Here is a 60,948-nt window from a genome sequence, read left to right as displayed (position 1 = left end):
GTCGGGCCCGAGTCCCAGGGTCGCGCAGCACAGTACCTGGAATACGCCTCGAGGTCCCGATGGGCCACTTCCAGAGAGCAAGCGAGGGCTGCAGTTGTATTCAGGTCGAGGTCCTTTGATTCGAGCAGTCTTTGCCGTGAGTAGTCGGACCGAAGGTCTTTCACGAAGGCATCGCGGATATTCCCTTCAGTATTTTCTGCAGCCGTTACAGCTTTAAAGTCACAGTCCCTGCCGAGTGTTTGTAGTGCCCGTAAAAATTCATCTACAGACTCTCCTGGCTGTTGCGAGCGGGATCTTAGGAGATGTCTGGCATACATAGAATTTACCGGGCTCCGGTACTGCTCTTTCAGCAGATTGAGGGCGTCCTCGTATGTAGTAAGGTCCTGGATGAATGCAAATACTTTAGGGCTCACTTGGGCGGTCAGAACTCTTAGTTTGGATCCCGGAGGCACGCCGGATTCTCCCAGGTAGGATTCGAAACAGCTCAGCCAGTGTTTGAAGTCGAGGGCTGAGTTCGCTGCCTGTGGGTTTAGATCCAAGTACGGCGGTCAGAGGGCTCGCAGCCAGGCCGGCTGCTGTGGCTCTTGTAGCTGGCCGTTTGGCTGGTCATTTGGCTGCTCCGGTCCACTCATTTCAAAATTTAGCCAATAAAATTGATATACCTATCAATTCATCCAATGAAAAGCGACGAGTTAAGATAGTAACTATAGGTTTTTATTGGCTGAATGACAGAGCCCACCCTCGTGGGTGATCGGGTCCAACAAGGAGGAATACCAGCCAGTCGACCACCTTTATACCTGGGCAAGCAGGCGGAGCCATGGGCGGAGTCAGCTGTGGTCAGCCCAGGTATAACAGCGTGACAAGAGGTGACCTTGTGTAGTGATACAACAGTGTAAACAGTGATAACCATAGTGTAACGATATAAACAGTGATAACCATAGTGTAACGATAGTGAACGATAAAAGTGGTTTACCACAACTCTTAACTCTGCAATTAGGGATCGGCAATAAATGCTAGCCTTGCCAGTGACACTCAGATCATGTGAGTAAATTTTTTAAACTTCCTGAGGACACCTTCTCCCTGAGGACCCCTGGACTCCCACTCCCTACAGACATTGCAATGCATCAGGGAAGGGGAGAGTTACCTGAACACTTTGTTCCAGGAGGCAGTCACACCCTTTAGGTTAAGTAGTACTTTAGATTTCGTCAGTGATCAGGGACAGGAGGGTGTGACCGCGAGTCAGGAAGGTTGTACTTGCTTGTACTCGCTGGAGTTTAGAAGAATGAGAGGGGATCTCATTGAAACTTATAAAATTCTGACAGGACTGGACAGGCTAGATGCAGGAAGGATGTTCCCGATGGTCGGAGAGTCCAGAACCAGGGGTCACAGTCTAAGGATAAGGGGTAGGCCATTTAGGACAGAAATGAGGAGGAATTTCTTCACCCAGAGAGTGGTGAACCTGTGGAATTCTCTACCACAGAAGGCAGTAGAGGCCAATACATTAAATATATTCAAGAAGGAGTTGGATATATTTCTTAAGGCTAAAGGGATCAAGGGGTATGGGGAGAAAGCAGGGACCGGGTACTGAATTTGGATGATCAGCCATGATCGCATTGAATGGCGGAGCAGGCTCGAGGGGCCGAATGCCCTACTCCTGCTCCTATCTTCTATATTTCTATGTATGGAGACCCAGGATGTAGTGATGGAGGAGCCTCAGCCCTGGATCTTGTCCAACAGGTACGAGGTACTTGCTACCTGTATGGATGAGGAAAAGGACTGCAGGGAGGATGGGCAAACTGACCACAATACAGTGGTACAGGGGGCCATCTAAGTGCGGGGGGGGGGGGAAGAGAAGGAAGGAATGTGGTAGTAGTAGGGGACAGTATAGTCAGAGGGATAGATACTGTTCTCTGCAGCCACGAAAGAGACCCGAAGGCAGTGTGCCAGGGTCAGGATATCTCCTCATGGCTGGAGAAGAACTTGGGAGTGGGAGGGGGAGGATCCAGTTGCCGTGGTCCATGTAGGAACCAACGACATAGGTAGAAAGAAGAAGAAGGTTCTGCTGAGGGAGTTTGAGGAGCTAGGGTCTAAATTAATAAGCAGAACCTCAAGGGTAATAATCTCTGCATTACTACTTGAGCCAGGCGTAAATTGGCATAGGGTCAAGCAGATCAGAGAGTTAAATGCGTGGCTCAAAGAGTGGTGTGGGAAGTTTCAATTCATGGGGCACTGGCACTAGTACTGGGGAAAGAGGGAGCTGTTTTGTCGGGACGGGCTCCACTTAAACTGGGCTGGGACCAGCGTCCTGGTGAATCGAATAACTAGGGCTTTAAACTAAAAAGGCGGGGGGGGGGGGGCGGAATTTAGAAATCTAAAGAGAAAGGTCAAGGCAATAGAGCAGTGTCGTGATTTGGGCAAAAACAAGCAGAGTATGACAGGAAGGGACAGAGAGTTTAATGGTAGCAGTGCAGCAGAGAATAAGGTCAAAGCAGGGAATAATGCCAAAAAAGTTAAATTAAAGGCTCTTTATTTGAATGCACGAAGCATTCATAATAAGATAGACGAACTAGTGGCACAACTAGAGATAAATGGGTTTGATCTAATAGCTATTGCAGAGACATAGTTGCAAGGTGACCAAGGTTGGGAACTAAATGTTCTAGGGTACTACTTAACGTTTCGAAAAGACAGGCAGAATGGAAAAGGAGGGGGAGTAGCCCTGATAATAAAGGATGACAATAAGGACAGCAGAGGGAAAGGATCTCGGCGCGGAAGATCAGGAAGTAGAATCTGTATGGGTGGAGATAAGGAATAAGAAGGGGCAGAAAACACTGGCAGAAGTAATATGCAGGCCCCCTAGCAGTAGCTATACCATTGGACAGAATATTAATCAAGAAATAGTAGGAGCTTGTAACAATGGTAATGCAATAATCGTGGGGGACTTTAATCTTCATATAAACTGGACAAATCAAATTGGCAAATGTAATCTGGAGGACGAGTTCCTGGAATGCATTCGGTACAGTTTCCTAGAACAATACGTCATGGAACCAGCCAGGGAACAGGCTATTTTAGATCTTGTATTGTGTAATGAGACAGGGTTAATTAGCAATCTCATAGTAAAGGATACCGTGGAGCAGAGTGATCATAATATGATAGAATTTCACATTAAGTTTGAGAGTGACTTACCCAAGTCCGAACTAGAGTCTTAAACTTAAATAAAGCCAATTACATAGGTATGAGGGGCGAGATGGCTAAGGTAGATTGGGAAAAATAGATTAAAAGGTATGGCGGTAGATAAGCAGTAGCTAGCATTTAAAGAAATATTTCATAATTCTCAACAAAAATACATTCCATTGAGAAACTATAGAACATACTATTTGCTGTAAAAGTTGACCAAATTTTACCATCATGCTTCGCAAGGACAAAGACTGGTTGCTGTGAGAACTTTGCAAAATAAACTGTTTGACTTGTAAGCTGTAAAAGCTGCCAATTGTCTTTCAACAGATATGGAAAACTAGCTTATTGAAGTTCTGTGGGAACAGATTATTGACTGTGAAATCAGTACGATAACAGACTATGGAATGTACCTAGCCTTGAAGGCCCACAGTTGCCTAACGGACTAGTGATGAGGGTCTGAGAAAACAACTGCCGACCATTATGACATATAGTTAGGGACACGTACACAGTGGGAGAGTTGCCAAATTTTGGGGTATAAAAGGTACAGTTTCAAAACATTCGGGGCTGCAGTCGATGGTGACCTGGTCAGTTGCCAGTTAAAGTTAGTCTACGTCTGTCATCGTTGAATTGACCTCTCATCTGGTGTTAGTATGTGTGTGGTTTTGCTTACAATCACCTGAGCTTAAAGTAAATGATTTCAGATGCTTGCTTGTAATAAGTACATGAATGGAGTACAGTTTGTATTCTGGTAATTACTTGTAACCTCTTGTTGATTTTTAAGTAAAAGAAGTTTCACAGATTCATTGGGTTTTGTGTTGTCTGTTCCACGAGTCTGAACTCTATAAACTGTCAGACAATTAGAACGTCTTACAAAATAAAAACTCCACTGGAAAAATGATCCAACCGTGGCTAACTAAAGAAGTTAGGGACAGCATTAGATTGAAAGAAGAACCTTATAATATTGCAAAGAATAGTAGTAAGCGAGAGTTTCAGAAACCAGCAAAGGATGACCAAACAACTGATAAAAAGGGAAAAAATAGAATGAGAAAAAACTAGCAAGAAATATAAAAGCAGGTTGTAAGAGCTTCTACAAGTATGTAAAAAGGAAGAGAGCAGCAAAAGTAAATGTTGGTCCCTTAGAGGCTGAGACAGGATTAATTATTGTGGGGAATATGGAAATGGCAGAAACGTTAAACAAATATTTTGTATCTGTCTTCACAGTGGAAGAACCAAAAAGCATACCAAAAATGGTGGGGAACCAAGGGTCTAATGAGGGTGAGGAACTTAACGTAATTAATATAAGTAGAGAAAAAGTACTAGAGAAACTAATGGGACTAAAAGCCGACAAATGCCCTGGACCTGACGGCCTACATCCTAGGGTTCTAAAAGAGGTGGCTGAAGAGATAGTGGATGCATTGGTTTTGATCTTCCTAGATTCTAGAACGGTCCCAGCGGATTGGAAGGTCACAAATCTAACCACTATTCAAGAAAGGAGGGAGAGAGAAAACAGGGAACTACAGGCCAGTTAGCCTGACATCAGTTGTCAGGAAAATGCTGGAATCCATTGTTAAGGAAGTGGTATCAGGGCATTTAGAAAATCATAACATGATTAGGCAGAGTCAACATGGTTTTATGAAAGGGAAATCATATTTGACAAATTTATTAGAGTTTTTTGAGGATGTAACTAGCAGGGTAGATAAAGGGGAACCAGTGGATGTAGAATATTTGGATTTCCAAAAGACATTCGATAAGGTGCCATATAAAAGGTTATATGGTTATTACACAAGGTTAGGACTCATGGGGTTGGGGGTAATATAGTAGCATGGATAGAGGACTGGTTAACGGACAGAAAACAGAGTAGGGATAAACAGATCTTTTCAGGTTGGCAGGCTGTAACTGGTGGGAAGCTGCAAGGGTCTGTGTTGGGGCCTCAGTTATTTACAATCTATATTAATGAACTAGATGAAGGGACCGAGTGTAATGTATCCAAGTTTGCTGACGATACAAAGCTCAGTGGAACAGTAAGCTGTGAGGAGAACTGAGAGTCTGCAAAGGGATATAGATAGATTTACATAGAAACATAGAAGATAGGAGCAGGAGTAGGCCATTCGGCCCCTCAAGCCTGCTCCGCCATTCAATGAGGTCATGGCTGATCATCCGAACTCAGTACCCTGTCCCTGCCTTCTCCCCATATCCCTTGATCCCTTTAGCCTTAAGAAATATATCTAACTCCTTCTTGAATATATTTAATGAATTGGCCTCAACTGCCTTCTGTGGTAGAGAATTCCACAGGTTCACCACTGTCTGGGTGAAGAAATTCCTCCTCATCTCAGTCCTAAATGGCTTACCCCTTATCCTTAGACTGTGACCCCTGGTTCTGAACTCCCCTGCCATCGGGAACATCCTTCCTGCATCTAGTCTGTCTAGTCCTGTTAGAATTTTATAAGTTTCAATGAGATCCCCTCTCATTCTTCTAAACTCCAGCGAGTATAAGCCCAATTGACCCAATCTCTCCTCATACGTCATTCCTGCCATCCCAGGTATCAGTCTGGTGAATCTTTGCTGCACTCCCTCCATGGCAAGAACATCCTTCCTCAGATAAGGCGACCAAAACTGCACAGAATACTCAAGGTGTGGTCTCACCAAGGCCCTGTATAACTGCAGCAAGACATCCTTCTTCCTGTACTCGAATCCTCTCGCTACAAAGGCCAACATACCATTTGCCTTCTTAACCACCTGCTGCACCTGCATGCATACCTTCAGCAACTGGTGCACAAGGACACCCAGGTCTCGTTGCACTTCCCCCTTCTCCCAATCTATTGCCATTCAGATAATAATCTGCCTTCCTGTTTTTGACACCAAAGTGGATAACCTCGCAATTATCCACATTATACTGCATCTGCCATACATCTGCCCAATCACCCAACCTGTCTCAGTCATACTGGAGTTTCTCGGCATCCTCCTCACAGCACACACACCCACCCAGCTTTGTGTCGTCTGCAAACTTGGAGATATTACATCTAGTTCCCTCGTCTAGATCATTTAGGGAATTATGAGGTTATTCACTTTGGTAGGAAGAATAGAAAAACAGGATTTTTTTTAAATGATGAGAAACTTTCAAATGCCCACCCCCTCAGGACACCCGTTCGAAGCCTTACACTCCCTGAGGACACCCACTCCCTCCGAGGACACCTGCCACACCCCCCTCCAGGACACCTACCCCCACAGTACAGCCACTCTGTGAGGACACTCGTTCGCAGGCCACACCCCCTCCCGCTCCGAGGACACCCGCCCCTCGAGACACTAGCCACCCCCCCCGGACACCCACTCCCCCCCCTCGGGACACTAGCCCCCCAGACACTCACTCCCCCGGGACAACCAGACCCCCGGAACACCCACTCGCAGGTCACATCCCCCGACACCCAATCCAGGTCACCCACCCCCAGGACATCCACTCCCTGAGCACACCCGCCCTCTGGGAAAGCTACTCTCCGAGGACACCCCCCCCCCACCCCCGCACCCCTCCACAGGACACTCACTCCCCTGAGGACACCCCCCCAGGACACACACTCCCCTGAGGACACTCTCGCCAGGACACTCACTCCCCTGAGGACACTCTCGCCAGGACACTCACTCCCCTGAGGACACTCTCGCCAGGACACTCACTCCCCTGAGGACGCCCCTCGAGGACACGCACTCCCCGGAGGACACGCACTCCCCAGGACACTCACTCCCCTGAGGACACTCTCGCCAGGACACTCACTCCCCTGAGGACGCCCCCCGAGGACACGCACTCCCCGGAGGACACGCACTCCCCAGGGCACTCACTCCCCTGAGGACACCCCCCCAGGACACTCACTCCCCTGAGGACGCCCCCCGAGGACACGCACTCCCCGGAGGACACGCACTCCCCGGAGGACACGCACTCCCCAGGGCACTCACTCCCCTGAGGACACCCCCCCAGGACACTCACTCCCCTGAGGACACCCCCCCAGGACACTCACTCCCCTGAGGACACCCCCCCAGGACACTCACTCCCCTGAGGACGCCCCCCGAGGACACGCACTCCCCGGAGGACACGCACTCCCCGGAGGACACGCACTCCCCAGGGCACTCACTCCCCTGAGGACACCCCCCCAGGACACACACTCCCCCCAGGACACTCACTCCCCTGAGGATGCCCCCACCCCCAGGACGCCCCCCCCCCCCAGGACACTCACTCCCCTGAGGACGCCCCCCCCCCCCCAGGACACTCACTCCCCTGAGGACGCCCCCCCCCCCCCAAGGACACTCACTCCCCTGAGGACGCCCCCCCCCAGGACACTCAATTCACAATTCACAATTCAAATCGCTTTATTGGCATGATAAGTTACATCTTATGTTGCCAAAGCATCAAAATACATTTATGGTTAAGCACATAAACGCAGTTCTATTCATACATTGTATAAACAGGTATATCCCTGAGTGTATAAATATACATTCGCATTGTTTATATATATTCTTTTCTTAGTTTACTGGTTGTCCCTCTGTTCATGGCAAGCTGTAACATAGTGTGCCGCCAGTGTTATACAGCTTCTCTCCTCTCCCAGTAGGAATGGGAGTTTTTGGTTGTCATTCAGATTTCTGAAATCAGGGCATATTTGTGAGAATTTTTGGTAGAAATTCTCCCTGATGCCCTGATATTTTCCACAAGCTGTGAGGAAGTGCATCTCTGTCTCCACCACTCCCTGACTGCAGTGAGAGCATATCCTGTCCTCTCTTGGCAGCCTGGTCTGCCTGTGTCTGCCTTTTTCGATCGCTAGGCTATGTTCGCTAAGTCTGTACCTTGTCAAGGTTCTTCTCAGTTTGTTATCCTTTACCATGGTCAGGTAATCAGCTATGTTGTATTGTCTGTTTAGGGCCAAGTAGCAATTGAGTTTGCTTTGGGTTTTTGTTGTTTCTGCCCAATATGTCAGATATTTTTCCTTTTGCTTAGCGACGATTGTGTTGGGTCGAATTCTTTGTGTTACCCTGTCACTGTCCTGGGGCTGGTTATTGTTAGTATTGTTAGTATTGACACTCACTCCCCCCAGGACACACTCCCCCCCAGGACACACCCCCCCCCCCCAGGACACTCACTCCCCCCAGGACACATTCCCCCAAGACACTCACTCCCCCCAAGACACTCACTCCCCTGAGGACACCCCCCCCCCCCGCCCAGGACACTCACTCCCCCAGGACGCCCCCCCCCAGGACACTCACTCCCCTGAGGATCCCCCCCCCCCCAGGACACTCACTCCCCTGAGGACGCCCCCCCCGCCCCCCAGGGCACACACTCCCCTGAGGATGCCCCACCACCACCCCCCCCCCCGGACACTCACTCCCCCCAGGATGCCACCCCCCCCCCCCAGGACACCCACTCCCCTGAGGACGCCCTCCCCCAGGACACCCACCCCCCCAGAACATTCACTCCCCTGAGGACAACCCCCCAGGACACTCACTCCACTGAGGACACCCCCCCAGGACACTCACACCCCTGAGGACGCCCCCCCCCAGGACACTCACTCCCCTGAGGACGCCCCCCCCCAGGACACTCACTCCCCTGAGGACGCCCCCCCAGGACACTCACTCCCCTGAGGACACCCCCCCCCCCTCCAGGACACTCACTCCCCTGAGGACGCCCCCCCCAAGACACTCACTAACCCCCGGACACTCACTTCCCTGAGGACGCCCCCCCCAGGACACTCACTCCCCTGAGGACACCCCCCCAGGACACTCACTCCCCTGAGGACACACCCCCAGGACACTCACTCCCCTGAGGACACTCACTCCCCTGAGGACGCCCCCCCCAGGACACTCACTCCCCTGAGGACACCCCCCCAGGACACTCACTCCCCTGAGGACACACCCCCAGGACACTCACTCCCCTGAGGACACTCACTCCCCTGAGGACACTCACTCCCCTGAGGACGCCCCTCCCAGGACACTCACTCCCCTGAGGACGCCCCTCCCAGGACACTCACTCCCCTGAGGACGCCCCCCCCCCCCCAGGGGTCTCACTCCCCTGAGGACGCCCCCCCCCCCAGGGGTCTCACTCCCCTGAGGACGCCCCCCCCCAGGGGTCTCACTCCCCTGAGGACGCCCGCCCCCCAGGGGTCTCACTCCCCTGAGGACGCCCGCCCCCCAGGGGTCTCACTCCCCTGAGGACGCCCGCCCCCCAGGGGTCTCACTCCCCTGAGGACGCCCGCCCCCCAGGGGTCTCACTCCCCTGAGGACGCCCCCCAGGGGTCTCACTCCCCTGAGGACGCCCCCCCAGGGGTCTCACTCCCCTGAGGACACTCACTCCCCTGAGGACGCCCCGCCCCAGGACACTCCCCTGAGGATGCACCCCCATGACACTCACTCCCCTGAGGACACTCACGCCCCTGAGGACGCCCCCCCAGGACACTCACTCCCCTGAGGACACCTCCCCAGGACACTCACTCCCCTGAGGACGCCCCCCCCAGGGGTCTCACTCCCCTGAGGACACTCACACCCCTGAGGACACTCCCCCAGGACACTCACTCCCCTGAGGACGCCCCCGCCCAGGACACTCACTCCCCTGAGGGACAGCGTTTCCCGGAGACCACCCGCTCTCCGAGGACCGACGCCCCCCGAGAACACCCACCCACTGAAAACACGCCCCCGCCGGACGGTGGGTTTTGATTGGAGGCCTGGACGCGTGATTGAGATGTCACAATGCCCCGCACGCCGGCCAACCGCCCGTGCTGTTTCGAGCCCCGCCTTCAGCCACCGCGTTGGCAGCGGCGCGTGCTGTGATTGGCTGGTGTCGGGTTAGGTTGCGGCGGGTGGTGAGCTGGAGCTGGGTGAAGATGATCGGAGACTTTTTGCTGTTTGGGTAAGGCCGGGGATTGGGCCGCGAGCTCCGGGCAGGGGCCGCGGGGATCGGAGACTCTCTGCTGCTCGGCTAAGGCCGGGGCCCGGGACTGTGCCCGAGAGAACGGGGAACCTGGGCAGCGACAGCCAGGGATCCCTTACCCTCTCGGGGAGGCCCGGGGACCGCCTGACCGATCATTAAATTCAAAGTATCCCGGCCTGGGCATTGTTGGTCGGGAGGGGATGGAATTTGGGAGGTGGGGGGAGGAAGAGGGGGTGGCGTTTGGTTGATATAGTCGGGCGGGTTGGTGTGATGGGGCGGGGGTAATTTGGTGGGGTGGGTTGGTGTCGTGGAGGGATGGGGTTTGGTTGATATTGTTGGATGCATTGGTGTAGTAGTGGTTTGCTGTTTGAATTGTGGACTGCTGGCCACAGGTTTGAGCCAGTGACTTGAGTTTGGTGTTGAGTGCATAAGAACATAACATAAGAAATAGGAGCAGGAGTAGGCCATTTGGCCCTTTGAGCCTGCTCCACCATTCAGTATGATTATGGCTGATCATCTAACTCATTTCCACTTTCCTGCAATATCCCCATATCCCTTGATTCCCTTAATATCCAAAAAAACATCGATCTCTGTTTTGAATATACTCAACGACTGAGCCTCCACAGCCCTCTGGGGTAGAGAATTCCAAAGATTTACCACCCTCTGAGTGAAGACATTTCTCCTCATCTCAGTCCTAAATGGTCAAACCCTTATTCTGAGACTGTGACCCCTGGTTCTAGACTCCCCAGCCAGGGGAAACATCCTCCCTGCATCTACCCTATCAAGTACTGTAAGAATTTTGTATGTTTCAATGAGATCACCTCTCATTCTTCTAAACGCTAGGGAATATAGGCCTAGCCTACTCAATCTCTCCTCATAGGACAATCCCCCCATCCCAGGAATTAGTCTGGTGATCCTTTGTTGCACTCCCTCTATGGCAAGTATATCCTTCCTTAGGTAAGGAGACCAAAACTGTACACAATACTCCAGGTTTGGTCTCCCCAGGGCTCTATATAATTGCAGTTAGACATCTTTACTCTTATACTCAAATCCTCTTGTAATAAAGGCCAACATACCATTTGCTTTCCTAATTGCTTGCTGTACCTGCATGTTAACTTTCAGTGATTCGTGTACAAGGACACCCAGGTCCCTCTGAACACCAACATTTCCCAATCTCTCACTATTTAAAAAAATACTCTGCTTTTCTATTTTTCCGACCAAATAATAATAATTCAACTTTATTGTCATTGTACAATGCACAAGTACATGAACAACGAAATGTGATCTTGCAAGCTCCCATGAGTCCAGTACAAATAACATTAACATTAAACGTAAATAGCACCGTCCTGGGAGAAGCAAAGCCGCTGCGTCTGTGCGCGCCGCCATTCCATTTCCACCATTCCTCCTGTCCGACAATCTTCAGCCCAACGCCCGGGCCTGCTCACCAGCCGCCCCTCCCGGGGCTTCCATGTTCTTGCCCACTTACTTAGCCTGTCTATATCCCCTTGAAGCCTCTTTGCATCCTCCTCACAACTTACATTAGCTTTGTATGATCAGCAAACTTGAATTTGGGCCCCTCATCCAAATCATTGATGTAGATTGTGAATAGCTGAGGCCCAAGCACAGATCCTTGCGGTACCCCACTGGTTACAACCTGCCAACCGAAAATGACCCGTTTATTCCTACTCTGTTTTCTGTCTGTTAACCAATCATCGATCCATGCTAGTATATTACCCCAATCCCATGAGCCCTAATTTTGTTTAATAACCTCTTGTATGGCACTTTATCGAATGCCTTCTGAAAATCCAAATACACCACATTCACTGGTTCCCCCTTATCCATTCTGCTAGTTACAACCTCAAAAAACTAACAGATTGGTCAAACACGATTTTCCTTTCATAAATCCGTGTTGACTCTGCCCAATCCTATTGTTTTCTAAGTGCCCTGTTGCCACGTCCTTAATAATAGATTCTAGTATTTTCCCTACTACTGATGTCAGGCTAACTGGTCTTTAGTTCCCTGTTTTCTCTCCCTCCTTTCTTAAGTAGTGGGGTTCCATTTGCTACTTTCCAATCCATGGGAATCGTTCTAGTGTGGCGGAGCCACCATTGGGCTATGGACATTGTATATAATTCCTTTTTACAGCTCTGTTATATAGTCTGACAATGTACCTTTAAATGTATCTGTTACTGCACTCAGGCTTCATTCCTGTACTCTGCGTGATGACGTCAGAGCTCGGAACCCTCTAGCAGTTCCAGGCAGTTGGAGAGAGGGTGATAGCTCGGAACCTTCTAGCAGTTCCAGACAGTTGGAGAAAGGTTTCCAAGCAGACCAGACACGTTTCCAGTTCATCCTGTAGTTGTTAACTTGCTTCGTTTGTTCATTAAAGTTTATTGTTTTGACTTCGTGAGTCGAACTCCATCTTTTGGTAAGGAACAGAGGTTCCTACACTAGAATCAATGGCATTTTGGAAGACGACGACCAATGTACCCACTATCTCTACAGCCACCTCTTTCAAAACCCTAAGATGTAGGCCATCAGGTCCAGGGGATTTATCGGCTTTCAGTCCCATTAATTTCTTCAGTACTTTTTTTTTGCTAATACTAATTTCTTTCAGTTGCCCACTCTCGCTAAATCATTGGTTCTCCACTATTTCTGGGAAGTTCTCCACTATTTCTGGGAGGTGTTGAGTAAGAGGAAGAATAATCTAACCTGTTACTTTTGCGCACACAAAACGTGAAGTTTGAGTTGGTACCTGTTGTAAGATCGCACAGTGCATTGTACATTTGTGATGGATTTTACAATACACTCTAGGCCTACACTCGCTAGCAGACTAGGCCTGTCTTTGTCTTAACTCCTCTGATAACAAGTACTGTCTGAGCCAGCCCTGCAGTGTCAATGACCTGGAGGCAGCTCTGCTCGATACTGCTGATGGGACTTAGTTCAGGCCTGTTATCTTGGCTCGCTGACCTCTTAGCCCATTCGATGACATTTACCACTGCTGCCCAGAGCAGATCTTCAAATAACGATGGAAAAGTTGGGCCGCAATCCCCCCGTTGCCAATATGACTTTTCCATTTTGGCATGGACAATATTACAGTTGCTTTAAAGTCACATTCATGAATTGTTAGCAGCTGCACTTGTATAAGCGAGTAAGAGCAGAACTGACATGGACAGATCCTTATTTAGCACCTGGTCCTTAAGTTCTGTTCCTTAAACTGAAAGCCTGATGACATTGTGCCTTTAAATGTGTACAACAGTCCAAGGTTTTTGTGAGTTCCATTTGTTGCTGAAAGTATCCCTTGATTAATTTACAGCTTTCTTTTTGGTTTTCTAAAGCAGAGTTTCTGTGTGGAATTTGATCGCCTTTTATATAAAACACTTTAAAACTTAATTTCAGTTAACAGGACCTGCCACAGCTGATCAGCATTAGTTTTGATCTGATAGCAAATTTGATCAGCATCAAATTCTTTATTGCTTCAAAGTCTGGACCAGTTTGTAACATCTGGGCTGAGCTTATCAATAACCTCCCAAGTAAGGAATAAGCTTTTTCAACTTCAAAACATCCACTTTAAAAATGCATATGCAGAACAGTTTCTCTCGATTAACCACCTTGAACTGCTTCATTCATAAAAGTTGTTTCATTTTATAAATACAAAAGCAAAATACTGTGGATGCTGGATTCTGAAACAAAAACAGAAAATGCTCGAAATACTCAGCAGGTCACAGAGTTCTGACAACAGGTCATCGACCTGAAACGTTAACTCTGTTTCTCTCTCCGCAGATACTGCCTGACCTGCTGAGTATTTTCTATTTTTGTTTCATTTTATAAACTTCCTTTAAAAAATTAAGTTTGATTTAGTCATGCCAACACTGTCCTCCAATTACACAGGAGGTCAAAGGGCAGGAAATGTTCCAATCAACGATTTTTTTAAATAAATTACGTAATTGCAGTGGTCTGCATTTGTATGACTGCCTTTTGCTATCCGATCAGATCAGTCAGCCTTGCCTTGTCCAACCTCACAATACAGGACCTGCTGCTATGAAGGCGGTTTTCTTTCTCCTCCCTTCCACCTCACCCAAAATGCCAGTAAATGCGCTGTTCTCTATGAATTTGTTTTTCACTTTTCGCAGAAATTTATGGCACAGAAGGAGGCCATTTTAACACAACTCCAAAAATTTAATTTTGAAAGGAGAAGGGTGAATTAAGTGAGCATGGGATTGTCTGACATTTTGACATGGATGATCCAGATGGCAGCTGAATGTGGTTGGTTGATCTGTTGATCTATCCTTTTTAGGTCCAAAGTGGATGAACAGGTTACTTTCTAAATGGTGAAAAGCTAAAAACAGTGAATGTCCAAAGAAACTTTGGGTTCAAGTACATAGATCATTAAAATGTCATGAACAGGTACAGAAAATAATCAAAAAGGCTAATGGAGTGCTGGCCTTTATATCTAGAGGACTAGAATACAAGGGGGCAGAAGTTATGCTGCAGCTGTACAAAACCCTGGTTGTCGTGGTGCATATAGGTACCAACGATATAGGTAAAAAGCAGGATGAGGTCCTAAAAGCTGAATATAGGGAGTTAGGTAAATTAAAAAAAATAGGACCTCAAAGGTAGTAATCTCAGGATTGCTACCAGTGCCACGTGCTAGTCAGAGTAGAAATAGAAAGATATTTCAGATGAATACGTGGCTAGAGGAATGGTGCAAGGGATTCAAATTCCTGGGACATTGGAACCGGTTCTGGGGGAGGTGGGACCAGTACAAACTGGACGGTTTGCACCTGGGTGGGACCGGAACCGATGTCCATGGGGGGAGTGTTTGCAAGTGCTGTTGGGGAGGGTTTAATCTAAAATGGCAGGGGTTTGGGAACCTGTGCAGGGAGACAGAGAAAAGGGAAGCAAGGATAGAAACAAAAGACAGGAAGGAGAAAAGCAAAAGTGGAAGGCAGAAAAATCAAGGGTGTAAATCAAACAGGGCCACTGTAAATAATAATTCTAAAAGGACTAAGAGTGTTAAATCAAGCCTGAAGGCTTTGTGTCTTAATGCGAGGAGCATTCGTAATAAGGTGGATGAATTAGCTACGCAAATAGATGTAAACAGATATGATATAATTGGGATTACAGGGACATGGCTCCAGGATGACCAAGTCTGGGAATTCAACATCCAGGGGTATTCAATATTCAGGAAGGATAGGAAAAAAGGAAAAGGAGTTGGGGTAGCATTGCTGGTTAAAGAGCAGATTAATACAATAGTAAGGAAGGATATTAGCTCTGATGATGTGGAATCTGTATGAGCAGAGCTGAGAAATATCAAGGGGCAGAAAACGTTAGTGGCAGTTGTATACAGACCCCCAAACAGTAATGCTGAGGTTGGGGATGGCATTAAACAGGAAATTAGAGACGCGTGCAATAAGGGCACAGCAGTTATCATGGGTGACTTTAATCTACATATAGATTGGGCTAACCAAATTAGTAACAATACTGTGGAGGAGAAATTCCTGGAGTGTATACGGGATAGTTTCCTGGACCAATATGTCGAGGAACCAACTAGAGATCAGGCCATCTTAGACTGGGTATTATGTAATGAGAAAGGATTAATTAGCAATCTTGTGCGAGGCCTCTTTGGGAGGAGCGATCATAATATGATAGAATTCTTCATTAAGATGGAGAGTGAAGTAGTTGACTCAGAGACTAGGGCCCTGAATTTAAATAAAGGAAACTACGATGGTATGAGGCACGAGTTCGCTAGGATGGATTGGGGAACGTTACTTAAAGGGTTGATGGTGGATCGGCAATGGCAAACATTTAAAGATCGCATGGATGAACTACAGAATTTGTTCATCCCTGTTTGGCATAAAAATAAAACAAAAAAGGTGACAACTGTGGCTAACAAGGGAAATTAGGGATAGCATAAGATCCAAGGAGAGGACATATAATTTGGCCAGAAAAAGCAGCAAACCTGAGGATTGGGAGCAGTTTAGGATTCAGCAAAGGAGAACAAAGGGATTAATGAAGAGGGGGAAAATAGATTGAGAGTAAGCTTGCAAGGAACATAAAAACTGACTGTAAAAGCTTCTATAGATATGTAAAGAGAAAAAGATTGGTGAAGTCAAGCGTAGGTCCCTTGTAGTCAGAATCAGGGGAATTTATAATGGGGAACAAAGAAATGGCAGACCAATTAAATACATACTTTGGTTCTGTCTTCACAAAGGAGGACACAAATACCTCCCAGAGATGTTGGGGAACATAGGGTCTAATGAGAGGGAGGAATTGAATGAAATCAGTATTTGTAGGGAAATGGTGTTAGGGAAATTGACGGGATTGAAGGCCGATAAATCCCCAGGGCCTGATAATCTACATCCTAGGGTACTTAAGGAAGTGGCCCTAGAAATAGTAGATGCATTGCTGGTCATCTTCCAAAATTCTATAGACTCTGGAACAGTACCCATGGATTGGCGGGTAGCTAATGTAACCCCACTATTTAAAAAAGGTGATAGAGAGAAAACGGGGAATTACAGACCGGTAAGCCTGACATCAGTAGTGGGGAAAATGCTAGAGTCCATTATAAAAGATGTAATAGCAGAGCACTTGGAAAACAGTGACAGGATCGGACAAAGTCAACATGGATTTACAAAAGGTAAATCATGCTTGACTAATCGAGTCATAGAGTAATACAGCACGGATAGAGGCCCTTCGGCCCATCGTGTCCGCGCCGGCCATCAAGCCCTGTCTAATCTAATCCCATATTCCAGCATTTGGCCCGTAGCCTTGTATGCTATGGCATTTCAAGTGCACATCCAAATGCTTCTTAAATGTTGTGAGGGTTTCTGCCTCCACAACCCTTTCAGGCAGTGAGTTCCAGACTCCAACCACCCTCTGGGTGAAAAAGTTCTTTCTCAAATCCCCTCTAAACCTCCCGCCCTTTACCTTGAATCTATGCCCCCTAGTTATCGACCCCTCTACTAAGGGAAAAAGCTCCTCAGCATCCATCCTATCTATGCCCCTCATAATTTTGTACACCTCAATCATGTCCCCCCTCAGCCTCCTCAGCTCCAAGGAAAACAAACCCAACCTGCCCAGTCTCTCTTCATAGCTGAAGCGCTCCAGCCCTGGTAACATCCTGGTGAACCTCCTCTGCACCCTCTCTAACGCGATCACATCCTTCCTGTAGTGTGGCGACCAGAACTGCACACAATATTCCAGCTGTGGCCTAACCAGTGTTTTATACAGCTCCATCATAACCTCCTTGCTCTTATATTCAATGCCTCGGCTAATGAAGGCAAGTATCCCATATGCCTTTTTTACCACCTTATCCACCTGTTCCGCCGCCTTCAGGGATCTGTGTACTTGCACACCCAGATCCCTCTGACCCTCCGTCTTGCCTAGGGTCTTTCCATTCATTGTGTATTCCCTTGCCTTGTTAGTCCCCCCAAAGTGCATCACCTCGCACTTTTCCGGGTTAAATTCCATTTGCCACTGTTCCGCCCATCTGACCAACCCATCTATATCGTCCTGCAGACTGAGGCTACCCTCCTCGCTATTTACCACCCTACCAATTTTTGTATCATCCGCGAACTTACTGATCATACCCTTTACATTCATATCCAAGTCATTAATGTAGACCACAAACAGCAAGGGACCCAGCACCGATCCCTGTGGTACCCCACTGGCCACAGGCTTCCAGTCACAAAAACAACCTTCGACCATCACCCTCTGCCTTCTGCCACTAAGCCAGTTTTGTATCCAATGTGCCAAGGCACCCTGGATTCCATGGGCTCTTACCTTCTTGACCAGTCTCCTGTGCGGGACTTTATCGAAGGCCTTACTGAAATCCATGTATACCACATCCACTGCGTTACCCTCATCCACACACCTAGTCACCCCCTCAAAAAATTCAATCAAATTAGTCAGACATGATCTTCCCTTGACAAAGCCATGTTGACTATCCCTGATTAATCCTTGCCTCTCCAAGTGGAGACAAATTTTGTCCCTCAGGATTTTTTCCAATAATTTTCCTACCACTGATGTTAGGCTCACTGGCCTGTAGTTCCCCGGTTTTTCCCTACTACCCTTCTTGAATAATGGTACTACATTAGCGGTTCTCCAGTCCTCTGGCACATCCCCTGTGGCCAGAGAGGTCCTGAATATATGTGTTAGAGCCCCCGCAATCTCCTCCTTTGCCTCACACAGCAGCCTGGGATACATTTCATCCGGGCCTGGGGATTTATCCATTTTTAGGCCAGCTAAAACCGCCAATACCTCCCCCCGCTCGATGTTAATATGTTCGAGCATATCACAGTTCCCCCGCCCTATTTCTATGTCTACATCGTCCTTCTCCATAGTGAAAACAGACGCAAAAAATTCATTCAGAACCCCTCCTACATCTTCCGGCTCCCCACACAGATTGCCACTTTTGTCCCTAATGGGCCCTATTTTTTCCCTAGTTATCCTCTTACCCTTAATATACTTATAAAACATCTTCGGATTTTCCTTTATTTTGCTTGCCAGTGTTATTTCATGGCCCCTCCTTGATCTCCTAATTTCTTTTTTAAGTATCCCCCTGCACTTTTTGTACTCCTCTAGAGCTTCCTCCGTCTTTAGCCTTTTGTATCTACCAAAAGCCCTCCTTTTTTTCCTAATCCATTCCCGTATATCCCCTGACATCCAAGGTTCCCTGTGGTTTTTGGAACCACCCTTGACCTTTACGGGAACATGTTGCCATTGTATGATCTCAATCTCCCTTCTGAAAGCCTCCCATTGCTCCGATGCGGATTTTCCTACAAGTAGCTGATCCCAGTCCATTTTGGCCAGATCCTGCCTTATCCTATTAAAATCGGCCTTCCCCCAATTTAGAACCTTTATTTCCGGCCCATCCCTGTCCTTTTCCATGGCCACCTTAAATCTTACCATATTATGGTCACTATCACCAAAGTGCTCACCTACTAGCACTTTTTCCACTTGGCCGGCCACATTCCCTAGAATTAGGTCCAGTACCGCCCCCTCTCTTGTAGGACTTTCTACATGCTGGCTCAAAAAGCTCTCCTGGATGCACTTTAAGAATTCTACACCCTCTGAGCCTTTCACACTCTGACTATCCCAGTTAATATTGGGGAAGTTGAAATCCCCCATTATTATTACCCTATTATTTGCACATTTCTCTGAGATTTGCCTACATATCTGTTCCTCTATCTCCCCCTGACTGTTTGGAGGCCTATAGTACACTCCCAGCAAAGTGCTTGCCCCCTTTTTGTTTTTAAGCTCCACCCATATGGCCTCATTGGAGGACCCTGCTAATATATCATCCCTCCTTACTGCAGTAATTGACTCCTTAATTAATATTGCGACACCCCCTCCTCTTATACCTCCCCCTCTGTCTCGCCTGAAGATTCTGTACCCCGGAATATTGAGCTGCCAGTCTTGCCCTTCCCTCAACCATGTCTCCGTGATAGCAACAATATCATACTCCCATGTGTTTATCAACACCTTCAGTTCATCCACCTTATTCGCAAGACTCCTTGCATTAAAATAGATGCCATCCAGCCTTGCCCTTATATATTTGCCCTGTCGACCAAGCTGACTTGTTTTTTTCTCTATAATTGGCAGCACATCCCCCCCTATTTCAGCTCCCCTCTGTATCCCATCCCCCTGCCAAGTTAGTTTAAACCCCCCCCAACAGTGCTAGCAAACCTCCCCGCAAGGATATTTGTCCCGCTCTGGTTCAGGTGCAACCCATCCGACTTGTACAAGTCCCACCTTTCCCAGAAGCAGGCCCAGTGATCCAGGAAAGTAAAACCCTCCCCCCTACACCAACTCTTTAGCCACGCATTCATCTGCTCTATCCTCCCATTCCTATACTTACTAGCACGTGGCACTGGGAGTAATCCAGAGATTACAACCTTTGAGGTCCTGCTCTTTAATCTGTTACCTAGCTCCCTAAATTCTTGATGCAGGACCTCATCCCTCTTTTTACCTATGTCGTTGGTACCAATGTGGACCACGACCATTGCCTGTTCACCCTCCCCCTCCAGAATGCCCTGCAGCCGCTCAGTGACATCCTTGACCCTGGCACCAGGGAGGCAACAAACCATCCTGGATTCACGTCTACGGCCACAGAAACGCCTATCTGTTCCCCTTACTATAGAATCCCCTACCACTATTGCTCTCCCACTCTTTTTCCCCCCTTCCTGGGCAGCAGGAGCACCCCCAGTGCCAGGAAGTTGGCTGCTGCTGCCTTCCCCTGGTGAGTCATCCGCCTCAACAGTATCCAAAGCGGTATACAGCGGTATACTGGAATTTTTTGAGGATGTAACTGGTAGAATAGATATGGGAGAACCAGTGGATGTGGTGTATTTGGACTTTCAGAAGGCTTGCGATAAGGTCCTGCATAAAAGATTAGCGTGCAAAGTTAAAGCACACGGGATTGGGGGCAAGGTACTGACTTGGATAGAGAACTGGTTGGCAGACGGGAAGCAAAGAGCTGGAATAAACGAGTCTTTTTTCCGAGTGGCAGGCAGTGACTAGTGGGGTACCGCAGGGATCGGTGCTAGGACCCCAGCTATTCACAATATATATAAATGATCTAGACGAGGGAACTAGATGTAATATCTCCAAGTTTGCAGACGACACAAAGCTGGGTGGGCGTGTGTGCTGTGAGGAGGATGCTGAGAAACTCCAGTATGATTTGAACAGATTGGGTGATTGGGCAGATTCATGGCAAATGCAGTATAATGTGGATAAATGTGAGGTTATCCATTTCGGTGGCAAAAACAGGAAGACATATTATCTGGACGGCAATAGATTGGGAAAAGGGGAAGTGCAACGAGACTTGGGTGTCCTTGTGCACCAGTCGCTGAAGGTAAGCATCCAGGTGCAGCAGGCAGTTAAGAAGGCAAATGGTATGTTGGCCTTCATAGTGAGGATTCAAGTACAGGAGCAAGGATGTCTTGCTGCAGTTGTACAGGGCCTTGGTGAGACCACACCTTGAGTATAGTGTGCAGTTTTGTTCACCTTATTTGAGGAAGGATGTTCTTGCCATGGAGAGAGTGCAGTGAAGATTCACCAGACTGATACCTGGGATGGCAGGAATGACGTATGAGGAGAGATTGGGTCGATTCGGCTTATATTTGCTAGAGTTTAGAAGAATGAGAGGGGGTCTCATTGAAAGTTATAAAATTCTAACAGGACTAGACAGATGCAGGAAGGATGTTCCCGATGGCGGGGAGTCCAGAACCAGGGGTCACAGTCTAATGATAAAGGGTAAGCCATTTAGGACAGAGATGAGGAGGAATTTCTTCACCCAGAGAGTGGTGAACCTGTGGAATTCTCTACCACAGAAGGCAGTTGAGGCCAATTCATTAAATATATTCAAGAAGGAGTTAGATATATTTCTTAAGACTAAAGGGATCAAGGGATATGGGGAGAAAGCAGGGACAGGGTACTGAATTTGGATGATCAGCCATGATCTCATTAAATGGCGGAGCGGGCTCGAGGGGCTGAATCTCCTGCTCCTATCTTGTATGTTTCTATGTTAGACCACACCTGGAGTACTGTGAGCAGTTCTGGGCACTACACCGTAGGAAGGATATATTGGCCTTGGAGAGAGTGCAGCGTAGGTTTACCAGAATGATACCTGGACTTCAAGGTTTAAGTTACGAGGAGAGATTACACAAACTAGGGTTGTATTCCCTGGAATTTAGAAGGTTAAGGGGTGATCTGATTGACGTTTTCAAGATGTTAAGGGGAATAGATAGAGTAGATGGAGAGAAGCTATTTCCACTGGTTGGTGATTCTAGGACTAGGGGGCATAGTCTAAAAATTCGAGCCAGACCTTTCAGGAGTGAAATTAGGAAACACTTCTACACACACAGGATCATAGAAGTTTGGAACTCTCTTCCGCAAACAGCAATTGGTGCTAGATAGTTAATTTTTAATTGTAGATTGATAGCTTTTTGTTAACCAAAGGTATTAAGGGATATGGGCCAAAGGCGGGTAATTGGAGTTAGGTCGCAGATCAGCCATGATCTCATCGAATGCGGAGCAGGCTCAAGGGGCTGAATGGCCTACCCCTGTTCCTATGTACCTGGCCATTATCACGTGGAAGCTTGCTGTGTGGAATTGGCTGCTGCGATTCCTACATTGCAACAGTGACTACATTTCAAAAGTACTTCATTGGCTGTAAAATGCTTTCTGAGGTCGTGAAAGGTGCTACAGAAATGCAAGTCTTTCAAGAAACAATGCATTTGTGGGATTTAAATTTTCATTGAAAATTATTTTTCATGAAAACTGATACCCCATTGAATTTTTTATATTTTATAAGTAATTTTTAGCCTGAATGAATTCAGTTGAAACAAATCCTTGAACTGTGTGCCAGCAAAACCTTCCATGTCATTACCTGCTGCTCGTGGATTGTAATCTCGGTGGGCACCACACCAAAGAAATGTGTTTGGGGTGAGGGAGTTTAAAAAAATATTTAACTAACATAAAATTTCCTAAACTAACCGCTCACTGCTTCTCCGGAGATGTTGTTCCGTTTTCAGTCAGAAACAACTAACTGTAAAAGTAGGCAGAAAAGGAGCGCAGAAATGTGTCCCAACAAACAAACTGCAATACAGAAGGAAGCCAGCAAGGGTGGGACATTACAACATAAAGCTTGCTCTTCTGTGTGTTCACTTTGTTTAATCTCTTGCAGCACCTTACTGATGAATGCAGGAGCTGTGCTGAACTTCAAACTGTGAGTATACAAACCTGGACACAGATGGGACCAGATGTTTGTTGGCTGTAAAACGTGTATTTGTCCTACTTACAGGCGGAGTTGTTCCCAAATCTGTCCGATAGGGCAATTTGTCCACCTGATTTTTGTGGTGGCGGGGCAGAGAAAAGTCTTTTGTTTTGCATAGAAACCTGCGATTGAATGTGTGATTGAAAGTCCATCTGTTATTGAAGTGTGGGGGAAGTGTCGTCTAATTAAAGATCAGGTTCTGTTGATTACCATCCAGGCCTGAACTCTGTCATAGCTCGTGCCTTTGGAGGGATTGGTTTCAGGCCCGTGCTCTCCTGGTTCCTGTATCTTGTTTCTTTAACATTTATTAGGCCGCAAAGAGTGTGAACCTTCGGTTCTGTGACTGGAGATTAATTTTTAAACAGAAAGTGGCTGTAAGAGCTAACTCCACAGTGTCCACAACTTTTCCAGTCCTCACAACTGCTCTACTCTAAGATAATTAATGTCGGCATGACTCCATTTCTCACCTGAGTCAGAAGGTTGAGGGTTGAAGCCCCGCTATGAATGTGAGCAGGTAATCCAGGTGACACTTCAATGCAGTACTGAGGAAGTGCTGCATTGTCAGAGATGCCATCTTTTGGATGAGGTGTTAAGCTAGGGTTGCTAACCCTCCAGGATTGCGCTTGAGCCTCAGGAGTTGAAGATATTCCTGCAAGCAATCCTGGAGAGAAATTATTGGGGAATTTTTAAAAAATTGTGTATTTTTCATTGAAGACTTTTGTTTATTAGTTTTAAAAATATTGAAGTTGGGGGAAAGAAAGGTTGTTTGACAGTCAAGAATCACCCAATTGAGTCATGAAGAGTCTGTTTGCTTTCCAATAGGCATGGGAAGATAGTGTGCCATGAGGATGGACGTGTTGGGTAGACCAATGGTGGGAGCGGGGCGGTGGGAGCGGGGCAGTGGGAGGCTGAAACCTCCAGGAATACATCCAACCAGAGTTGGCAGCCCTGTATTAGGCCGAGGCCCTGTCTGTGGACGTCAAATACTCGAGGCACGATTCGAAGAGGAGCAGGGCAGTTCTTCTGACGTCCTGGCCAGCATTTCTTTATCATCCGACACAGCCAAGAAACAGATTATCTGGTCATTCGTTTGTTTGATGCTAGTGAGACATAACTGCACAAATTGGCCTTCAGTGACTGCATTGCAACGGTAATCCAATGGTTGTAAAAGGCCTCTGGGATACTTTTTAAGTTTGTGTCTTGTCTTTCTGTTCCCAGCCACTTCTCGAGGCCTCATTCTTTTCTTGGGAAATAAGTGACTTGTCTTTTTAAAAATTCTCACCAAAGTTTCCTCCTTCCCTTTCCATTCTCTCCTGAAGATGTTGACTCCTCGGTGAGATACAGTGCCATGGACACCCTTTGGTGACCAAATAGCCATTATCCACTATTGATCCTTGACGATGAGTATTGCAGGTTATTTTACCCAAGGTTATTCCATCACCGAGACCGTACAGCTGTATATAGTGCACATACACAAATCTTTGAAGGTGGCAGGACAAGTTGAGATGTCTGTTTAAAAAAGCATATAGAATTCTTGGCTTTATAAATAGAGGAATAGAGGACAAAAGCAAGGAAGTTCTGCTAAACCTTCATAAATCAGTTGGAGTAGTATGTTCAATTCTGGGCACCACACTTCAGGAAGGATGTCAAGGCCTTGGAGAGGGTGCAGAGGAGATTTACTAGAATGGTATCGGGGATGAGGGACTTCAGTTCTGTGGAGAGACTGGAGAAGCTGGGGTTCTCCTTAGAGCAGCGAAGATTAAGGGGAGATTTAATAGATGTTTACAAACTCATGACTGGTTTTGATAGAGTAAATAAGGAGAAACTGTTTCCAGTGTCAGAAGGGTCAGTAACCAGAGGACACAGATTTAAGGTAATTGGCAAAGGAACCAAAGGCGAGATGAGAAATTTTTTTTATACAGCAAGTTGTTGTGATCTGGATTGCGCTGCCTGAAAGGGTGATGGAAGCAGATTCAATAATAACTTTCAAAGGGGAATTGGATAAATACTTGAAGGGGAAAAATTTTCAGGGCTGTGTGGAAAGAGCGGGGAGTGGGACTAATTGGAGAGCTCTACCAAAGGCCTCCTGTGCTGTATCATTCTATGATAGTCTATCTATACAAATGAAAACAGTCCTACATCTAGTGCACGTCCATCCATTTCAAGCATTACACAGTGGCCTAGAAATTGCGGGTCGAAGGCGCACCTCCGGAGTACGCATCTGATCTACGAAACAATGATGAAAGTACCCCGGGGGCGAGGGGGGGGAGGGAGAATGGGGGGAGGGGGGGGGGGGAAGGGGGGAGGGGGGGGGGAGAAGGGGGGGGGGAAGGGGGGGGGAGGGGGGGGGGGGAAGGGGGGGGGGAGGGGGGGGGGAGAAGGGGGGGGGAAGGGGGGGGGGGGAGAAGGAGGGGGGAAGGAGGGGAGGGGAGAGGGGGGGGGGGAGGGGGGGGGGGAAGGGGGGGGGGAGGGGGGGGGGAGAAGGGGGGGGGGAAGGGGGGGGGGGGAGAAGGGGGGGGAAGGAGGGGAGGAGGGGGGGGGAGGGGGGGGGGGGGAGGGGGGGGGGGGAAGGGGGGGGGGAGGGGGGGGGGGAGAAGGGGGGGGGGAAGGGGGGGGGGGGGGAGAAGGGGGGGGAAGGAGGGGAGGGGAGGGGAGGGGGGGAGGGGGGGGGAGAAGGGGGGGGGGAGAAGGGGGGGAGGGGAGGGGGGGGGAGGGGAGAGAAGGGGGGGAGGGGGGAGGGGAGGGGGGGAGAAGGGGGGGAGGGGAGGGGGGGGGGAGGGGAGGGGGGGGGGGAGGGGGGGGAAGGGGGGGGGGGAAGGGGGGTGGGGAAGGGGGGGAGAAGGGGGGGAGGGGGGGGGAGAAGGGGGGGGGAAGGGGGGGGGGAGGCGTGGGGGGAGATAGGGGGGGGGAGGGGGGGAGAAGGGGGGGGGGGAGAAGGAGGGGGGAGGGGGGGAGGGGAGAGGGGGGGAGAAGGGGGGGGGGGGAGAAGGAGAGGGGGGGGAAGGGGGGGGGGGGAGGGGAGGGGGGGGGAGGGGGGGGGAGGGGGGGGGGGGGAGGGGAGGGGGGGGGAAGGGGGGGGGGGGAGGGGAGGGGGGGGGGAAGGGGGGGGGGGGGGGGGGGGGGAGGGGGGGGGAAGGGGGGGGGGGGAGGGGAGGGGGGGGGGAGGGGGGGGGGGGAGGGGGGGGGGAATGGGGGGGGGGGGAGGGGGGGGGGGGGGAGGGGGGGAGAGAAGGGGGGGGGGGGAGAGAAGGGGGGGGGAAGGGGGAGGGGGGGGAGAGGGGGAGAGGGGGGGGTGAGGGGGGGAGGATGGGGGGGGGAAGGGGGAGGGGGGGGAGAGGGGGGGGGGATGGGGGAGGGGGGGGGAGAAGGGGGTGGGAAGGGGGAGGTGGGGGAGAGGGGGGGGGAGGAAGGGGGGGAAGGGGAGGGGGGGGGAGAAGTGGGGGGGGGGAAGGGGGGGAGGGGGTGAGGGTGGGGGAGAAGGGGGGGGGATGGGAGGGGTTGTGGAGGGGGGGGGTGAGGTGAAGGGAGGGGGGTGGTGGGAGGGGGGAGGAGGGGGGAGAGGGAGGGAGGGGGGTGGTGGGAGAGGGGGGGGGGAGGAGGGAGTGAGTGTGGTGGTGGGAGGGGGGGAGGAGGAAGGGAGGGGGGTGGTGGGAAGAGGGGGGAGGGGGAGGAGGGGGGTGGTGGGGGGGAGGAGGGGGGAGGGGGGAGGTGGTGGGAGGGGGAGGAGGGGGAAGGGATGGGGGAGGGGGAAGGGATGGGGAGGCGAGATGGGGAGGAGGGGGAAGGGATGGGGAGGGGAGGGGGGGAGGAGGAGAAGGGGGGAGGGAGGAGAGGAGAAGAGGGGAGGAGGGAGAGGGGAGCGGGGAGGAGAGAGATGGGGAGGGGGAGAGAGGAGCGAGGGGGGAGCGGGGGAGGAGAGAGATGGGGAGGGGATGAGAGGAGAGAGGGGGGAGCGGGGAGGGAGAGAGATGGGGAGGGGGGAGAGAGGAGACGAGGGGGGAGGAGGGTGGAGAGAGGAGTTAGAGGGGAGGAGAGGGAGAGAGCAAGGAAGGGGGGAGGAGGGAGAGCGACGAGAAAGGAGGAGATCTTCTGTGTAACTATGTTTACATATTCTATATATGATTATCGAGAAAGTCTGCACCCAGTATAATTACACAGATCATGGCTGCAGACTTAAATATTGTGCTTGCTGCACCTTCTAGAAAAAATGTAGTTTCCCCGTCTAATGCACTGCTACTCCCTGCACATTGCAGTTTCAGACAGAAGGGAAAAGGCTCTCCAATAAGTTAGGGCATTAAGTAGACTGGTACTGCTGGATCCAGGGTTCCACAAATAGAGCGATTCCCGTGACTTATTCTGCATGGAGTGGGCCACTGACCTGCCAGCTCTCTGCCTTGTGCCTCTCTTGAGCAAGCTGCTAAAATAAAGAAAATGTTCTCTTTGTAATGGCCTGATTTGGCTCGGAGGGGCCATGTGTGGGGGAATCCAGAGCACCACCTCAAGTGCCGTTGCCTATCCCCCAGGACCCTCTTTAATTAAAGATGATATATTTTTTAGGCTGGTTTATTTGCACTGATCTCATTTGCTTGTACTGTGTGGCTGATTGAATCGTTTTCCCCTTTGTATTTCAGAAAGAGAAAAGAACTGCAGGGTTTTGGAGACGATGGGCGTGAGCTGACTACTGGTAAAAAAAAAAAAAAAAAAGTTTTTAATTCTGTCAGGCCTCCTAGTTTAGAGTTTCCTTATGCAATCTAGTTCTCCCAGAGTGTGTAACACGGGTAATACCTAGTTACTCTATGTTGGATTCCATGTGATAGGGAGAGTTGTCACTGTGCTCATGTCATCTCTGGTTACCTGTTCCCTTCTTGCACTCACTTACCCCACACGTGCTGCTCGTCTCCGTCTTGCACACCAGATGATGCATGAGTTTACAGAATTGCTATCTTTCTGGTTTGCGCAGTTCTGAACCTCTCGGCACTGTTTATTTTTAAATGTCAGGTGCAGTGTGTTGTGCACTTTGCTTTGGAACGAGGCATCACTGATGAATTTCCTACTTTTTTTTGAGGAAACCCTTTTCAATAGAAAATCAAAAATGCACAACACGAAGCTTTTTATCGGAGAGCAAAATTAGTGGATCATTTAAAAATGGGAAATTCAGAGGTTGGAGATTCACAATTATGTAATGCAGGAACTATTGTCTCAAAACAAGAATAGTAAATGCTTTGAGTACAGACAAGTATTTGATGAGGGGAATAAATAGAGATGTAAATTCTTTCTGAAGCCTTCAGTGTTGGAAATGTTAGAATGGGGTGAAGTCAAGTACCCAGCCACCAGGTGGCAGGCCTGGCCATGTTTCAGAAGCTCTTGCTGCCCCATTCCTCGTGTTACTGGACGGTTTTGCACAGCCAAGCTTCCCATCAGAGGCCAAAATCCAAGTGGCTTTGTCCAAGCCCCTTGACAGAAGCCCTCGGGTTGGAAAAAGTAAACCTCAGAAGTCACGTTGACCCAATTTACTGAGATTCTGCATTATCGGATTAAAAGTCAAAAAAAGCATAAGAGAATGTGTAATTTGAGGGGGCAGGGAAGTCTAGGTGGAGTACTTTTCATTCAAAGTGCTCTCTATTCTTCTTGAATAAAATGATAGTCTTGCTAAGTGTGTGGTTTTTTTTTTTAAGAATGCCGATTTGATCCTGACTTGGAGATCTCAGTTTGCAGGGTTCCTAGTTCGATGTGCCAGGGTTTGGTGGTTGTGGGGTGCATCTCAGACGGATTGAAAGTCACATTTCTGCATTTTGTAGTGAAACCACTTTGGAATTCATGTGGCTAACCCCAGTGACCCGAAAGATGTGGCAGGGAGGGACGACTTGTCCCAGGGCAGTGGTAACACTGATGTTTGTTTTTAAAACTTGCAAGTATCTGGCTAATTTCTCTCTTCTATAGGGAAAAAGGTATAGTTTGAGCAATAAATACACTCCCCAGAGGGAGTGTTGCATAGTCAGCGGTGCTGTCTTTCAGATGAAACATTAAACCAAGGCCCCAACTGCCCCCTCAGGTGGCAGAAAAGATCCCATGGCACAATTTCGAGGAAGAGCAGAGGCATTCTCCCCGGTGTCCTCGCCAATAATTATCCCTCAAACCGCACCTAAAATAGATTATCTGGTCATTATCACATTGTTTGTTGGATCTTGCTGTGCACAAATGGGCAGCAGAGCTTCCCTACATTACAACAATGACTGAAATGCAGAAGTACTTAATTGGCTGCAGAGAGCTTCGGGGCGCCCCGAGGTCATGAACGCCACTGTAGAAATGAAAGGTTCTTTCTCCTTTCCTCTTTCTTGCTCGTTCCTTTCTCTTTTCCCTCATCCGTCTCTCTTTTACTCCCTTGTGCACGTTCTCGCTCGTCCTCGCGCTCCTCCGTCCGCCCCTTCTCCCCCAATTTGGTGTCATCCGCAAATATTAAATGGGTAGAGTTAACAGGGGTACAGATACACAAATCTCTTAAAGTAGCGAAGCATGGTTAATAAGGCCAGAGAGTGGGGGTAAAGGGTAGCTATTCAGAGTGGCAGAAGGTGGGTAGTGGAGTTCCACAAGGATCAGTGCTGGGACCACTGCTGTTTACAATTTATATTAACGATTTAGACTTTGGATTCAAAAACACAATTTCTAAATTTGCGTATGACACCAAATTGGGGGGGAAAGTCAATACTGAGGAGGACTGCAACAAATTACAAGAGGATATTAATGAACTTGCAGAATGGGCAAATAATTGGCAAATTAATTTCAACACATAAATGTCAGGTATTCCGTTTTGATAGGAAGAATAGGGAGGTCACTTTTATTACTTGGAGGGTGAGTCTCGAGGAGCAATGGGATCTTGGAGTACAAATACACAAATCACTAAAAGTAGCGACACAGGATAACAAGGCCATAAGAAAAGCAAACCAAACAATAGGGTTTATTTCGAGAGGGATAGAATTGAAAAGTGGTGAAGTTATGCTTAACCTGTATCGAACCTTGGTTGGACCACACTTTGAGTACTGCGTACAATTCTAGTCGCCATATTATAAAAAGGATACAGAGGCACGAGAGATGGGAAATGTTTTTTTACACGACAATGGTACCAGAACTGAGAGGTTCTACCTATCTGGGAAGATTGAACAGGCTGGGGCTCTTTTCTCTAGCAAGGTGAAGACTGAGGGGTGACCTGATCAAGCTCTTTACGATTATGAAAGGGTAGACGTAGAGAGGATGTTTCTACTTATGGGGGTGGGGAGGTGAGACCAGAACTAGGGGCCATAAATATAAGACAGTCACTGATAAATCCAACAGGGAATTCAGGAGAAACTTCTTTATCCAGAGAGTGGTTAGAATGTGGAACTCTCTATCACATGGGGTAGTTGAGGCAACTACTACAGATGTATTTAAGGGGAAGTTAGATAGTCGTATGAGGGAGAAAGGAATAGGAGGTGAAGTTAGATGGAGAGGTGGGAGGAGGCTCGTGGTGAGCATAAACACTGGCATTGGCCTATTTCTGTGCTGTAAATACTATGAAATGCACCAGACCTTGAGTGATGGGTTTGTGTCGCTGAATAATTGTGCAAATGTGATTTCTTGATCTTCACCTTAAAGCCTGAATCAGGGTAAAATAAGCAGTGGAATGCCAGTTCCTCTGATGCTGCTGAGACTGTAGCTCCATGCACTCAGAACTGCCATCTTGCTTTGTAACTTAGCAGGTGTATCCTGTTCTTGCTTCCTTCCTACATTAATTTGCCTGTCTCTCCATCTCACTGCATGCTTCATTAATCAAGATGTTGTGTCATTTACAGTTAGAAGTGGTTGTATCAATGGTTGGGAACTGACGTTTGTTCAGTGCGGTTTTCTTTGCTCCTCCCTGACTGGTCCGACACCCTGAGAAAATCCCATCCCTGTGGCACATGGGAACATAGGAATTGCTGGGCGAAGACCGAGGTCCATCTCGTTCGCCTTCTACCATCCTGGTAGTCATGTGATACAACCATATTGGAGTTGTTGACCAATCACAGCAATCAGTCTCTATCAATGAGCCTACAACAGATCCAGACATGAGGCGAGGAAAACCCCCAGTGGTGGAGAGCTTTGGGAACCAGAGGTCCAAAGTCACCTGTTCCTCCTGAGCTCACTACATTCACTATACCTCATGTCTCAAATTGCTCATGTACGGTGAAGAAATTTGTCGCCCCAGTCCAGACTGAAGCAGAGGCCCAGGGGTTCGGATTTTTCACAGCTCATGTGGTTGATCTCTCTGAATCCATGTGTTTTATCTGAATACTATATTCCTGTTTTGTTCTCTTTAATTTTTTTTACTGTTGTGTTTAAAACTTACAACCTAGTAGTCGCTCCCTTTCTTTCTCCCCTATTTTATATTACTATAAATCTTTCTGACTTTCTCTTTTTCTCTCTCTCGCTTCTTTCCTTCTCCTCCTACATCTCCTGAGACCTGCTGGAGAGTCTGTGCTCCAGCTGCTGTCGCCTTGGTTGCTCATTCAACAGGATGGGAAGGGGAGGGGGGGAATAATTTACCTGACAACAGTTGAAATCTAATTCCCTGGTGGATGCTGTACGTCAACAAGGGGAGCACTTGCAGGCTGTTTGATGTCTCCATTTTGGATTTTGTTTTGTCTTTAGCCACGTGATCAATGATACAGCTTCCTTAACTTGTGTTACAGTAAAATTAAGTGCAGCTCTTCTGTTCCTGCTCTTTATTGGTGCAGCACCTTGCATGAACCTTCAATTATCTGTGATCAGTGCTTCTCGACTAAATTGCTCTTTCTAATCTATCTCCCTCGGAAACCCACCAACCACCTGTGCTTTCCCCCCCACCATATCTCTCCCTGCCTCTGTCTCGCTATGAATTATAAACGTTAGTTCATCGTTGGATTCCTTTTCTTCCTGTTAATTCTTGACTGTATACAATTCCTAGCTTAACGTCCCTACATATTGACTGATAGAGAGGTTTACTTCCTTGTTCTAGTTCACTTTAGAGTTCTGATTTACTGTGTGTGTTTCCAACATTCCCCTCCCTGGATGCTGGACAGGAAGAACAGCACTGTCCTGGCAGATGCTGAGTTTTGATGCCTGGAAGTCTCCTGATTGGCCTCCAGGACTAGTCTAGGTGCCTGCCTGTCCAATGTCCATGGGAACTGCTTGCTGGCAGTCCTCATCACTGAGCAGACGTGGGAGATCTGAAGTGATGCAAAACTAGAAATATATGTTTCATGTACAGTGTGTACTTTGTGTACATTTCACGCTTAAAAGAAAAACGACTTGCATTTATAACAGTGCCTTTCATGACCTTAGGATGCCCCAATTGAGTTTTTTTTTAGAAGTGTAGTCATTGTTGTAACATAGGGAACACAGCAGCCAATTTGTGCACAGCAAGATTCCACAAAAAAGCAATGTGATAATGACCAGTTAATCTATTCTAGTGATGTTGGTTGAGGGATAAATATTGTCCAGAACACTGGGAGAAACTCCACTGCTCTTCTTCGAAATAGTGTCGGGGTATCTTTTACATCCACGTGAGAGGGGAGGTGGGCCCTCAGTTTAACGTCTCATCCAAAAGGTGGTATTTCCAACAATGCAGCACTCCCTCAGTACTGCACTGGAGAATCAGCCTAGATTATGTGCTCAAGTCCCTGGACTGGGATTTGAACTCATGACCTCCTGACTCAGACGAGAGTGCTACCACTGAGCTACAGGCTATACACATTCATTCTTGGACAACAATAACTTCCATTTATATAGCGCTTTTAATGTAGTAAAACTTCCAAGAGCTTCACCAGTGCAATTATCAAACGAAACTTGACACTGAGCCTCCTGAGATGTTTGGACAGGTGACCAAAAGCTTGGTCAAAGAGGTAGGTTTTAAGGAGCGTCTTAAGAGGAGGATCTCAATGTCTCTTGACATAGAATCATAGAAACTTACAGCACAGCAGGAGCCCCTTCGGCCCGTCGTGCCAGTGCTGGCTTCCTGAAAGAGCAGTTAACCTGGTCCCGCATCCCCGCTTTTTGTCCGTAACCCTTTAAGTTGCTCATCCTCAGGTACCCGTCCAACTCCCTTTTAAAATTATTTATGAAGCAGCTTCCACCACATTTTCAGGTCGAGCGTTACAGATCCTGACAACTGAGTGAAAACATTTCTCCTCCTCTCCCCTCTAGATCTTTTTCCAATGATTTTAAATCTATGACCTTTAGTTATTGACCCACTCGCCAGAGTAAATAGGGAACAATTATTCCCTCTATCAAAACCTTTCATCATCTTAAATCTCTTGGGTCACCTCTTAACCTTCTCTGTTCCAAGGAGATCAGTCCTAACTTTTTCAACCTCTCCTCATAACTGAAGCCCCTCATCCCTGGTAACATCCTGGTAAACCTCCACTGTACCCTTTCTTAAGGCCTTTACATCTTTCCTGAAGTGTCGGGCCCAGAATTGTCCACAATACTCCAGCTGAGGCCAGACCGGTGATTTATAAAGTTGTAGCATGAACTCTTTGCTTTTATATTCTATTCCTCTATTTATATTCTATTCTATTCCTCTATTTATAAACCCAAGTAACCCGGATGCTTTTTTAACCACCTTATCAACTTGCCCTGCCACCTTTAAGGATTTGTGTATATGGACACCGACGTGTCTCTGCTCATCTACACTTTTCAAAATTGTCCCATTTACAGTATACAGTCTTTCCATATTGGTCCTCCCAAAGTGCATCACTTCACACTTCTCCGCATTGAACTCCATCTGCCATTCTTCTGCCCATTTAACCATCCTGTCTGTCATCCTGAAGCCTATAACTATCCTCATCATGATCATCTACTTTGCCAAGTTTTGTAGCATCTGCAAACTTTATAATGCTGCTCCCTACACCTGAGTCTAGGTCATTTATAAAAATTGCAAAGAGTAATGAACCCAAAACTGACCCTTGGGGAAGACCACTGCAAACCACCTCCCAGTCTGAAAAACACCCACCCGCCACCACCACCCTTTGCTTCCTGTCACTGAGCCAATTTTGTATCCATACCGCCACTTTCCCCGTGGGCTTCCATCTTCTTAATAAGCCTCCTGTGTGGCACTTTGTCGAATGACTTCGAAAAGCCCATATATAGAACATCTACTGCACTACCTTGATCAACCTTCTCTGTTACCTCATCAAAGAATTCAATCGGGTTAGTCGGATACGATTTGCTTTAACAAATCCATTCTGGCTCTCCTTGATTAACCCATGCCTTTCCAAATGAAAGATTATTATGTCCCTGATAAAAGTTTCCAATAACTTTCCCACCACCAATGTTAGGCTGACTGGCCTGTAATTTCCTGGTTTATCCCCCTCCCCTTTCTTGAATAGTATAACATTAGCAACCCTCCAGTCCTCCGGCACTACTACTGTATCCAATGAGGATTGAAAGATTGTGACCAATGCCTGTGTTATTTCTACCTTTGCTTGTTTCAGCAATCTAGGATGCATTCCATCTGGACCAGGTGACTTACTAACTTTCAGTAATGCTAATCTTTTTAGTGCATCTTCTCTATCCATTATTAATCCTGTCCATAACTTCCTTCTCTTTTAGTGTGATGTGAAGATGCCGCTGTTGGACTGGGGTGGACAAATGTAGGAAGTCACACAACACCAGGTTATAGTCCAACAGCTTCATTTGAAATCACAAGCTTTCGGAGCGCTGCTCCTTCGTCAGGTGAAGTGAAGAGAAGCATACAGGCACAGCATATATAGTCAGAGAAAACTGCCAGATGATTACAGGTAATCTTTCTAACTGCCCTTTATCACACCTCGGCAGAGAGATAATCACAGCAATCAAAGGTGTGAATGGTGTCCAAACAGGTCAGTCAGGAAAACATTACATCAAAGAACAATGAGGTGGGGTCACAAGGGGTCAAATGTTGCAAATGCTGGGGTCTGTATGAAAAACAGGAAAAAAAACAAAAAACTTTGCTGGAAATCGCAGCAGGTCCGGCCGCATCTGTGCAGAGAGAACAAGCCAACGACGACTTGAGTCTGGATGACTACGTTGGGTGGGGTTACATGTAGCGTGACATGAACCCAAGATCCCGGTTGAGGCCGTCCTCATGAGTGCGGAACTTGGCTATCAGTTTCTGCTCGACGATTTTGCGTTGTGTGTCTCGAAGGCCGCCTTGGAGAATGCTTACCCGAAGATCGGAGGCTGAATGTCCTTGACTGCTGAAGTGTTCCCCGGCTGGGAGGGAACACTCCTGCCTGGCGATTGTTGCGCGGTGTCCGTTCATCTGTTGTCGTAGTGTCTGCATCGTCTCGCCGATGTACCATGCTCCGGGGCATCCTTTCCTGCAACGTATGAGGTAGACAACGTTGGCTGAGTCACATGAGTATGTACCATGTACCTGGTGGGTGGTGTCCTCACGTGTGATGATGGTATCTGTGTTGATGATCTGGCATGTCTTGCAGAGGTTGCCGTGGCAGGGTTGTGTGGTGGCGTGGTCGCTATTCTCCTGAAAGCTGGGTAATTTGCTGCGAACGATGGTCTGTTTGAGGTTAGGCGGCTGTTTGAAGGCGAGTAGTGGAGGCGTGCGGCTGGCCTTAGCGAGGTGTTCGTCGTCGTCTATGACTTCACCGGAGCGGAGAAACTACGCCATGTTCTCCGCAGCCTTCAACATGTCATAGATGACGACGAACACCTCGCTAAGGCCATCCGCACGCCTCCACTACTCGCCTTCAAACAGCCGCCTAACCTCAAACAGACCATCGTTCGCAGCAAATTACCCAGCTTTCAGGAGAACAGCGACCACGCCACCACACAACCCTGCCACGGCAACCTCTGCAAGACATGCCAGATCATCAACACAGATACCATCATCACACGTGAGGACACCACCCACCAGGTACATGGTATATACTCATGTGACTCGGCCAACGTTGTCTACCTCATATGTTGCAGGAAAGGATGCCCCGGAGCATGGTACATCGGCGAGACCATGCAGACACTGCGACAACGGATGAACGGACACCGCGCAACAATCGCCAGGCAGGAGTGTTCCCTCCCAGCCGGGGAACACTTCAGCAGTCAAGGACATTCAGCCTCCGATCTTCGGGTAAGCATTCTCCAAGGCGGCCTTCGAGACACACGACAACGCAAAATCGTCGAGCAGAAACTGATAGCCAAGTTCCGCACTCATGAGGACGGCCTCAACCGGGATCTTGGGTTCATGTCACGCTACACGTAACCCCACCTGACGTAGAGTCATCCAGACTCGAGTCGTCGTTGGCTTGTTCTCTCTGCACAGATGCGGCCGGACCTGCTGCGATTTCCAGCAAAGTTTTTTGTTTATTTTTCTGTTTTTCATACAGACCCCAGCATCTGCAACATTTGACCCCTTGTGACCCCACCTCATTGTTCTTTGATGTAATGTTTTCCTGACTGACCTGTTTGGACACCATTCACACCTTTGATTGCTGTGATTATCTCTCTGCCGAGGTGTGATAAAGGGCAGTTAGAAAGATTACCTGTAATCATCTGGCAGTTTTCTCTGACTATATATGCTGTGCCTGTATGCTTCTCTTCACTTCACCTGACGAAGGAGCAGCGCTCCGAAAGCTTGTGATTTCAAATAAAGCTGTTGGACTATAACCTGGTGTTGTGTGACTTCCTACTCTTTCAGTGTAACCTTCAGTTTTAGTGTAACCTTCACACCATCCACTTCCTTTGTGAAGACAGATGCAAAGAATTCATTTAATACTTTTGCCATGTCCTCTGCCTCTGCAGGAAGATTTCCCTTTGGGTCCTTAACAGGCCCAACTTTTTCCCTAGCTAATCACTTACACTTTATATGTTTATAAAAATGTTTGAGTTCAATTTGATGTTGCCTGCTAATCTTTTCTCGTAACCTCTCTTTGCCTCTCGTATTAACTTTTTCAATTCCCTCCTGTATTTTCCATAATAATCTTCCTGGTTATTAACTGAATCTTGCTTCTGACATTTGTCATACACCTCCTTTTTCTATTTTACTTTAACTTTTATTTCCTTTGTCATCCAGGGTGCATTAGCTTTGGATGCTCCACCTTTTCCATTCAAAAGAATATGCCTAGTTTGTACCTGAACTATATCTTCCCTGAATGCCCTCCATTACTGCTTTACCCTGCAATCGCCTTTTCCAATCTACCCATTCTAGGTCCTTTCTTAAATCACTGAAATTAGCTCTTACCCAGTTGAGCATTTTTATCTTCGATATTTTCTGGTCTCTTTCCATAATTACTTTAAACTGAATTATATTGTGGTCACTGTTAGCTAGATTATCTCCTACTGCAACAAACTCCACTTGCCCTACTATGATTCTTTTCTCTTCCTTTTGTACTTTTTAACAATCTAATTTTTCTGCTCATTTTCTTCCTTTACCTGGCGTTCCATTGTGTTGAAGATCACGTCCTATATTCTTTGTATTGTGCTGTGTATACTGCCAGTATGCACTACACACCCTCAACCTGTGCCATGTGAAGCTGGAAACTCTTGCAGCATCATTACCTCTCCCTCCAGCACTGCTTCTGACACCTGCACTCCAGGGCAGATTGTTGCAATGGACGACGTGCCATGCATTAAAACAAACCAGAAGCTAACAATTGATCCTAGTTGGACTGGGATGATATATTTAGACACTGTGCTATGCAGCTGTGCATCGCAAGTTGTCCAGACGCTTCACTTTGTATCCTGTAGTTTTCCTGCCTAGCACTTAGTGCATGTCCTTCAAGAGGTGTTATTTATAAATTTTTCAGTAGTTCTAATTAAGTTGATGTACTGTCCAGGGGACTCAGAGTTAAGAACATTGGGGGAGAAATTCAGTTGGCTGCGCAACCCGTTAGCAACTTAAGAGGGCACTAAGTGGGTCACAAGCCAACTGGCACCCGGGCACGGCACTGTCCACGCCTCCCGCTAAATTCTGCGGGATGCAGTGGTGGCGCTAGCCGCTAGCGCTGCGCCGTTACCGATGTAATCAGTGTGCGCGGCGCCCCGCTGACGCCCCGGCCACGATATTTGGAAGCGCCCCCTGATTTACCGCCGGACGCTATGTCCAACCGGCCAGAGAGATGCGGGGCGGCCATTTTTGTTGCTGGCCACCTGCCAGCACCTGCCTGTGCTCCCGTCCCCGGCCTCCTAAAAACCCCCCCCCCCCAGCGGAGTGCCGGCTGCGTTCCAAGAGCCCGGCACTTCTCCTCAGTGCCGGGCTCTTTTACCTACACTCGCGATCCTCGGGGGCCCAGCTGGGCCCCGGATCGCGCTGCACAAGGCCCCTCCCCTTTCAGAAGGGGAGGAAGGCCTGCAATACCGCAGTGCGACGTGCCACAGCGTGTGGTGCTGCGGCACGTTGCACCACGATATTCAGTCGCAGCGCCCCAAGAGGGATGCGCGGGGCGCCTCCAGTAGCGTCGCGCTTCCCTTTGGGGCGCTACCACTCAATTTCCGGCGGGCGGCCGCGAATGCTTCCGGGGCACTACTTTTAGCGCCCTGGCGAGGCTGGCGCCCCAAACGGGGCTATCGTCAATTTCTCCCCCATTGTCTTTTCATCTCCAGGACCTGGGTTGAAAGACTGATGAAAGAAAAAAAGAACTTGCATTTATATAGTGCCATTCATGACCCCGGGACGACCCAAAGCACTTTACAGCCAATTAAGTATGTTTGAAGTGTAGTCACTGTTGTAATATAGGAAACGCAGCAGCCAATTTACATACAGCAAGATCCCACAAACAATGACCAGATAAACTTTTTAGTGATGTTGGCTGAGGGATGAATATTAACCAGGACACTGGGGAGAACTCCCCTGCTCTTTCTCCATTAGTGCCATGAGATCTTTTACATCCACCTGAGAGGGCAGATAGGGCCTCTGTTTAACGTCTTGTCTAAGAGGCGGCACCTCTGACAGTACAGCACTCCCTCAGTACTGCACGAGTATCTGCCTAGATTATGTGCTCAGGTTTCTGGGGTGGGACTTAAACCTACGACCTTCTGACGCAGAGGCGAGCGTGCTACCCACTAAGCCACAGCTGACACCTCTGTAAAGGTTCCCCCTAGGTGTACAACTGCTGCAGGAAACAAATTGTCGGCTTCACTCCGGGCACCAGCGTGGCTGTTGTGGGGAAATTTAAAAATCACATTGGCCCAACAGTAGCATCCTTCTGAAGTAGAGATTAGGGAGCTTTGCGCTACATCCACCCTGTGGTATATGTGGCCGTGGGTACATGCAGACACTGAGTGCAAGATGTGGACCCAAGCAGATTGACTGCCTTCCCCAGTAGTAGGGTAGCCAATACAATGTTCAACCTTGAAAGTGAAATTTAATTGCTTGAGGCAAGTGGGGACGTGTTTTGTTTCCAGCGCTAGTATCCTCATTTAACTCGGCCGAATAATCCTCGAGGGACAATATATTGTAATTGCTCACTTCGCTCAGGAGTGGGGGGAAGGGGTGGTCAGACTGTACAACCGGAGCCAATGAAATGGCCTCATCATTATTGGTTTGTTTCCCAGGTGATCACGTCAGAGAGTTTCTGCTGAGTCTGCGATACTTCCGGATCTTCTTCGCCCTGTGGAATGTCTTCATGATGTTCTGTATGATTGTGTAAGTCCAGAAACTCTGCCATTTCACACTCGGTGAAAGTTTGTTTTAAAAATAAAAACATAAAATGCTGGAAATACTCAGCAGGTCAGGCAGCATCTGTGGAGAGAGAAACTGAGTTAATGTTTCCGGTCTGACTAAAGGTCATCGACCTGTAACGACCTGCTGAGTATTTCCAGTATTTTCTGTTTTTATTTCAGATTTACAGCATCTGCAGTATTTTGCTTTTGTGTTTGTTTAAAAAAGATGTTTTAGGCTGAAATATTTAAACAGCTGGTGTTTTAAATTGCTTTATAGGAAGGACTCTGCTTCAAGCCTCTCTGGGATTAGCAGTAAACCAATTAATAAAACAACCTACACCATATTATCAGTTGACCCTGAAAATTTTGTTTGGCTTTCACATTAAAAGTTGAGTGTTAAAATATCTTCAAATCCAACAGGACAGCGTGTGCTAGACTGCTGCGTGTCTGTTGTAGTAAATTACTGATCTCGGTCCTACTGCTGTATCTGACGGGAAGGCCGGGTCCCACGCTCCTACAGCTGCAGAATTAATTCTCCGGATGTGGGTGCTGCTGACAAGACCGGCATTTATTGCCCATCCCTCATTGCCCTGAAGGTGGTGGTGGGCTGCCTTCTGGAACCACTGGTAGAGGTTTGATGCAACTGCAGCAGTGAATTAGCACACAGCTAGATCCCACAATTGACAATGACATTAATGACCACATAATCTGGGGCTTACTAGGCCATTTCAGAGGGCAGTTAAGAGTCAGTCTAGTTAGTGTGGGACTGGAGTCACATCTAGGCCAGACCAGGTAAGGACTGCAGGTTTCCTTTCCTAAAGGCTTCCTGGCCTTTCCCTCTAGTCAGCTACAAGGGGGTGGATGGGAGCTGACTGTCCTGCAGACATGGCTGTCATCATAACCTCCATTCAGTCCTGATGCCATGGGTCGACTGTAACCTTGCCATTTGGAGATCCATGGTGTTATTCTGCTACTCTATTGGAGGTGTTGGCCTTGGCTCAGTGGTAGCACTCTTGCCTCCGAGTCAGATTGTCTCCACTTCAGAGACTTGAGTCCACAGTCCAGGCTGACACTTCAGTGCAGCACTGAGGGAGTGCTGTCTTTTGGATGAGACATTAAACCGAGCCTCAGTCTGCCCTCTTAGGTGGACATAAAAGATCCCACAGTACTATTTGAAGTAGAGCATGGGAATTCTCCTAGTGTCCTGGCTAACATTTTTCCTCAACCAACATCACTAAAGCAGATTATCTGATCATTTATGTCATTGCTGGTTGTGGGATCTTGCTGTGTGCTAATTGGCTGCTACATTTGGCAGCATTATGGCAGTGTCTACACTTCAAAACTAGCCGTCTAGACTGTGAAGTGATTTGAGACATCCTGAGGTTGTGAAAGGTGCTGTATAAATGCAAGTTATTTTTTCTCTGCCTTGCAGAGAAAGGTACCTGAGCCCATGTGTCAAGCCATGGTGTTTAAAAGTGGTCAATTTTATCCAAAAATGGCTGACCAATTTTTTGTCGTTGTTTGTTTCCAGGCTGTTTGGATCATGAAACCTATCGATGCTGTGGAAATTACGCAATTCAGGACACCCCCTGGACTTGGATTCTTAGCAGACTCTTTCCCTTCTCCATTATAATTTCTACATTTGTTCAGCTTTGAGGGTCAGGCATGTGTTTTTCCAGACCTACAAACAATTGCACATGTCCAAAGTCTGGTTGTTCTGTAACAGCAGCTACAGAGGAGATAACGGCTGTCCGGTCTAACTACCCCCAGAATTTTCCCCTCACTCCCTGGACAGATCATATGTTCAGAAAGTTTCCCATACACCTTGGCACTGCACAGTTGGAAGAGCTGGGTCGCTGGTCCTTATCCACATAGTTCTAATTTAGTTCACTCCAGATAAATGCTGATCCAGATTTAAAACTTCAGGTTCTGACATAGTGTGGAAGTACCCCAGTATAAAAACACTTTTTTCGAATATTAAAATTATGTTTAATACATAAACAGGTTGCCGCTATCTTAACAAATTTATTCTGCATTTGATCAAGAATTCTTAAACAGGACAGTTGTGTTGATATTTTAAAAATGCTACTTGTTTTTGTACAGCTAGTTGGTACTGACCACTCAAACTGCTGTCCAAGTGTACCCCCACACATGAGCTGCACAAAACATAAGAATCTGTAAATTTGGAAAGCACTGTGCCCACCATTATCACACAGGTCCTGGCTGGCATAGAAATAACAGCTAATTAATCCACGGCATTTTGTAGACTCCAGAGATGGTGAGGGTCTTCTGTGCTGAAGTCTATGCCGATCTGTAACTTACACATAATGCACCCTCTTTTAATGTAGATTTCAGTTTTGTTTTTTAAAAGATGACAATGTGACATTGTGTGCAGTGGGAGAGAAAACACAGTAAAGTGATTGATGAAACTGCATCACAAAAAATTGATCCTATTGAATTCTCGTGCATAAAAATTTGTTTAAATTTAGTCTAATGGCCTGTCTGTAACTATTAGTCTGCTACACACACACATACTAATCATGGTTGACTGCCCTTTGTACATTTTCTATAGGGAGTTATAGCCAAAGTGGGACAGTACCCCAAGGAGCAATTCTGATTACAGCCTGAAACTTGCAGCCAGTACTTGTCCACATCACCTGCAGCTTTTTTAACTAGTATTTAGCCCACAGGAGTCTGTGAAATGAACACTTCGGTGGGCTATAGTTTCAATGTGACTGAAGAGTTCATCACTCACTCAATACTGTTCCCCTCAATAAACAATAAGAACAATGAAAAGGTTCATGACCTATGCCTGTGTATTTTTGCTTATTCCCCCACCCAGCCCCTGTTCTGCCACATTCAGGGCTAGTGTCCCTTGAATGCCTGCTTGGATTCTCATCAGTGATGAAAGTTTTCCATTTTTAAGTACTTTAAGCTACAATGCTACCCTCTGGTTGACCAGTGATCTGTGCAGCAGTGCTGGCCACAGGCCTTTGGTGGACGTAGTGCCTATAACTTGGGCACTTGTAATCCTCGGTAATAGTCTACATCCAGTGAACATTTGTAGAGTAACAGGCGTAACATTACCATCTGTCGAAAGGATAATGGCTACACCGGTGCACTTCGATGGTGTCTGAATGAAATATTGGGTGCACCATGCTCTACTGTTGGGGGAACAGCAAAATAAGTCAGAGAAGCAACCTCTCACAGGTGCTCAGAGAGTGGGCGCCATCGTGACTTTAGTACAGGAACCGGTAGGTTGCTCACCTGCCCTCTTATCTGGGGACAGGGTGTGAACAGAGAAAGTAAAATGTTATAAATTGGGTGTGGGTCTGGCTTTGTCACCGTGACATTTGCAGCAATCTCCATAAATGTGTTGCCATTGACGCCACTAAAATGAGTCCCAATGAAACTCAACTTGAAGCTGTAAACTTCTATAATGAACACAAGTTGCAATACAACAAACCTGTGAACTTGTTTTAAAATCTCTTTAGTTCCAAGAAAGCTGCTGAAATGCCCCATCAGTGAGTATAATCTTGCTATCTTTGTCTGCAGGCTGGTTCTGATTTTTATTTTTGTAACTGCTAATAGTGAAATGGGGCATGTGGCTCGTGGAGCATGGTGCATCTGATACTTCATGTTCGTGCACCATAGTCGTATCTGGTGCCTGATCACAAAAACTAAACCTGAAGCAAAAGCGGTTTCTGAAAGTGAAATGTCTTTTTAACCACACTTGTGCATGGTCTCTGGATGCAGTGGAACGTGTTAACACTTATTTGTATTTAAAGTACTTGTGACTTGCCTCCATTTTTGAGTTCTTGCCTATGTTGATGAATTGTTAAATTTGCCATCTGTATTAACTTTTAGACATCACAGTTTTTTGTGGAATGGAGGAGAGGAGTAAAATGGGGTAATTGAAATACATTGGTTTGCACACTTGAATGGAGCTTAAACATCCAGACCCTGTTTAGAGACTGAGCTCACAGTATAAAAGGCCACAGCAGCATCACTGTGGTTTCCTGTGCCAGTGGTTTAATTTACACCATGATACCCGTTTTTTCTTCTTGGATACTTTTTCTGCGTCTCCTGCCTCCACATGGACTCCCTCATTTCTGTCAAACCTCCAGACTGTTTAGCAACAGCCAGAGGGGAAGCTGCAGCCAATCCAGTCTCTGGACAGCAGTCTGGGCCAACCAGGATTAAGGAAACATTCCAGGAATCTGGCTGGTAGAGTGCTTGCATTTGGTGGTTTGACTAAATCTCATTGTGGATAATTGGGATTCAGTTTTGTTCGGTGTTAAGTGGCAGTTACCGTTTCCTTCAATGTAGACGTGCTCGCACAGCACAAAACTTCCTAATGGCTGCTGAAGTATTGCAAGTGGAATGTGGAATGCTAGGATTTGAATTGTAAATGTAAGAATATGGAGGAGCCCTGGATTGTACCTGACCCATGTTACTCTTGGCCTAACAATGCTTACTGCAGCAACTAGCTGTAAAGTGTAATTGGAATGAATTGGGTTTCTATACAGAATACTGGGCAGAGAGAAAGAGATGATATCCCTGTGTTTCAAGCTGTTCAAGTAGCCCTATTTCAGCATAGAAATCACTTGAATTGTTTTTATTAACAGGTGCTTTTACACTACAGGGGTGCAACTGACTGCAGTCATGCAGTTCTCTCATCATTAGCTGCATCCCATATTGTAAATGGGGAAGCAAGACAGTGTTATCGGCATAGGTTTTGTTAAAGTAAACACAGGGAGATGGTCCACAGCCAGACTGCTGTGTAGATAGATTCTTCTTACAGCTGCAAGGCTCCAACGTAAAGTGAATTTTAGCTGTTTCCTAACCCGCACTGTACCAGACCTGGGAGTGCTTCATGCTAACACTGCGTCCAGAGAAGAAAGATGTTTCATTCACTCATTAAACACAACTGTTTAATTTTAATGCAGCAATTAATAGTTAAAATCTTCAATAGAGTGTGTTTGTTTGTAAGGAATGTGGAAGTTCAGTGCTGATTAATGCCTGCTTGCAACTCTGAGTAGTTTATGATTACTCCATGTAAACGCCAGAGACTAAGTTGTGTTTCATTTACCTGTTGCTGAGTGACGAGTGGATAATGTTGAGTTTTAGCTTCTTCATAAATCATTCACACTTACCAATTTATACCAAACTTTTCACAGATAACTCCTCATCCACTTTTTTTAAAGGTACTATTTTTTGGTCAGAGCGCAGTGTATGACTGGGTAGTTGGCTGTTTTTGTTGCACTACCTCCACACTCTGCAACCATTCCCTGCGTGAAACCAACCCTCTGATAAGTATAGTGTGCTGGGGCTGACCATCAGCAGGGGGCTAGATTTTGGCAGCTGTCTGGTAGCTGTGGCCTTCAGTTGCCTACGTAAACAGTGGATGCCTTTGTGCTAATTAGTGTGGGTCAGTACGGGCAAGGTACTGCCTAAAACAGCTGCTGCATAAATCCTCATGTAATGCTGTTTGTCTCAAAATCTACATAGCCAAATTTAATACTGTAAGTAGGTGGGTGTGTGCAGCACATTAAACTTGTTACTTTTAAATTCTATAAATCAGCAACCCAAACTAGAAACGTGCTGTTCTTGAGTAATTGTTTGACCAGACCTTTCATCTGAAAATGCATAGTTTCATTTTTGTGAGGTGGGTGCAGAAAACAAAATTAGACATTGAGCTTCTTGTGTGAGAAATTACCTGAGAGACTAGACGTAATAAGGTTAATTGTGGTGTCCGCCGTGGCTCAGTGGGTAGCACTCTTGCCACCGAGTCAGAAGGTTGCGGTTTCAAGTTGCACTCCAGAGACTTGAGCACAAAAATCTAGGCTGACACTCCAGTGCAGTACTGAGGGAGTGCTGCACTGTCGGAGGTGCCGTCTTTTGGAGATGTTAAACCGAGGCCCTGTCCTCTAAGGTGGACGGAAAAGATTCCATGGCACTATTTTGAAGAAGAGGAGGGGGGTTATCCCTGGGGTCCTGGCCAATATTTACCCCTCAATCGACATCACAAAAACAGATTATCTGGTCATTATCACATTGTGGGAGTTTGCTGTGTGCAAATTGGCTGCTGCGTTTCCTTCATTACAACAGTGACTACACTTCAAAAGTACTTCATTGGCTGTAAAGCGCTTTGGGACGTTCTGAGGTTGTGAAAGGTGCTATAGAAATGCAAGTCTTTCTTAAACCAGCTGCACCTCTCGGTTACAGGTTTATGCTGAGATATGGTGTGCAATAATTTATCTGTACTTTTCACAGTTGCATTGTGTTAATTGGCTCTAACACCCGTAGAACGACCAACTGTAAAACTGGAAATGTTCAATTAAAATCTTACCGTTAAATATTACAAACAGATTGTTACAGCAGTGAGTACATCAGCGACTACTGGCTTTTAAAAGGACCCCAGTGGGTTATAGAATTAATGTGACTTGTTCTGGAGTGTTAGGGTGTGGGTTTGTGCTTGCGATTTGGTACACAGAGTTTTTGATCATTGCCATGCACCATCAGGTAGTGCTGAGTGAAGGAAAGAAACTGTGGGTTCCTCCTGGCCAATCCCACCTTTTAAATGGGCACAAGAAGAATGGGAGTACTCAGACAGCAAATACTGCAAGGAGATCCAGAGGGATAATGTATAAATTGCATGAAAGTATTTTTTTTTGGGGGGGTGGGCGGCTGGTGGAGGGTGAAATCATATAAAGAATGCCCATGGTGAGTATGAGGGCTAACTTTACTTGGGTAACCATTAATTGCTGAACTGGGAACCAAGGTTTATTGCTGTTGTAGCTTATATAATTTCTGTATCAAATATTTGATTTAGTTTTAACAAGAATAAAGGTAACTTGTCTAACTGAGAAATGGTGCTCATATTGCTGACCAGTGAGTACTTCATGGTTGAGCTTTGAACTGTATAATATGTCAGGCAGCTCCTCTAAGTTTTATCCAAGGAGTGGATAACCCACACACGTAAAACACCAGTGGCTCTCCCGTGGTGTTTCTCAGGACAAGTCGGGATACTTTGCTTTATAAGGACGAGAGCATTATTCCATGTATTATTCTGCTGCTACGGTGCAGATGTGTGCGTCTGGCCTCTCCCTTTTTAAAAAGAAAGACTTGCATTTATATAGAGCCTTTCACGACCACCGGACATCCCAAAGCGCTTTACAACCAATGAAGTGCTTTTGGAGTGTAGTCACTGTTGTAATGTGGGAAACGCGACAGCAAGCTCCCACAAACAGCAATGTGATAATGACCAGATAATCTCTTTTTCTTATGTTGATTGCGGGATAAATATTGATACCTCCCCTGCTCTTCGAAATAGTGCCATGGGATCCTTTACATCCACCTGCGAGAGCAGACGGGGCCTCAGTTTAATGTCTCATCCAAAGACGGCACCTCCAACAGTGCAGCACTCCCTCAGCACTGCACTAGAGTGTCAGCCTAGATTTATGTGCTCCAGTCCCTGGAGTGGGATTTGAACCCACAACCTTCTGACTCCGAGGTAAGTGTGCTACCCACTGAGCCACAGCTGACACTTAAGCCACAAGATCTAATTACTGGTGTCAGTTGGAAGCCAGATGTTCTTGGGCACCTCCTGAGGTCAGTTAGAGGCAGCAAGAATGACTGGTTTTCTTGTTAAAAAAATTTGAAAAACTTGTATTTATCTGTCAAAGTGTGACATTTTGAAGTGTGACAGATCTTTTGTATAGTAGAAGAGCTGTGAATTTCCTCATGGTGAGTTGGAGGTTACACTGTTGCAAGGAGCTAATGGGGCTGAGATACATGTAACTCCTGCCAGTTACCGCCGATAAAGTTCATGCTTTACTTGTTTTGACATTTCATAAACAAAAAGTCAGTTACTGTTGCTGCTCCTAATGGTTTCCCTGGCTGGTGCTGTCAGTCCTTCAGAAGGGGCGGAGCAATGCTGACAAACTGCAAATTCTGTGAAAGGTCTGTAAAAAAAAAACAGTTCCTAGTGTGGACCCCATTCTATGCTTTAAAAAGTGGGGATCACTTGACTCAGAAGGGAGGTGGTATTAAGCTGCATGAAGAAAAGACTTGCTTTGATTGACAGATCTTGCTAATTTGGAAAAACCAAGGCAGCCGCAGACAAACAAAGCCCACTCAATAAAGTTCCAGGCACGTGCTCTAAATTCTGACACAGAAGTAGGCTTCTGCAAGTAAACAATTTGCAGCACTGTACAGCCAGCTCCGAGTAAAATAAGTATTTTACTCTGAATTGTTAAACTTATGTTAAATGTTTCTCTCGGATATATTTTCAGGTGGCTGAAAAATGAGGATGTTGGCTCAACTCAGCTTCACGTTTATTTTGAGTGATTTGTTTGATTTTTGTTATTTTGGAATTGACAGCTTTCAAGGGAGAAAACTGTAGTGTATGTACCTTTAAGAGAGAACTACTTTTACAGTACCGGCAGTGACCACACCTGTATATAAGCCTTGAGCATGCCTCTGTACCCCAGTCCTGAGACTACCCCACTCCAGTAAATACCTGTTGATTGTTAAGTAACAGCATTCGTGTGGTTATTGAAAAACATCATACTCTCAGAATCACGGATCTAACAGTGGCGACGAGTGTCGATTCGAATCTACCTGCAACTCTGCATTTCCCTTCGAGGATTCGCTCCGGGAGGGTGGTGGAAGAAAGTCGAGGCCAGAAACACAGGCGTCGACCATGAGCAACCGCCCAGTCGTCCGGCAGAGAGTGAACATCGCAGGGGAGGCTGTGGAGAGCCGGGCTTGGTTCCCCAGCCACGACGATCAGCAATAGACTGACGACAGGTACAGCGCAGACCCTTCCTGGACAGCGGCGGCTGGAGCCGACCGACGGCGGAGAGAAAGCCGAGCAGCGTCAACGGGGTAAGACAGAGGGTGAAGCGCACAGGGCGCAGCCGGGGGTTGAAAACCGAGTGGCGTCGAAAAAACAAAACGGAGAGAGAGAGAGGGTAAAGCAACAGCCGGGTTCAGGACCGAGCGGCAGAAACGGGAAAGGCGCACAAAAAAAAATGCGCAGAGCACAGCCAGGGCTCAAGGGCTGAACAGTGTCCGCGGGGAGAAGAAGGGAGAGTGTGGGAGACGCCATTTTTAGAAGCCGCAGCAGAGAAGAAGGGCGAGCGCGGGGAGGAAGGAAAGCGCGGGAGATGCCATTTTGTGCCAGCGGAGAAGAAGGGGAAGCGCGGGAGACGCCATTTTTGACAGTTAAATCACACCCAGGGATGCAGAAGAGTGGCAGTATCTCTACGTTCGACAATGAAGTCGAAGATTGGGCGACATATGTGGAACGTATTGAGGTGTACTGCAGGGCGAATGAAGTGCCAGATGCTAGGAAAGCACGGGTTTTGTTAAATTCCATGGGTGCAAAAACTTATGGGTTACTGCGAAGCCTAATAACCCCCAGAGAAGCCTGTGAACAAGAATTTCGAAAGCATAGTAGAAATCCTACAGGACCACTTAAACCCCACACCGCTGCTGATAGCAGAACGATTTAAGTTCCATAAAAGGAACCAACACAAAGACGAAAGCAATGCCGAATACCTAACGGAACTGCGCAAGCTATCGAAACACTGCCAGTTTGGAGCGGGACTAGCAGATACGTTAAGGGACAAGTTTGTGTGTGGGCTGCAAAGTGAAGGAACCCAGAAACGGCTTCTATCAGAAAAGGATCTTACGCTGGACAAGGCTTTCAGTATGGCAGTATCACACGAAGCAGCCGCAAGGGGCGCTGCAGAGATACAACGGAGACCGCAAGAATATGGCACCAATGAAATGTCCTATGGAACAGGGAAGTGCTATCGCTGCGGCAGAACAACACATGACCAGAAGGATTGTTGGTTCAAGGACCAAGTGTGCAGACAGTGTGGAAAAGCAGGACACATAGCAAGAGTCTGCAGGCCTGGGAAGAAAACCAACAGTAAGAAATCTCCACAGGAGAAGTACAAAAAGGTACACCAGGTGATGGACAGTGGTTCAGACGAACAGAAAAGTGACACAGACTCCGGAAGCAAGGAGCTGGGTTGTCTGAAACTACATAAGGTAACCGAAATGGAGGATCACCAGACTATCTGGGTTACACTCAAGATAGACGGAGTCCAAGTGAAAATGGAATTGGACACAGGATCAGCCCTAACAGTCATAAACCAAAGGGACTACAAGTGGCTATTTTCACATACACCCTTGAAAGCTACAGAGATTGTCTTGAAGACATACACGGGGCAAAAAGTCTACCCCAAAGGAAAAATAAGGGTGAAAGTGATATATAAAGGCCAGGAAATACCTAAAATGGATATATGTATTGCCAGATGGAGGACCACCACTGCTAGGACGTGAATGGATCCGGAAGATACAATTAGATTGGCATTCCATACAGGCACTGAAGGTTGAGGCCAAAAAGGATGATGACGTCACACCTGGACGACTGTCAAAAATGCTAACTGACGCAAAAGAAGTGTTCCAGGAGGGACTAGGAACACTAAAAGGCATAACAGCAACATTTAAAATAGAGGAAAATGCAAGCCCAAAGTTTCTGAAGGCCAGACCAGTGCCTTATGCGAGCAGATCAGCTGTCGAAGCAGAGCTGGCAGGGATTGGAACGTTCAGGAGTACTGTCCAAAGTAGACCGGAGCGAGTGGGCTACACCCATCGTTCCTGTAATGAAGAGGTCGTTGAGTAATACGCCTGGGGAACCAAAGAAGGTCCGCATCTGTGGGGATTTTAAGGTGACAGTGAACCCAGTCCCTTCACATGGTACAATATCCGCTTCCACGAATTGAGGATATTTTTCGCCTCGCTATCTGGAGGTAAACGCTTCACCAAAATTGATCTAGCCCAGGCGTACTTGCAAATGGAGGTAGAAGAAGCCTCGAAACAATACCTTCTACGATTCAACACTCATAAAGGTCTTCTATCAATACAACCGGCTGGTGTTCGGGGTAGCTTCAGCTCCGGCTATTTGGCAAAGGGCGATGGATCAAGTCCTGCAAGGGATTCCAGGGACCCAGTGTTATTTGGTGACATCCTGGTCACGGGCGAAAATGACAGTGATCACCTCGCCAACTTGGAGAAGGGTGCTCACCAGATTAAAGGAATATGGGCTACGAGCTAATCGCCACAAGTGCGAGGTTTTTCCAGAAGCAGATCTCGTATTGTGGCCACGTTATTGATGAAGAGGGGTTACATAAGTCCCCTGAAAGATTGAGGCAGTAGTCAAGGATCCAGCACCGGAAAATGTGTCACAACTGAGGTCGTTCCTCGGGCTGGTAAACTACCACCATAAGTTCTTACCAAATTTGTCCACTGGTATTACACCCACTGAACACCCTACTGCAAACAGGGGTACCATGGAAGTGGAATGATCGAATGTAGATCGAGCTTTCCAGAAGTGTAAAGAATTGATCACATCAAAAGAGGTGTTGGCCCATTTCAACCCAGCACTACCAATTCGTTTGGCATGTGATGCATCACCCTATGGTATTGGAGCGGTGCTGTCGCACAAATTCCCAGACGGGTTGGAGAGGCCAGTAGCCTTTGCGTCTCGGTCACTAACTTCAGCCGAGCGCAAGCTACGCCCAGATTGACAGGGAGGCCCCTCAGCCTAGTATGGGGAGTAAAAAAATTAAACCACTATCTGCATGGGCAGAAGTTCACCTTGCTGACTGACCACCAACCACTTGTCTCCATCTTTAATCCTAAGAAGGGCGTTCCAGTAATGACGGCACAACAGGTTACAAAGATGGTCCCTGTTTCTAGGGGCGAATCAATATGAAATAGAATATAAAGGCACGAAACAGCATGGAAACGCTGATGGGCTATCAGTGCCTGCCACTGCCTACTGTGGAGGAAGCACCAGCAGTGGACCCTATTGAGATATTTTATTCGTCAATAATTGAACGATTGCCAGTAACGAACGCTGGATATAGAGAAGGAGACCCGCAATGATCCAACGACTGTCTTGGGTATATGATTTGACGGTGAGGGGATGGCCAACACATGGCGACTCACTGTTGCCAGCATTCTCATCGAGAAGAGAAACAGCTGTCAGTATGCCAGGGGACAGTGATGTGTGGATCCCGAGTGGTGATTCCACCCAAGTTAAGGGAGAGAGTGCTAAATGAGCTTCATGAAGGTCATCTGGGAGGGAGTGAAAATGAAAAGCCTTGCTAGGGCTTATGTGTGGTGGCCGGGAATCGATCAACAAATCGAGGACCTAACCAAGAGCTGCTCAGGATGCCAGAAGGTCCAAAATGCACCACCACATGACCCCTCTACACCCATGGGAGTGGCCCTCCTCTCCATGGCAACGGGTGCACATTGATTTTGCTGGTCCATTCATGGACTCAATGTTCTTAATAGCAGTGGATGCTCACTCGAAATGGCCTGAGGTGATAAAAATGTCCTCAACCACTACAGAGAAAACGATTGCAGTCCTACGGACCATATTTGCCAGGAACGGCTTGCCAGAGCTGATTTGCTCTGATAATGGACCACAGTTTGTGTCCGAAGAGGAATGGGGTATGGCATTACACATCCGCCCCGCATCATCCAGCCACAAATGGATTGGCTGAGAGGTTCGTACAAACCTTTAAAAAAGCAGTAAAGGCCATGTGCGACGATGAAATTCCACTACAGCATAAGGTGGACAATTTCTTATTAGCCTACCGAAACGCGACACATGCAGTTACCAACCAGACCCCGGCCATGCTGTTCTTTAACCGAAGGTTGCGATCTCGTCTGGACTTGCTTAGACCAAATGTGCGAAGAAATGTTGAGGATAAACAATTCCAGCACATCAATGAGAAGCCGACAAGGAGCTTCAATGTAGGACAACCAGTCTTGGCCCGTGACTACCGAACAGAGAAATGGCAACCCGGAACGATATGCACACGGCAGGGGCCATTAATGTACACAGTGGATGTCGGGGAGAACATTGTGAGATGCCACGTTGATCAGATCTTAGCGTCACAGGAACGAGTCAACCCCATGTCTTGCGTACCTGGGGATGAACCCGACATACCGGTAGCATCTACCTCCGAACCAGTAACAGTGGAACCCGATGAACTAACCGATGAAAAGGGGCCAGAATCGCCTCCGCACCAAGAACAAGAACCTCAGGAAAGGCGCTATCCCGAAAGGATCAGGAAACCACCCCAAAGACTGAATCTATAAATGGACTATTGTTGTTTAATGTACATGTTAAAGTGTTAATTGTTATTTGAATATTATTGGTACTACTAATCTAAAAGGGGAGGAATTGTAGTGTATGTACCTTTTTAAAGAGAGAACTACTTTTACAGCTCCTGTATACTGTAGTACCGGCAGTGACCACACCTGTATATAAGCCTTGAGCATGCCTCTGTACCCCAGTCTTGAGACTACCCTACTCCAGTAAATACCTGTTGATTGTTAAGTTACAGCATCCGTGTGGTTATTGAAAAACATCATACTCTCAGAATCACGGAGCTAACAAAAACAGCAATTTGATTATCCAGTTTTCGCCAATACCTATCGACTAGATCAAACTTCTTTTGATTCATTTGAGTTTAGTCAATTGGATATTTGCCTGAAATGGACACTTGTGTTAAATTACCACTCATTTTTCACCTATGCCCCAAGATCATACTTTCAGGTATAATATATTTGAAAGGCACAATACGATGGATGTGGGCTACATATAACATTGATAGGTAGTGTTCCACAGCACAGGTACATAAGAACATAAGAAATAGGAGCTGGAGTAGGCCATTTGGCCCTTCATGCCTGCTCTGTCATGCAACAAGATCATGGCTGATCTTCTTCCTCAATTCCACCTTCCCGCACTGTCCCTTGGTTCCCAAAAATTTATCGACCTCTGTCTTGAATATACTCAACGACTGAGCATCCATAGCTCTTTGGGGTAGACAATTCCAAAGGTTCACAACCCTTTGAGTGAAGAAATTTCTCCTCATCTCAGTCCTAAATGTCCTACCCCTTATTCTGAAACTGTGACCCCGTGTTCTAGATTCCCCAGTCAGGGGAAACATTTTCTCAGCATTAACTCTGTCAAGCCCCTTAAGAATTTTATGTTTCAATTAGATCACCTCTCATTCTTCTAAACTCTAAGGAATATAGGCCTAGTCTACTCAATCTCTCCTCATAAGGCAATTCCCTCATCTCAGAAACCAGTCTCGTGAACCTTCGTTGCACTCCCTCTAAGGGCAAGTATGTCTTTCCTTAGGTAAGGAGACCAGAACTGTACACCGTACCCCAGGTGTGGCCTCACCAATGCCCTGTATAACTGTAGTAAGACTTCTTTACTATTATGCTCTAATCCCTTTGTAACAAAAGCTAACATACCATTTGCTTTCCTAATTGCTTGCTGTACCTCCATATTGACTTTCTGTGATTCATGTACAAGGACACCCAGGTCCCTCTGAATGCAAACATTTCCCAGTCACCATTTTAAAAAATATTCTGCTTTTCTATTTTTCCTAACAAAGTGGATAACTTCATACTTCTTCATTATATTCCATCTGCCATGTTCTTGCCCACTCATTTAACTTGTCTACAGTATATTCCTTTGCAGCCTCTTTACATCCTTCTCACAGCTTATTTTCCCACCTAACTTTGTATTGTCAGCAAACTTGGATACATTACACTCGGTCCCCTCATCTAAGCCATTAATATAGATTCTAAAGAGCTAAGGCCCAAGCACTGATCCTTGCGGTACCCCACAGTAACAACCCACTAGGATCAAGATGCAAGGATTTGAATATGTTATGAATGAGAAAAGGCCAGTCAGCCCATCTAGCTCATAATATTTAGGACTGTATGCAGGGTCCATGTCTGCTGTTTTCATCCCACTCCTCTGTAGCAACAAGCCAATATCCCACTACATCCTGTTAAATTAGAAATCTGACCATTTCCTTTTTTGAATGTTTCAATTTAGCTCTGAGGTGGTATCCCATAAATTGCTAAATGTGAAGCAGCAATTAATTAAATTAACTTTTTAGTTCATGGTTTCTGTTTTTATAATCAGACCAGTTCTCTCTTCCTCTTTCTACATAACGTAGAGGAGGATTATCTACTTATTAGCTAACTGGAAATATTAAGATCTGAACATACTGTATAACTGTGTTTCCAGTAGCCTTCATTTGGATTCCTGCTCTCATCTTGCATTTTTTCAACATGGCTTCCTTGTTTCACATCTAAAGTCATCAAAAACTTGTTAAAATATGTACTATTTAAAAGTGGTAGAGAGAAAACGGGGAATTACAGACCGGTAAGCCTGACCGGTAGTGGGGAAAATGCTAGAGTCCATTATAAAAGATGTAATAGCAGAGCACTTGGAAAACAGTGACAGGATCAGACAACGTCAACATGGATTTACAAAAGGTAAATCATGCTTGACTAATCTACTGGATTTTTTTGAGGATGTAACTGGCAGATTAGATAAGGGAGAACCAGTGGATGTGGTGTATTTGGACTTTCAGAAGGCTTTCAATAAGGTCCCACATAAGAGATTAGCATGCAAAGTTAAAGCACATGGGATTGGGGGTAAGGTACTGACTTGGATAGAGAACTGGTTGGCAGACAGGAAGCAAAGAGTTGGAATAAACGGGTCTTTTTCCGAGTGACAGGCAGTGACTAGTGGGATACCGCAGGGATCAGTGCTAGGACCCCAGTTATTCACAATATATATTAATGATCTAGACGAGGGAACTAGATGTAATATCTCCAAGTTTGCAGACGACACAAAGCTGGGTGGGCGTGTGTGCTGTGAGGAGGATGCCGAGAAACTCCATTATGATTTGGACAGGTTGGGTGATTGGGCAGATGCAGTATAATGTGGATTAATGTGAGGTTATCCACTTTGGTGGCAAAAACAGGAAGACAGATTATCTGAACGGCAATAGATTGGGGAAAAGGGGAAGTGTAACGAGACCTGGGTGTCCTTGTGCACCAGTCGCTGAAGGTAAGCATGCAGGTGCAGCAGGCGGTTAAGAAGGCAAATGGTATGTTGGCCTTCATAGTGAGAGGATTCGAGTACAGGAGCAAGGATGTCTTGCTGCAGTTGCACAGGGCCTTGGTGAGACCACACCTTGAGTATTGTGTGCAGTTTTGGTCACCTTATCTGAGGAAGGATGTTCTTGCCATGGAGGGAGTGCAGCGAAGATTCACCAGACTGATACCTGGGATAGCAGGAATGACGTATGAAGAGAGATTGGGCTTATACTCACTGGAGTTTAGAAGAATGAGAGGGGATCTCATTGAAACTTATAAAATTCTAACAGGACTAGACAGACTAGATGCAGGAAGGATGTTCCCGATGGCGGGGGAGTCCAGAACCAGGGGTCACAGTCTAAGTATAAGGGGTAAGCCATTTAGGACAGAGATGAGGAGGAATTTCTTCACCCAGAGAGTGGTGAACCTGTGGAATTCTCTACCACAGAAGGCAGTTGAGGCCAATTCATGAAATATATTCAAGAAGGAGTTAGATATATTTCTTAAGGCTAAAGGGATCAAGGGATATGGGGAGAAAACAGGGACAGGGTACTGAATTTGGATGATCAGCCATGATCTCATTAAATGGCGGAACAGGCTCAAGGGGCCGAATGGCCGCCTCCTGCTCCTATTTTCTATGTTAATTGTGGAAGTCTGAGTAACCTGTTGGGATGATCCACTGCGGCTGTGTATAGCATGTGAATTGTTGATTGTTGCTGAATCACAAACTCAATGCCTGAACTAAAATGCAGTATCCCAATTATTTGGTTCTGCAGTGCAATGCTTATTTTTTTCTGGAATGAATGCATGTACTGTCTTTTCCTTTAGAAATGCCCAGCTCCAATCCCAAAATATAACCAATTGTTTAGGGATCAGGATTAATCGCAGGTAACCATTACTAATTTTACAAATTGAGTACCAATACTCCTGCCCTAATTGTTCAATGTGCACAAGGAAGTGCCCATAAAAAAAACTAACAACCGCAGGTCAGTATATATCAACAAACTGTACCATGAAGTAATGGTGCAGCAATTAATTGTGCCGTAGACTGGTAAATCTGAGCTTGCTCCTGCTATTCTATCTCAGCAAGTTAATTAAGTCAATTGATCCATCAGATGCCCCAAGGGAGAGCGAGCCACGTGACAAGCTAATTCAGCTTGCTCTCAATCAATTCCCAGCGGACAATTCTAGCAGAGGTGAGGGAATAGACCACCGCTCATCACTAAGCAACAGAAAAATATAAACGATAGCAAAATACTGCAGATGCTAGAAATCCGAAATAACAACAGAAAATGCTGGAAAAACTCAGCAGGCCAGGCAACATCCATGGAGAGAAAATAGAGTCGACGTTTCGGGACTAACCCTTTTTCAAAATATAAACATTTGGCTCCTGTAAGTGAAACTTAGTTTGAAACTTAGTGTTTGTAGTGCAGTGACTGTTATGTAAGCCTCAAAAGTAATTCAGTGTACATGAACATTTTGAGAAGTTTGAGCGATGTGCTAAGGTGCTTGGCTTTCTTTTAATGGAGTGACTCCTGACAACGAACCGAAAGCTGCGCAGAAGCATTTTGCGCATAAGTCCCGAATTTAACAAACAATTAAAACTGCGCATGCGCATCTACTTCCGCTTCGTTGGTAGCGTCCTTGTTTTAAACCCTTTTGAATAGATGAAGATATAATCAATTTACAGTAGTAATGAGGAGGATCAGTGTCTATTTAAACACTAACCAATACAGTACACAAACTCTAGTGCCATTGAGGTAAAGGTGAAAGTAAAGTTTCTCTTGCAATTGAACGCATTTCATGTAACAACCCTATTAGACATTTTATAAACAGTCTTTCTGAACTAAAATACATAATTGTCTGCATAACATGTCTAATATCACAAGCTCAAATATTTTTCTCTCCCATATAAAATGGAGTTCCTAGCCTGATGTTATACTACAACCCAATTCGACAAGAAGGTCCTGTAATGATATCAGCAAATAGTGATGGTATTTGCCTGTTTGATTATTTATGCCTTACCAGCATATTTGCCTGATTGATTATTTATGCCTTACCAGCAGAGGGCATGTGAGAGAGAGAGTTTAGTTTTAGTTTCGTTTTAGATGGATCTCTAACATGGTGTCTCCTGTAATGCTGTTAACTGAGTTGAACATACTTTAGATAAAAAGACAAGCTCTTTCATGAATGTGTCGTCATTGAACCCACGTACAAATCGATACATGGTGTCAGAAGTGATTGAAAGAGATGAAGAGGAAAAATCTGAAGTTAAATCAGCTCTCCACATATTAGCAAGCCAAAAGAGAACATCGTTACTTACCATTGGAGAATAGCTAACGAAGTGAAAAATGGAAGGTTTACACCCACCGGCGAAGCTTCAGTTGACAGGTAATGTGGCTGAAAATTGGAGGAGGTTCAAACAACATTTGGAGTTGTATTTAGCGGCATTCGGAGCTGACGAGAAAAGTGATAAAATGAAAGCGTCAGTGTTCTTGCATGTCGTGGGTGATTAAACGCTGGAGGTGTATAATAACTTCACATTCGCTGCTGATGGAGACAAAATGAAGCTAGATAAAATAATGGAACAGTTTGAGGCCTACTGCATACCTTAACGTGACGTTTGAGAGGCACAGATTTTTCACGTGTACAGAAAAAGGGTGAGGCTATTGATCAGTATGTGACTGAACTGAGAAACCGAAGCAAAACATGTGAATTTGGGGGGACTGACAGACTCGCTGATAAAAGGCAGACTGGTGTGTGGTATTCCAGATAATGGTCTAAGGGAAAGACTGCTAAGAGAGCAAGATCTAGAGCTGGGAAAAGCCACAGCACTGTGTAGGGCTACAGAGACTGTGAAGTCGCAGGCAAAGGAGCTGTTCAGTGACAGTAGCTGCAACGTGGATGCAGTGAGTAAGAACGGACACAAACCGTTTAACAAAAAGAGCGCCAATGTGAAAAAAGAGGCGTGGCCAGCAAACAAAAATGAAAGGGGCAATCGAAAGTCATGTAGTCGATGCGGTACACAGCATCCACCAAAAAAGTGTCCAGCATATGGTAAAACATGCAATAGTTGCAACAAAAACAACCATTATGCCCGTTGCTGTAAGAACCAAGCGCAACAAAGCAAGGTCCATGCAGTAGATGAAAGCGGGATAGAGGAGTTCTATGCAGATGTCGTGTCTGAAAACAAAAAAGAAAAAAGAGACTGGATGTTGACACTAAAAGTGAATGACATACACATTCCATTTAAATTGGATACTGGAGCACAAGTTAATGTGATATCAGAGACTGATTTTAAGAAAATTAGACCCAGACCAAAGATACATGGAATAAAAGTGAAAGTGACAGGATACTCGGGTACTGATATACCAGTGAAAGGAAGATGCATTGTCAAAGTGACACACAAGGACAGAGAGCACACGCTAGCATTAATCGTGGTGCCAAAGGATGTGCAAGCCATACTAGGTTTAATAGCCTGTAAGAGACTGAACCTGGTAAAGAGAGTCCTCGTTGTGGAAAGCGAAGGAGAGACAGTCTATGATGAACTCATGAAAGAGTACAACGACCTATTTCAGGGTCTAGGCTGCCTTCCAGGAGAACACACGATCAGAGTAGATAAAAGTATGCCAACGGTCATACATCCATGCAGAAAAGTTCCGTTTGCTCTTCAAAAGCAACTGAAGGCAGAGTTGGACAGGATGGAAAGCCTGAACGTGATTCAGAAGATAGATGAGCCAACTGAGTGGGTGAGTTCCCTCGTCGTTGTGGACAAAAAGAATGGAAAGCTCAGAATTTGCCTGGATCCAAGAGATCTAAACAGAGCAATTAAGAGAGAGCACTTCAAGCTTCCTACATGTGAGGAAATCATGTCACAGTTTGCAAATGCAAAGTTTTTCAGCAAGTTAGATGCATCATCAGGATTTTGGCAGATGAAACTGGACGAGGCAAGTTCAAGAGTCCATTTGGCAGATACAGATTCCTAAGGTTACCATTTGGCATTGCCTCAGCTCCTGAAGTGTATCACAAAACTATCCATATGATCTATGAGCACCTGGAGGGAGTTGATACATCGATGGATGACATCATAGTATGGGGAACCACGAGAACTGAGCATGACGAGAGACTGAAAAAAGTGCTGGAAGCAACAAGGAAAACAAACCTGAAGCTGAATAGAGAGAAATGCCAGCTCGGGGTGACCGAACTGACATTCGTGGGAGATATCCTTAGCAGTGAGGGCATCAGACCAGATCCCAGAAAGGTGTCCGCCATTGAGAATATGCCAAAGCCACAATGCAAAAAGGACGTGCAGAGGTTTAATGGAATGATCAACTACATGGGTAAATTCATATCCAACCTCTCAGAAAAGATGGCGCCACTGAGAAGACTAACTGAAAAGAACATAGAATGGGAATGGAATCATGAGCATGAGAAGTCATGGAGCGATCTAAAGAAACTGCTCACAGAGGAACCAGTTCTGAGGTTTTATGACCCAGCGAGACCCATCAAGATATCATCAGATGCATCACAGAGTGGGCTCGGTGCCGTTCTTCTGCAAAAATATGACTACTGGCAACCTATTGCATATGCATCGCGCTCAATGACAGACGCGGAGACGCGATATGCTCAAATAGAAAAGGAGCTGCTCAGCATCACATACGCCTGTGAAAGATTTCACCAGTTTGTGGCAGGACAAGCAATCAGTGTAGAGACTGACCATAAGCCCTTGATTGCATTGTTCCAAAAGCCACTAAATAGCTGTCCGCTTAGAATACAAAGAATGATGATCAGGCTGCAACGCGATACACTGAATGTTGCGTACACACCGGGTAAGCTGATGTATACAGCAGACACGTTATCCAGAGCTGTTGACCCAAGTGAGCCCGCAAACGCCAAAATGGATGAAAAAGTGAACGCCTACGTGGACATGATCACAAGTGCACTGCCCACAGCAGATGCAAAAATGGAGCTCATAGACTGAGACAAACAAAGATGAAACAATGAGACGACTGAGGAAAAGCATCTTGGATGGATGGCCCAACATGAAGCAAGACTGCTCACCTGACATGGCAGAGTACTGGAACTGCAGGGTGGAACTATCAGTGCTCGAAGACATCATCTACAAAGGAAGTAAAATAGTTATCCCAAAGAGTCTGAGAAAAGAGATGCTAAAAAGGATCCATGGAGGACATCTGGGAATCAAAGTGTAAGAAAAGAGCACGAGAGGTGATGTACTGGCCACGAATCAACCAAGATGTGACAAATGAGGTGTCAAACTGCACAATATGCCTGAAATATCGAGCAAGCAATCCGGTAGAACCACTAAAGCCACACCCAGCGCCAGACAGACCTTACCAGAAGGTAGGCGCTGACCTATTTGTATGTCAAGGGAAGGACTATTTTGTAGTCACAGACTATTACTCCCTGTATCCAGAGGTGT

At 46.7% G+C, this 60,948-nt stretch overlaps 1 protein-coding gene across 1 annotated transcript; it reads left to right on the top strand.

Moving 5' to 3' along the window:
- The first annotated feature begins 9,904 nt into the window (after positions 1 to 9,904).
- smim7 (small integral membrane protein 7) lies at positions 9,905 to 48,038 on the top strand. The gene is made up of 5 exons (XM_086005021.1): positions 9,905 to 10,051; positions 22,764 to 22,805; positions 27,485 to 27,537; positions 39,393 to 39,483; positions 41,032 to 48,038. The coding sequence occupies exons 1-5, from the start codon at positions 10,026 to 10,028 to the stop codon at positions 41,045 to 41,047; spliced, it is 228 nt and encodes a 75-aa protein (XP_085861147.1). The 5' UTR covers positions 9,905 to 10,025; the 3' UTR covers positions 41,048 to 48,038.
- The last annotated feature ends 12,910 nt before the right edge of the window (positions 48,039 to 60,948 follow it).

Source organism: Somniosus microcephalus, chromosome 13, assembly GCF_052327205.1.
Source record: "Somniosus microcephalus isolate GS21.2 chromosome 13, FLI_Smic_1.0, whole genome shotgun sequence".
Taxonomy (NCBI): domain Eukaryota; kingdom Metazoa; phylum Chordata; class Chondrichthyes; order Squaliformes; family Somniosidae; genus Somniosus; species Somniosus microcephalus.
Note: the sequence above shows the minus strand (reverse complement) of the source record. Positions and strands in the feature narration are given on the sequence as shown.

Excerpts from the sequence above, each read along its gene's own strand:
- smim7 (XM_086005021.1), top strand. The coding sequence starts at position 10,026 with ATGATCGGAGACTTTTTGCTGTTTGG. Across the intron at positions 10,052-22,763 it reads GGAGACTTTTTGCTGTTTGG|CACCTTACTGATGAATGCAG; the intron begins GTAAGGCCGGGG and ends AATCTCTTGCAG. Across the intron at positions 22,806-27,484 it reads GCTGTGCTGAACTTCAAACT|AAAGAGAAAAGAACTGCAGG; the intron begins GTGAGTATACAA and ends TTTGTATTTCAG.